This window comes from Pyrgilauda ruficollis, unplaced genomic scaffold, assembly GCF_017590135.1.
Source record: "Pyrgilauda ruficollis isolate IOZ18807 unplaced genomic scaffold, ASM1759013v1 scaffold79, whole genome shotgun sequence".
NCBI classification, from domain to species: Eukaryota; Metazoa; Chordata; class Aves; order Passeriformes; family Passeridae; genus Pyrgilauda; species Pyrgilauda ruficollis.
This window is the reverse complement of record NW_024529821.1, coordinates 2,023,079-2,093,783: the sequence shown is the minus strand read 5'-3', so window position 1 is coordinate 2,093,783 and position 70,705 is coordinate 2,023,079. Positions and strand designations below refer to the sequence as shown.

Sequence of the window (70,705 nt, the reverse complement as noted above, 5' to 3'; positions counted from 1 at the left end):
AGATTCATTAGTATCTTCTTAGCCTTCTGTAAGTATCCTTTCTGGAATATTTAGTATAGTTTAGTTGAGTATTCTTTAATATGATATAGATCATAAAATAATAAATTAGCCTTCTCAGAACATGGAGTCAGATTCATCATTCCTTCCTTTGTCTGGTAACCCCACAAATACAATACATTTACATGTGGTACAAATTATAACTTTTTTTAGCTGCTTGTTAATATAATATAATCCATCATCTTAAGTATGCCCTGTGTTGCTCATAGAAATAGTAGTGTAATTAATATGATATCTATGTATCACTTATAGCGGTGTGATGAGTGAATTTACTATAGACCTGAGCAAAACATAAGGTGTGAAAAGGCTGTTGTGTAACCAAGAGAACAGTGTAAAGCCAGCCATGGACTGACCTCTCCAGGTGATAACAGTACACAAGACAGAGCACTAGAGAAGACTCAGAGAAGAGCTCGTTACCTCTTCTTATCAGAAAAGTGTGAAACAATGGGGATGGAATCACAGGAAGGAATAAAATATATTGACTTGATCTCAGGATGTCATACAGATGAGTCAGGATGGGAAACCTAAACATAAGGAGTCCTAGCGACATCAAAAGCTCTGAGGAATGTTTAAATAATGTATAAGCTAATGAATATGCATGTCACTCCAGCAATGTAACTGTATACAGAGAACATGATTTTAAGTTTTCTGCTGTGCTCTTTGGCCCTTTGTCAAAAGCACCCCAGTGCTGGAAATATTGTCCTTTTTTTATCCTATTATTAAGCTTCTCTTCTTATCAGAAAAGTGTGAAACAATGGGGATGGAATCACAGGAAGGAATAAAATATATTGACTTGATCTCAGGATGTCATACAGATGAGTCAGGATGGGAAACCTAAACATAAGGAGTCCTAGCGACATCAAAAGCTCTGAGGAATGTTTAAATAATGTATAAGCTAATGAATATGCATGTCACTCCAGCAATGTAACTGTATACAGAGAACATGATTTTAAGTTTTCTGCTGTGCTCTTTGGCCCTTTGTCAAAAGCACCCCAGTGCTGGAAATATTGTCCTTTTTTTATCCTATTATTAAGCTTCTAAAAATTCTAAGGAGTGAACTCTGTTTTTCACAATGTGCAAAACCAAAACAAAAAGCAGCATAACCAGATAGATTCTTAGCCCTGCTGTCGGAAGTGTGGCTCCACTCATGCCATGCACATGGTGCAGGACAGAGCACTTCCTTGTGAAACTTACTTCAGCAGTGTAACTTGTCAAAGTTGATGCCTTAAGTTTGAGCTTTCGTATTTTCCAGACTCTGTACTGCATTAGTATATAACTCTGAACTTCATCTAAAGTATTGGCAAGTTCTCCTCGCAGCTCAGTCACACAAAACAATCCTTTTCCAGCCCCAGAACCAAGGACACTGTCACAGCTTTGGGCCCAAAAGTGCAAACAACAGGGAATTGAGGAGAGCAAACTGGAGGGATGGGACTGCATAATGTGGAGATGTAATTGGACAATTAACCCCAATATGGAAATGATCCAAAACATAAAAGGGTGAAAACTCGTGACCCAGGGTCCATCTGGGTGTAGCCACAGCCAGGTTCTTGTACTGCCCAAGGTGTATCCTTTGAAGGCCTTTTAATAAATCCCTACTTGATTCCTTTAACACTGTCTAGCCTTTGTTACAGGCAGCCTCTCTAGGCATCAAAGTAACCGAAATAAAATATTTGGACTCTAGGTTATACAGGTTACACCTGTGGGCCAGGATCCAAAAACCCCTTCCCTCTTCCTACTGTCCTGCAAAGCGCAGGCTCTGCTGGCCAGGCTACCTGTGCCCTGGTGCTGCCACACCCTTTGTGCTTCTGGGCACCAGGAAGGACTGCTCCCTGTGCTGGTACAGGATTTAAGGGTCAGAGGAGAGCTCTGGCTGCAGGGGGAACGTTGCCGATGGCAAGCCCTGCCCTGCAGGGCGCCCACTAGCACCAGAGCACTTAGGGTACAGCACAGTACCCCAGAAAGCAGCAGAATTACACTGGGGACCTACAACTCACTGGGAAGCATGCAGCTGAGGCAGGAGAGGAGTGATTTTATACTGCCGAAGGAAAACATGCAGGATTCTTCTCTGACCTTGACATTTCAGATAAATAAGGAGTCAGGGCAAACAAAGATGTCACCGGTTGATAAGGCATGTGCAGGAATTTCAGACAGTGATTTACACTGACTGCTATATTTAACTGCAAGACTACAGTCACAAGCAAAGCATTTGAGAGGCAGCACTCCTTCCTCCTAAGGCCACCCTGCCTGTGCCATTTGCTCTGGTTTGCTTTAGAGGTGTTTAAGTGAGGATGTGGTGGTGCCTCCCAAGCATCCTCACAGAACCACCCTAACACCTCTCAGAATACTCAAGGAGCTTAGGTACAATCCTCCTGCCTTAGTGGGTACCTGTTCAAAGTGCCTGATACAAAGAGGTCTCCAGCCCACACCCCTGGCTGTCCCTGGGCACGGAGGGTTGTGCTCAGAGCACACCCTGGGTGCTCCTGGCTGCCCTGCTGCACAGCACAGCTGCCTGCCTGCACAGCACAGCTGGCTTGGAAGCACCACCCCTCTGCTCCTGTGCCCTCACTCTGCCAGCTCAGCTCTGCCAGACCCGTGGCAGGGTGAGGATGTGCCCTGTGTGCTCCTCAGCAGCTGCCACACAGAATGGATGCACCTCCTCAGACACAGCAGGGATGGACTGATGCAGGAGGTTTAAATGCAGTGTGGAAAATAAAAAAAAACAAACCAGTCTCCTCTTGGCACTGACTTAAAACTGTCACCTCCTTCCCAGCCTGATGAAGAATACAGAAATCTCCCACCCTGCACGTGTCTGGGTGATTGCTGCTGCTTTCACTGTAATTTCACTGCTTTCCCTCCTCACAAAATTAAGAGGGAACTTTCTAAAGTTGAGGAAAATGGCAAACATTTTCCATTCCCTGCTCAGTTCCTACCCTGTTTCCCTTTCCAGCTGCTGAAGCACAAATGGTGTATCAGAAGAACTTCAGCCTGTTCTTAAAACAGTCTCTGTCTCACCCACTGCTTTCTGCAAGACTGACCCCAGTTACTTTGATTTTTTATAGTGCCAACAATAACCCTACTCCTCTACCATCATTTGGGTGTGCAGAATCATATTTTTTCACAGTTGTTATAACTATTTTCTTTCACAAGTTTTAAATGCTGCCTGCATGGCCCATGCTTTCCTGATATATTTTATTTTTAATGCCACAATGATTTTGTCTTTCATGCATTTAGCACCTTGTTCCTATAGGTATTACAGCAGCCTTCTCCTCTTTCTTTTCCCATATTTCCCCCTTCTAATGAGAAACACTTGGGTTCACTGGGAGGCACCCAGAGAGACGGAGACACACGCTGTCTTGCAAGGTGCCTTTCTCATATCTCCAACACTTGGGTGTTTTTGCTCCCATTAGATTCTGAACTCTTGTGACTTGATCCTGTCTCCGTGCCACATAACCTTTCCACATGTTATTTTTATGCCTGCCTGGCTGTGATCATGGCTTTCTGGAGCTGCAGGCTCCTGAGCAATGCCTCCCCTGCCCCATGCAGCCTCTTGCCCATGCTTTCCCTGCCAGACTGGCTTCCCTGCTTCCTCTTAGCCTATCTCAGCCTCAGGAAGTCCCACTTCCATCTTTTGCAGGCGTGGGCAGAATCTCTGTCACAGTTTCTGTCCGTGGCACAGCCAGGCCCCTCTCTGTGGGAAGCAGTGACTCTCCAGGCTCAGGCAGTGCTGCGAGCCCTTCATGGCCAGCTCTTCATGCCCAGCTCAGGAGCTCAGCATCCTCTGAGCTCCTGCTCTCCTTTGTTTCCACAGCTGTACAGCACATGAGGAGGTACCCAAGCTTCAGGCCAAGTCCACTCCTCCTGCTCGTGAGGACAAAGGCAGCACAGCCTTCCCCAGGGACTTGTGTGGAGACAGCCCCAAGGCAAAGGAAAGGGTGGCACGGATTTCATGTCAGCCCTCACCCCATGGCTGTGGGGCCTTCAAGATCTGCTCAGCGATTCACCCCGATCTGGGGGCTGCCATTCCAAGGATGATTTATCTCCTGCCAGGCAGGTGGCTGCTGAGCCCACAAGGTGGAGGGAGGCAAGCAGTGATGTGGATCCATGTGCTGCAGGAAATGTCAGAACACTTGCAGTGCTCAGTGAACGAAGGCTCCCCTCCAATCCTCCCAGGATCTCTGCAGGAGCACAGGGCCACCAGGGGCAAGGCTTGCCCTCCAAAGGTAGTGCTGTGATTAACTGTCTAATTAAAGAAGGGTGCAGAGCATCTGCCCTTGCAGCCTGCCCAGCTCAGAACACAGGGAACACAGCCCTCCCCTCTCCTGTGCCCTTTATCACTTCTTCTAAGAATTCTAAGTGTCACCAAATCTATTTGCTTAGAATTTCCCCATGCCAGAGATGATCAAATAGATGTTTCTCAACACTGAATGAAATAAAAGCTCAGACCAAGCCTGATTACTCCAGTCTCCAAGGATATCCTTCAGGGTGTCCTTTCACCTGCAAAGGCAGCAAACCCAGTGGAGGAGTGGCCTGTCCTTCAGGGTGCACACCATCTACTCCCTGGATGCCAGCACCCTGAGATGTGCTGTCCCAGCTCAGGCTCTGCCCCTCCATGTGCCCATCAATGCCCATGAGACTGTTCACAGGCACTGTGCTCTCTGCCTCTTCTGGAGTTCATCCTTCCATCTGTTTGTGCATAGACAAGGCACTGACTGCAAATCCCCAAACCCCACAGCTCTAAATGGGATTTATCCTTGCCCCCCACCCCCCCAGCCCACATCTCTGGCATCTCTTCTTTTCAAATACTTCAGAGTCAGATGTGACTGGAGAACCTTTATACATTGGAGTGTGAAGGGGAAGCTGTGAACTGAGAAAAGATCATGCATAAATGAGGTTCACAAAGGAAGATGACTTCTGCATTACCTACAATAACACAGGAAGCAAAATCTCACTGTTAGATAAGAATAACAAATAACTCTTCACTTTCTCAATGGCCAACTGAGCTCTAAAAAACATTTTGCCTCTTACCATTTCCTGTTTCCACGGTGGCAGGGTGCATCCCCCACTGACCTCTGGCAGCAGATTTGGCCCTGATTTACTGCAGGGCTAGTGAAGCCAAATGTCTCCAAGGGGAAGATGTGTGGCCACCAGCCTTTGCCATGCAGCAGACGGATGAGCACCAGAACCCCCCTGTGTGTGTCTGGCTGGGAGGACGGAGCTGGCCTGGACAGCATCTTCCTTGGAGAAGAAGTGAAGCTTCTCCCAGGCTACTTTGAGTGTGCTGGCAGAGGGCCACCTGCAGCCCTGGCCCCATTCTGTCACATGTGAATATTCAGCCCCAGGAGCCAGGGGCACGGCCAGGCTCAGCACATCCCTGGGCACAGAGCTGCAGGAAGAGGCTGAGGTTTGCAGCTCCATCTGAAAAGGGCTGGGATTGCAAATGGCAGAAGGCTCCAGCAGAAAGGGGGTTTGGGTTTAGAGCAGCTGTTATTTCAGCAGCTGCAAATGGAGAGAAACCTTTCCCTACAACTTTCCCTTTCAAACTGGGAGAAATCTTTCCCTACATTATATTAGTGACTTGTCCAAATCACATTGCAAAGTCCTTCCTAGAGACCACAATGCAGCAGGGGGCAAAAGGTGAGGCTTTAATCACAAAACATGGCAACAGGTGAGAAAAACGGGTATGGAATGTGGAAGAGAGTAGCTATAAAATCTACCTCAACCTCCCCGAAATACTTGTAACAGTTGAAAAGGATTCAAGCAAAAATTTCAGCTTTTCAAGAAGGCAAAGGGAGCCTGAAAGGGGAGATGAATAAAAGCCACATTTTTTATTTAATATGTCTATATCAGAGGTAGGAGGTCTGCTCAAAAGTTAAATGGAGAAGAGTAAGCAGGTTATTGTAGTATGCCACATAGATTTTAAAGATACTGCATTCATAGATCAAACTTTGAAAAATGTTGGATTAAAGAGAAACACCAGGAGCAGGAAACTTGTAAGCTTTTATACACAGCACAAAAGCAACCAAATTATATGTTCTCTTCTGGAAGACAGGGGAATTCTTCACTCAGGGTACAATGGGCTCAGAAATTTAAAAGAAGAGATGGCCAGAATATTCCTCCTCAAATATAGAAACCCACAGCTGGAACAGGCAGCATGCACAGCACAAGAAGGAGTGGGGCTGGGAAAGCAGAGCAGCATCCCAGCACACCAGCATGGAAATCACAGGAACGTGCCAAAGAGGGCAGAAACAGGAGCTCTGAGGAAATGCTTCCTGCAAAATCCACACCAAGCAAAAAGGCAGGAGACAGTCAGAAGGAGCATGGAGATGGTGGGAATAAAGAAAGGCCAGAGCAGGGCCCACCTCTGAGCAGAGCTGCCACATGTGCAAGGTGTAGATATAACCTGAGGGAATCGTTAAAATAATAAACTCAAAGAAAAGTGAGAGAGACAACAGAGTTGGCTCCTTTTCTATGAAAAATCAAAGGATGACAATGCTTGCCTGTGCTGAGAGCTTAACAAGTGTGCAGAGCAGACATCTCCCTATGCTTAATGTGAGACGTATTTGGTGGTGAGGCAGGCAGCAGATGCTTTTCCACATTGCAGGTTTCAGCTGATTTCCTCCAGGGGTAAAAACAACCAACCTCATCCCACCCTAAGATCTTTCTGTGCTCTTAGGAAGGCACTGCTTTAGGAAACAGCCATTTGGGCTGCACCCTGTGCCTCAGCCCTTCCACACGCAGGAGGGACACCATAAACCTTAGGGTAATACAAGTAATATACTGATATGCTGATAAGCAATAGAAAAACACAACCAAAACTTCACAAGGCTTCTGAAAGACTGCTTCTGGTTTAAAAGCCAACAGCAGCATCTTAACAACCCTCTTAGACAACAGAGTAACTGAGTGATGACTGTGGGTAAAGTCCCATCCATGGCAAGGTTCAGCCAGAGGCCTCCACTTCAAAAGCAGACTCACTGGGAAGAGAAGGGTTTGCCATGAAATGCAACATCCCAGTCTCTGCTGCAGCTGCTCGCTCTCTGGCATCCCCGCATAAAGGAGAGGGAAGGCTCTGGGGGAAGCAGGTTCCCAGCTCAGCAGCAAGAGAGGCTGCAGAGGAACTGACAGCCCCAGGAGGGAGAAGGGAGCTGAGCCGTACTGAGAGCAGACCGCAGCAGAGGTTTCCGTGCTGCCGCTGACTCACCGGGCTCAGCTCCAGGGAGGAGCAGCAGCACGGAGCCTTTCTGTACCTGAGGCTGCTACCCTGCAGCCTCAGCCATGCTGAGAGGTGGAGAGGAGCTGCAGCTGAGCCAGGCTCCCACCCACACTCCTTTCCTACCCCTTGTCATCAGTGCTTCCTTACCCACCTCTAGTAAATGTCACTATGCAGAAGGTCTCCACCATAGCCCTGTCACTGGCCATGCAGGTTGGTTTATGCTGCCTTCTGACACTAGCAGTGGAAAATATTATTCCTCTGCTGCCAGGTTCGTGGCATGCTCAGGACTGGCTGCAAATAACAAACTGAATGTGCAGAAAGTGAGGGAAAAGCAAACACTGGCCAAACAGTGTCAGAAGCAAGAGTAACAAAGTGATGGAGAGAAGCTGGGTAAAGTAAACAGGACAGGGACAGAAGAATATTTCTTTTGGGCTATGCAACATTGCCAGTGTTACTCTTCGATAAGCATGTATGAAACCTTCCTGCAGGTGAAAAAGCTGCTCTGGGAAGCAAGAGAGCCAAAACTTTGGACATATATGGCCAAGGGGAACACTGTGTCCCAGGTGAGGCCCAGGAAGTCTGTTGGGAGAAGAAGAGAACCTTGTGGTTAATTTAATTGTACTTACTCCTCTTCAAAAATCAGGCAATCTCATTCTTGGAGAAATGCTTTGGCAGTGTCCTTGGGGCTACATTTTGTCTCTATTTCAGAGCATCAGAAACACTGCATTTTGGAGTCATTGCAGTGCAGCCACAGCCTGCTGTCCCAGAGGGAAGGGCTGGTATAATACCTCGCACTCACAAACTGGAAAATGCTATCAAGGTAGCAAATGCTTTGCCAGGATGGTGGCAGGGTCTGCTGGGGAAATGCAATAACATTTTTAATTGAACCATAAAGACACACGCTGTGTGAGCAGCAGTCACCGGGGGACACATGCAGAGATGCTGCTTTCCTGCTTTCCAGAAACAAATACAGAAGAATGACCAAGGCATGAAGTCAGTTATTTTCAGAGGTATCAGCAAAGGCACCATGCACTGAGAGGAGAGTGGGAGACAAACAGAACCCAGAAACAAAAGCAATGCAGTGGGAGATGCCAGAGCCACTGAGCACAAAAGCACCCCGATTATCTCTGGCACACACACGCCGGCACTCGCAGGCTCATCACAAACCCCCATGGCAGGGCTGGGAGCAATTACTTCTGGTTCAGCTGCATACAAATATTTGCAGAGAGAAAGCCAAGACACAACAAACAAACAAGCAGTGGGGTTCAGGGGTTGGATTCTGCTGCACATGCTCCCAGAAGCCCAGCAGGGACAGGGATGGCACTGGCACAGTCTGGGGGCAAGTGACACCTGCATTTTGGAAAGGCAGATCGGAGCTGCCCAGGCACATGGGGCAGGTGAAGTCTCAGTGTCCACATGCCACCAGTAGTCCCCTCCAAAGACACTGGTGAGAAGTGTGCCCAATGGTTTCACTGCTGAGAGAGTCAGTGGGATGAAAAGGGCCTGGGATCAGAGAGCACCGGTGCCCTGCCCTGCTTGGGGAAAATGATGCAATGCCATTTCTGCCTCCAGTCTGCACCTTTGATCAAGCACAGGAATGGCTTGTGTCATTATAGGAATTAAATTACTTTTTAGCTGAACCACTTGCCCAGTGCAGTCCCAGACTGCAGGTCCTGGGGTGTTTCTCACGAAGAATACCTATATCATACCTCATTTGGATTTTCTGAATTCCCTTACTCTTTCCTCTTTGGCTGTGGGGGAAAAAAGGCCCTTTCTTGCTCCTCTCCTCCTGCCAGACACTCTCTCTGATGTCCCCACCTCCATCTACGAGCCAGCAGTGTGCTTCACAGGCAGAGCCTTGTGGATGCAGGCACATGAAAAGGAAAAATCTAAAGTACTGGGGGGAATTTTCCATGAGGTGGATATGGGTATCATGAGGTGGATATGCGCAGCTGCCTGGAAAAAGAAAGCATTTAAGCTGTTTCTTTTTGTTTTCTCTCTTTGCTATTCAGAGAACCTCTGTGTCATCTGAGCAGAGACACAGCAGGGAGCTGCTGCTTGCTTTGCCAAAGCAATGAGAAGGAATAGCCTTTGTTAAAGACACCACCCTCATAGGGATTATAAATACAAAGGAGATGAAATTATCTAGTTGAACCCAATCCACAGAAAACACTGCAGTGAGGAGCAGGAGGGAGTGCCTGGCTGTGGGTGATGGGCCAGGTAGGGACATATGAATCACATTAAAAACCCCTAAAGGAGTACCAGAAAATGTGTTTTATATAGGAGTACTTTCACTCCTACCTGCCTGTCTAGCTCTATAGCTTTTGCAGGAGGAGACTCCCGTGATGCCAAGGTGGCAGGACCTGAGCCCAGCACACCGGGGCACCCCGAGGCTCACAGGCAGGGTACCCAGCCTGCCAGGGGGGACAGCCAGGGCACAGCAGGAGCAGGAGGCTGGGTGCAATGGCAGGAGGGCTCAGGACATCTCGTTTGCCCATGGGTTTGGTGTCCAGGTCCCCCAGGACTGCCATGTGAGCATGGAAGCTGCCTCCAGCCCACATGAACAGCACAAAGGATCTCATAGCTGCTGTATGCCCAGAACAAAGGGTCCCTGGCATCCAGCCACGACTGAGCTCCACCTCAGGGGCACTGGCACAAACCAGCATGAGTTTTGTGTGTGTTTGTAAAGGATTTTCAAAACATCATGTCATAGCTCTGCCCAGGCCAAGCTGCAAGCATGAAGGAGCAAGCTCTCACTAGGCTGCTGACCACAGCCTACCACAGGCAGCACCACAGCCTGAGTATGTCCTATCAGTCCTCCAGAGTTCCTGCAGTTCCTCATATCTGCTGGGACAGGGTGTTGAGGCCCCCAGTCTGCTCCCAGCTGCCAGATCTGCTTGTCCAGCTCACACGTACACTCCTGGCAGCCGCAAGGCAAGGTGCTGCAGCCACAAGGCTGCTGGGTCAGCCAGCTGCCACCCGAGCTGCCAGACTGCCTTTCCAAAGAAAGGTGCCTTCCAAAGCCAGAAACATAAAATGGGATGGCTGAGTGAACCACCATTGTTTTTCATGTGGAAGAGAGGCAAAGTGGAGGCAAAGTCATTTGACTGCAGAAAAAGCCCCACAATTTACTGCTAAAACCAGTGAAAGTGTGGCTTTGACTGCTCAATCAGGAGAACAAGCACTTATAAAAATGAATAATTGAAGACACTATGAGCCTTTATTAGTCCAGTAAACACAAACACCTCCTGGAAAGCACAAAGAAATGCCCTATTAAAAGTGCCACAGATGTGCCATTTTCTGTGACTTCCCAAAGACCACTTTAGGATGATTTATGCCAAAGTAAAAACACAGGGAAATAATTTTTTTAATAGATTTATAGGTTTTTTTTCTATAGAAACATGCATCACTGAGATTGAGCAATGATATTCCACTTTATAGACAATGTAAGAATCCTAATGCCTTTAATTAATCACATCCTCATTTCTAAGTGAATAGATTTTGTAGATGAAACAAGCAAACTGTTATCCCTTTGCACCTCACCAGTGTTTTCAAAGGTAGTTGAATTTGAGCACAGACCTTCTGGAAGGCAGGCAGGGACTGATGTGAGAACACAGTGACTCATTGGCAGCTGGATGACAGTCCACGAGAGTCCAGCTCTGGGAGAAGAGCCCCAGGCTCCAGAGGCCAGTGCCAAAGCCACCCCATGGCACATCCCTCATCTGCAAAAGGCAGGGAGTCGGCTCATGCACATCAGAGCTTACCAGGCTGGGGCTGGGGATCAATAACTCAGTGCATGGAAAAACCCTTATGGCCAAAAACTGCTCTGCTGACCTTGCACAATGCACAGCAAAGAGTGACGGGAAGGAGTCATGTCCTCCCCGGGCTCCTGACTTCCATCCCTCTGCTGGGGTGACCACGGGCATGGAGGGCACGGGGCTGGCACCAGGCAGGGCTTCCCAACACAGCAGATGAGAGCTGTGGTTTGTGGAACCGTGACGAGCCCTGCCTGCTCCCTGGCTGTGCCCTGTCTGTGCCCATCCTGCTCCCTGGCTGTGCCCTGTCCCCTGCCTGCTCCCTGGCTGTGCCCTGTCTGTGCCCATCCTGCTCCCTGTCTGTGCCCTGTCCCCTGCCTGCTCCCTGGCTGTGCCCTGTCTGTGCCCATCCTGCTCCCTGGTTGTGCCCTGTCCCCTGCCTGCTCCCTGTCTGTGCCCTGTCTGTGCCCATCCTGCTCCCTGGCTGTGCCCTGTCCCCTGCCTGCTCCCTGGCTGTGCCCTGTCTGTGCCCTGCCTGCTCCCTGGCTGCGCCCTGTCCCCTACCCTGCTCCCTGGCTGTGCCCTGTCCCCTGCCTGCTCCCTGGCTGTGCCCTGTCTGTGCCCATCCTGCTCCCTGGCTGTGCCCTGTCCCCTACCTGCTCCCTGGCTGTGCCCTGTCCCCTGCCTGCTCCCTGGCTGTGCCCTGTCTGTGCCCATCCTGCTCCCTGGCTGTGCCCTGTCCCCTACCTGCTCCCTGGCTGTGCCCTGTCCCCTGCCTGCTCCCTGGCTGTGCCCTCCCTGTGCCATGTCTGGGGGAAAGGAACAAAGAGAGGAAAGGAGAATCCCCTTGTGAGGAGTCCTGATCCCAGCTGGCTGCTGTGTAGAGGGCTGGGGACACCCTGAAACCCCAGACCAGGAGTTCCAGCATGCCATGGCTCCTTGCTGCCTGCACTGGGCCCCAGCATGGAGCCACCAATGCCCCCTCAGGTTCTGCCAAACCACTTGGGGTTTTGGGGATCCACGTGCTCCCTCTGCCATCAGACCCAGAGCAAATACACTCTTCTGGCTTGTGCAGCCCCCCTGGACACCCCAGCAACACTGAGACACCCCAGACTGAGAGCAGCAGGTATGGAGTCTGAAAGAAGAGACATGTCCAGTGATGGGAAGTGGTGACAAGGAGAGATGATGCCATTTCTGTCCCTCAGCAGCCAAAGGCGAAGCAAAATAGGGGACTGGGGAAAGACACCTCTTAAAAAAGGACAGAAGTGTGATGTAGACTGGGAAGACCATGGAAATTATGCTGGGGTTACCTCCATCAAATTGCACAAGGCCCAGACAAATCCCAATTCTCCTCTTCCATTCTGTTTCCAGCTGGCTGGGGTCATGGCTCCCTCACCCCCTACAGCCCATCCACCTGCAGAGAGAAGGGCCTGGCTGCCCCCGGAGGGTCCTGGGGCTGTCCCCGAGCTCGGGGGCTCTTTGGGGGCATCCCCGCTGCGGCAGCCTGGGCCGGGCGTGCGGAGCCAGGGCGGTGAGCTCCATCTATTGTCCAAGCGGCGGAGGGGCTGGCTCGGATAGCTCCTCTGTGCGAAGGAAATGCGCTTTTCCTCGCCTCAGTGACTCAGAGACGCTCTCATAATAAATAATTCCTGGGCCCTGTAAAACTGCGGTGCCACTGAGGCTGCGGGGGCTGCGCGGGGAGCAGCTGTCCCTGCCTGCGCTCAGCTGCTCATTTGAACGGGCTAGTGACAGCCTCATTAAGTTCCTCATCACCAGCTCAGCCAGACAGAGGTGCGCTCTCAGGTGCCTTGTGAAAGATGCCGTCCCTGCAGGGAGTGAAAGCTGGGCGCCGTTTGGAGTGGGTACTCACAGGGTGACCCGCACACCACAGCCCTGAGCTCATTCTGGTACCTGCCCAGCTTCTTCCCAGCCCAGAGGGAGCCCCAGGCGAGCCCAGGCTGTGCTGAAAGCAGCGAGGGACTGGCTCAGTGGAGCAGAGGGGAGCTGGATGCCATCATGCAGAACCTGCCGGTTCCCCTGGTTTTCCAGCCCGGGGAGGCCAAAGCAGCGCCCTGAACTCTCAGTGCAGAAAGGAGCGCCCTGGGAACAGCTGTGACATCAATAAAAGGAGCTCTGAGCTGTATTTACAGGGCTCTGCTTCCTGGACAAAACGTCTCAATGTCCCTTCGGCATGAGAACTCCTGCTGTGCCAAGATCCTCCTCGCTAGGAGCCAAGCGGGGCTCCCCTGAGGCCAGGGAAGTTTATTTGCAATCGCCAAGAAGAGAAACACGCTGTTGCTCAAGCCTGGCAAGGAGCTGCGCTGTCCGAGCTGCCCATCAGAGGGACAGAAAGAGCCCGTTTGTCCGTGTGAAATGGGCCGGGAAGACGGGAGCCCCAGCCCTGGGCAGGAGGCTGGCCTGGAGCAAAGGCACAGGGTGGCAGTGGGTGCCATGTCCTCAGCCAGGGCCAGGGTCCCCCAGCCCACCCAGTGGGGTGTGTCCCCTTCTCCCCGCACCCATGCTGGCTCAGCATCCCCACTGTGCACCAAAGGCCTCCCGTCCCCCCACCCTCATCACACTGCCATGGCCTCGGGTGAGCAGCCACCCTGCACAGCCCAGCTGGGCTGTCCCATGGCCACAGAAAGCCACTGTCCCCTGCGGCACGCCTGGCCTTGGGCACTGCTGCCAGACCTGCCCGTCCCTGGAGCTGTGCCATCTCCCCCCCGCTCATGGAGGAAAACCCAGGGGGAACATCAGGGCCCATGAGTTTGTAATTCATGGTAACAAACCCATGAGGTGTAACAGGAAAGGCTGTGCCACACGCCGTGCCGATGGCCCTTGTGCCTTCCTGCTGGCACTGCTGGGGACATGACCGGCACACGGTGCACCCACCAGGAGCCAGCTTCACGGGGAAGGGGCTGAGCAGCCCCCAGGGCAGGCAGGAGCAGGCTGTCACCCTCGGGCCGGGCCCAGGGAGAGCGCCATTAACGATTAGCCACTAGAGGGAAGTGCAAGGCTGTACAGGGACGGGTTTGGGCGCAGGAGGATGCCTGGGATCGCGGGGGGGATCGCGGTTTGGGGATGGCAGCATAGGCACAGGCCATTTTACTGCTTTCTCTGCGGAGCTGGCCCCTCAGCACTCGCTGCTGACTTGCCCCCAGCGCAGGTGCCCCTGAGGCGGTGGCAGGAAGGGGCCCAGGGTCTGGCGGGGCACAGGAGCGGGCTTGGTGCAAGCTGCCCGCGGGGCCCTGGGCCGCAGCCAGCAGCGCCCCGGCATGGAGACTGTGGACCCTGGCACAGAGGCCGTGGTCTCTCCAGACAGCACCGAAATAGCAGGGAGCAGCCTGCCAGGCCGCCTGCCAGACAGCATCAACAGTTTGGGCCATTTTTAGCAAAGTGGGGAATGTGTGTTGTTTCTGGGACATGCTGTATCCAAGGCTAGAGGGAAGCCAAGGGGATGACCTGGCATCCCTGGGGGACAGTGAATGGGAGCACAGGGCTCAGCAGATCCCAGCGGAGGAGCCCCGGCTCTGGACAGGAAGAGCAGTCTCAGGGAGGGACAGCCAGGGGGACGAGGATTCCCATGGAACGGTGGTGCTGGTTTGGTCCTGCTGGGAGAGGACAGTGCTGGGCAGCTGAGGGCTCCTTGCCCAGCCCCATGGCACAGACCCTGCCAACAGGGCCTGGACTGTCACCAGCCTCCTGCTGAGGCAGCTGTCCCAGCCTCCCTGCAACCAGGGCAGCTACAGGGATCTGACAGAGCACAGCTGATAATGAGCCTCTGCTCTATTTTATACCTGTTTATAGATGGCTAAATATAACTTTGTGCTTATATTTAATTCTTACTGAAAGCTGCGAACCACAATCCATCAAGTCAGTTTTGGGGTTTTTATATTGGCTGGCTTGCATCAGGTCCAAGAGAGGGAACACCCAGGCTCAGCACAAGGCCTGTAGCCAGGTTAGGTACTGGCAGTGGGTCCCACACAGGAGGGCTGGTGACCACAGAGAAAAGCAGAGAAAGCATTGCAGGACTTGTGAGCAGCAGCTTTCTCTGTGCCGAAACACCCCCCAGTCCATCCAGACTGCTGTCCCTGAGCACTGCAGCTGTGGGCACTGCCAGGACAGCCCACATTTGGTGGCAGGTTTTGCTTGTCACCAGGCAGAGCCAAAGGCATTTGATTTGTTCTCCTACCACAAAGCCAGAAGCAGCTTTCTGGATTGTACAAGATCTCCCTCTGCGGCAGGAACAGGAGCCAGCACCAACCTGCAAACCAAGTGTGCAACACAACATAACTGCAAGCAAGTGTGTCAGGGGTTGTACCCCCAGAGATAAACTTCCACTTCTCTCCTGGGGAGGCAGGGATAATGTTTGGGAAGATGTTTGATGGACCACTGAAAAATGTATCACTGTGGTATTTCCCTGACAACTGAATTGAAAGACCATGAGGTAATTGCAGCAGTACCTGTTAAACATCTCAGGTCCAATCCTCAACTCCTGGCAGCCTAATAAATATCCCAGTCATACATTTTGGAGTTCATGTCAAACGTTGTCAGGGGAAGCAGCCTTGTCTTGCTCACACTTGGGTCAGGGGCAGCTGAAAACCTCTCACTCCACAGCAAAAGCAGGTCCAATTTCAGTTCCAAGGTCATTCTCCTCCATTCATTGCTCAGGAAACTTCGACAGAAACACTGGCATTGCACGCACACAAATGCACATGGCCCTAGATAATCACATTTATAACAAAACAGATCCAACTAGACTACTGTGGTATTTTACTGGGGTTGCATGAGAGGTTGTTTTAAGTCTCAACATTGCATGGAAAACCCATCATCCAAAAAAAGTCTACAAATATTCTTAAATGCTGGACTAAGGGCTTGACCAGAACAAGGCAGGCAGTATGCAGTTGTCCTGGGGCTCCTCCCTTCTGCACCTTCTCCTCAGGCTTAAAAATTCACTCTTGCTTACTCCCAGCTCTACATATAAAAAGTTATTTATTGCTCATTTATACATATTTTTAATCCCTCCCAATAGCCAGGTCTTGAAAACAACTCAGCAATTCAGAATGCTGCTATGCCAATACTGGCATTCACTCAGATGAGTTTCCCCTCTCACAAGCACACCAGCTTCCCATGCCCAGTTGCAACATCACACAATTTTTTCCTGGTATGATTTTGGGAACTCGGGTTTGCCAAGGTTCCACCTTAGCTAACTTTGAACTGCCTCAGAGCAGCTGTAGAGGAATACCTCTGCTAGCTGAGGTTCCACCTCTGCTTTGGGAAGGAGAAAGATGCAGGGAGAAAGAGACTTGGTTTTGACCTAAAGCCGAAAAGTTTGATAGGTGGAAAGCCGTCCTCGGGCTGGAATAACTCCAGTCATTTACAATAGTGCTGGCACATGCTTAGGTGCCTTAAAAAGGAACTTTCCCCCAGTGCTGCCCTCCCCCTGAGCAGCTTTGCCCTTCTTTGGTGTGGCAGCAGCCTCCAGCCTCCAGGAATGGTTCTTGCAGTTAAAAGGAGAAGCCCAAACTTATTCCACAATAATTCATTTACTAACACACTGAAAGCCCCACGTGTGTGCATTGCTGAGAGCTGCACGCACTTTCTCCACCAGCCACTAAACCATTTCCCAATTTGCAGAGAGCAGCAGCCTGGGCTGGACAAGCACAGCCCTGGCTGAGCAGGCTCTCACACAGGCTCTCCAGCAAACCACTGCTCTTCCAGTTCCTGTCCAATTCCCAAAGCCATCTTTTCCCTGTAAGGCCATCTTCACAAGCTATCCCAGTGGATTATATATCTGTTCCAAAACTTAAGTTATGTCCAGGAAAAATTAGTGGGAAAACCCAAGTTTTAAGTCAGCATGCGCAATAGCAAATGGGAACTGCAGTGTCTGAGCTGACAGCTCCCCATGCCCTCAGGATAGCGATGCAATAGCCAGACTTCACTCTCTAGACAGACTGCAGCAAGCCAACCAGGACTCAAAGCATCTGGTAAGCATGATTTTTTTTTCCCCCTCCTTACTAAGTTACTCTCTTCTTTTGGGCTGAATTGGACAGACTTTTCTGTTTGCAAGAAGTTGTCTTTCTCAAGTTATTCTTGTAATAGCCAGAGAGTATTTTAAACCAAGAATAGCTGATCTCCACTAGATTCATACTCCCCTTTTTGGAAACACTATTTAGAGAACAGAACTCCTAAATCAAAAAGTAGTCAGAAAAAACAGTGAGAAAGTGCATGGCTGTAACAGTAAATACTGCACTGGCACCTTTTGATTCACCTCTTTCCTCAAAGACTCCAGGGAACATTGGCTTTGCCCAGATCTCCCTGAGTGGCATCAGTTCCTCACCAGAAACCTGCACCACCCATATTTAAGGTGTGAGCCCTCTGGAACCTCAGCAAAAACCACACTACGAGAATTACAAAAAGAAAAACCTTTGACATAAGTCAAAGCCCTGATTAATACCCTTTGAGGGAAATTCTCCAGTGGGAAAACAGATGGATTTTTCAGTCTGTTTTGTGCAGAATGATGCGGGGACTTAGAGTATGTAATTTTTATATAGTGCAATCTGAAATTTAAATTCTGAATCACTATATAGCCCTTAGGAATGACATTGTTCTCACAGATGCTACCGTGGTTTCTGCTGATAAATGAATAAGCTTCATATAACAGATATGTGCCTTTAATACAGCAGCTGCCAAGGCAATCACTGAAAGCCACCAGCAGTACAGAGCTCATCTATTTCTTGTTCATCTATTTCTTGTCCAAAAGGTACAACTGACATTCAAATATAGCAGATTATTTCATGTTAAACTGATGCTAGGCTTCAGATGGAAAACCAAAAGGAAATGGGAAAGACCAAGTAAAGGGATGTCACTTCTAAACCAGAGTTTAAACTCAGATCTGATAACCACAGCTTAAAACTTCCCCTTTGTAAGACGTACCTATGCCAGAGAGCTGCTTGGCTTCTCAAGCACAGAAATCACCTGGGCTTGAGTTAAACTGCGGGGATGGAAGATGTTCCTTCCTTGCATATCACAGCACTCTTCACCTGAGAAAGGAGAGCACTGAGTGTGTGATGTGTGGGCACTGATGTTGGGGAGGGCATGGCTCTGAGCCCTCTGGAGCAGAGTGGCCAGGCAGCCCCCAGAAAAGCTTCCCTGCAGCCCTGCTTTGGCTCCTCACACCTGCACTGCTTGTGACCTTACAGGAGGGGTTATTTTGTACCAGTAGAACACCTGGCTATGGGGCACACCACTAAAATTGAGATGATATTTGAGTTTTAGGCAGCACACCAGAAAGCAGAACTAACCCAAACAAAGTCACCAAAACACAGATCAAGAAACATGATTTTGAGACAGATTTTTATAGATCACCACCATGTTTTAACACAGTTAGGTGTCCCCAGACAGCCTATGCTGGTTTTGTAGGGGTATGTGCATGAGCTGGAGGGGACCCAGGCAGGGGGGACAAGGGTTTCACTGGGGCGGGGCAAGGTGTGATCACTGTGCACACCTTGCTTAGCAAACCAAGCCACTTTCAGGATTTACAGACATCAGTTTCACTGCTCCATGCTGGTCCCTGGACAATCACTACAGCCCTTGCTGCAAAGGGACGTTTCTCTTCCCAAAGTGCTGGGACACAGGAACACTGCCTAAGGCTCAGGCTGTGCCCACTGGACCTCTCAGCACCCTCAGCCCCAAAACTGCCCCCAAGGCAGGACACTGGCCCCATCTCAGAGTGCTGGGTGGCTGCTGGATTGCTGGAGCCTGGCTGGGTGGGCACGGATTTGGGATTTTCCTGATTTTAGGTGTTAGGCACAGTCCACCAAAGCCATTAAAGAGAGCTTTTAATTTTTATTTTTTTCCCCGAGCTCCTTCAATATCCTCAATATCAATATTTTTTTGCAGCAAAAACTGAAATCATGGCAACCTCTTTGTTACTGTTGTGGTTTAACCCCAGCTTGCAACTGAGCCCAACAGAGCCACTCACTCACAAGGGGGGGAGAGAATTGCACTGGTAAAAGTAAGAACACTCATGGGGAGAGATAAGAACAATGTAGTAATTGAAATAAAATAGTAATAATAACAATAAGAAATTTGTAATCAAAAAGAAAATAACAAAGAATGAAGGACAAGTGATGCAAATGAAGACAGAAGCTCAGCACCAACTGACCGATGCCTGGCCAGCCCCCGAGCAGCAGCCTGGGGCCAGCCTCACCCCTGGTTTAGAGCTGAGCATGATGCCGTGGTTTGGAATATCCCTCGGGTCAGCTGGGGGTCACTTGTCCGGCTGTGTCCCCTCCAACTCCTTGGGCATCCCCAGGCTCCTCACTGGTGGGGTGAGGAGCAGAAAAAGCCTTGATGTTGTGCAAGTACTGCTCAGCAATAACAAAATCACTCCTGTGGTATCAACCCTGTGTTCAGTACAAATCCAAAACACAACACATGGACAAAGAAAATTAACTCTGCCCCAGCTAAAACCAGCACATTTCTTTAGTTTCCTTTGAAGCAATTACACCAGAGCTAATAAGACATTATTTAAAATATGACATTTGAATAGCTTGCTTGTTGAAAATCAACCCTGCAAAGAAATTGCTCCAAAATATTATTTTTCTTGAAAATTACACAGCTAAGGGACTCTAATTGCCATGCTGTTGCTCACTTTTTATTGCCTATTATGCCACTTACAATGCTCCTAACAGAATACCTTTACTGTTCCAGAGTATAAACCCTGCCCAGGGAGCAGTATCACACAACAATGGTAATTTTAAAATATCTGGTGTTCTAAAAGCCTGACTCAAGGCCCACCAGGGGCTGGGAGCATAGGACAAAGCCAGGCTGGCAGCAGGGTGTCACCACCAACCTGGTTTTGGGCAGCTGCATTAATTGCTGTGACCAACAAAGCAACCAGATTAAAAAGAAATGCAATCCTACAGTGCCTAAACACTGCACATTTTGCCTTCCCATAATCAAAAAACAAGTCAGATGGGAAAAAACCTCCGGTATCATAATTTCAAATTGTGGCTCAGGGAAGCTGGGAAGCCTGGCTGTGGTTTCTGTTCGTGTTAGGCAGACCCAGGTGAGCAGGCTGTACGTGCAGTCAGAACCCACCCCTGCCTGGCTTCGAGGCTGTAGAGGGTTTGAGAGAACTCTGCCAGACCCGTTCCTCCCATCAGCTGCTCACTCACCCAGGCAGGAGTCAGGGCTTTTTTGTGGCTAATTGAGCAGAGCTTTGCAAGGAGATCAGCCACAGATACCCTGGCATGTGCTGTGCTGGCTCCTGAAACATCTGTGCCTGTGCACAGAGCCTGAGCGGGCTGGGGGAGTAGCTGGTCTTTGCTCCTCTCTGCTCTAGCCATGCTCCAGGGGCCCAGCTTGGCTCATGGAGCTCACACGAGCAGCACAAACTGCTTTCCTTCAGATGTACTGACTCAAATTGAGTCTTCTGTGCCTCTCTGTTATTTGGGGTGGGGTGGGGGAAGAGTGTTCACTTTTTTTTTCTCTATTGACTTTCAAAGTTAACAAAGCAATTGTCCACATCAGGCACCAACGATGAGGGGCCTGGCAGGCTTCCTGCTGTGCTCGTTGCTGCTGCTGGCCCCCCACTCCAAAGGGGTGGCTGCCCAGGACACGCAGCCTGACCCCAAAATGCCATGTGCCAACTGGATGGGAGGAGCACCCGGCTACCCTGGCCACAACGGTGTCCCTGGCCGGGATGGGAAAGATGGAAGAGATGGACTCAAGGGAGATAAAGGAGATGAAGGTTGGTGAGGAGCAGGTGGTATGTCATTTCTCGAGTCCCAGTCCCAGTCCCATGTCTGGTGGGTCCATGCCTGATCTGTATCCAGATGGTTTTTGATTATCTCCTGGGGTGGAGATTCCATAACCCAAGTCAAAGAGTTTGGGGTTTTTTTTTTCCCAGTTAATGATGTTTTTGCTGATGTGCTGCTCTCAGCAGCTCTGCACACAGCCAGGGTTGGGGGTGAGCAGGGTTTCTACTCACTGCCTCAGCCCTGGGGGCTTTTGAGATCCCCGAGCCCTTCCTTGGCTTCATGCTGCTGAGCAGTGTGGCATTCACATTCTCTGAAAAAATCCCTTCGCCCAGGATTTTTCTCCTGGGAAGCTAAGAAGCCTCAGAAAAAGAAAAACAATTCCTATCTCATTTGCTTCTCCTGTGTTGTGCTCATGTGGAATGTATTTGGAGATTGTTTACCCACAGGTGATTGTTCCATTGCATTCTGCTGTGAGTTGTTTTCACTCTTTGGCCAATCAGTGGCAAGCTGTGTTGGGACTCTGGAGAGAGTCACAAGTTTTCATTATTATCTTTTTAGCATTCTGTAAGTATGCTTTCTGTATTCTTTACTATAGTATAGTATAGTATTCTTTAATACACTATAGTATCATAAAGTAATAAATTAGCCTTCTGAGAACATGGAGTCAGATGCATCATTCCTCCCTGCCACAGGGGTCCCTGCAAATACAATAGAGCAGGGCTCTGCATTTCAGCAGCAGCTTCCAACACACTGCAAGCACAACTCCCAGTCCCCACTCTGTCCCACAGGTCCGGCAGGTCCCAAAGGTGAACCAGGCCCAGTAGGAAGCCGAGGCTTTCCCGGACCCCCCGGATCTCCTGGAAGCCCTGGAATCCCAGGGCAGAAGGGCAAAGATGCTTTTGTGCACCGCTCTGCCTTCAGCGTGGGGCTGACGGAGCGAAGTCCTGCCCCCAACGTCCCCATCCGCTTCAGCAAGATCTTCTACAACGAGCAGGGCCACTATGACCCTAGCACGGGCAAGTTCCTCTGCAACGTGCCCGGCACCTACTTCTTCGGCTATCACCTCACGGTGTACCTGTCAGATGTCAAGGTCAGCCTCTACAGGAAGGACAAGGCTGTGATCTTCACCTATGACCAGTTCCAGAACAACAACGTGGACCAAGCCAGCGGCTCTGTCTTGCTGCACCTTAGCTCCGGGGACGAGGTCTGGCTTCAGGTGTATGGGAACGGGGACAAAAATGGGGTCTATGCTGACAACCTCAATGATTCCACCTTCATGGGCTTCCTCCTGTACCCTGACCCAGATAACTACTAAAGTAGGGCATGCTGCATGGAAAAGGAGGACGTGGCTTAACCCCGGACATGTCCTGGGGCACTGGCGCTATAGCTGTAATGTATTTACCAGAAAATTGTCTTTTGCAAGGGCAACGACTGCCAAGGGAAAACCCTTTCTCCTGTGAAATCACTGAGGTCATACCAGTACTTCCATGGAACCAAGAGTTCACTCCTACCTCTGCTCTTGCTTTCCTGTGGAAACTTCAGTGCAAAGTCAGATACCACTCCTGCCATGTCATGAAAAACTCTCAACATGGCTTAACCTTCTTTTAAATTTAAAAGTGAGAAGAGAAAAATTGATTGCATTTAAATATGATATTCTAAATTTCCCTTTTTTAGCCACCTAAATCCATTTAAACCAATTGTAGGAATTTTACTCAGCATTTTAAAGTTTGAGTAGAAGAAGGAAAATATTACTCACAAAAGCAGAGTGCTCTTGTTTTCAGCTGTAACAGATGGCTCAATTTTTTGTAACTCCCCCTTATTAAGGCCTTTGACTTCCACTCCTGGTTTGTTGTCTCCCTTTTTTCAGCCCAGATCTTTGAATATATTCAGGTTATTAATGTCCACTCATTTTAATCCTTTAGTTTTCTTTTTATGTTTATCCCCTATTGTTATCTCTAATGCAAGTTTAGGGCAGGGATCTTCTCTTGGGATTTATCTGAGAAACCTTGTGAGCACCAGTGAGGCCACACAACAAAAGCAGCCCATTGATTGTGCAGTTTCAGAGGTCCCAAGGTGACCACAAAGATCCTGTCCCATCTCCCCTCTACACAGCTCCCAGGTGCAGCCAGAAATTGAGACCTATCAGCTCTGTTTGTCCATTTCCAGGCCCTAAGTGTGCCATAAGCCGTGGTTTGCCCACCAGCTGGACAGAGCTTCGGGTGGTGTTGAAGCCTCCCATGTGGAGTGAGCTCCTGGGATGAACACCCCCATCCCTGCCCCAGCTTTGGGCAAGGTTACCTGAATGCAGAAGAGTGTTAAGGCTGCAATTAGTGTCAATCCCATCAAACTGCTCTCCAAGGAGCTTGCTTGACTTTTAGCTAAAAGAGGATTTGATGGTTTCTCAGATACATTCAAAGAAGACTCCTGCTACTAAGCTTCAGAGCAAGCTAACACAGATCAGAGCTAATGCAGTATTGCAAGCACAAAGCAGCATTAAGAGCTTCAACTGAAATTACTTGCAACATCATTTTTCACACTCCAGTGAATTACCACACTGCAAATAAAAAACAATAAAAAGCTCTCTCAATGAGAATGTGTCCACATTTTTTTGTGTGTTGTTGGGAAGGGCTTGAAGAAAGGGATATAGTCCTAGCCTCACCAGGCAGCCCAGGAAATCCTTTTAATTTTTTTTTTCCAGCAAGGTGGGGGCACCATAGGCTGGCAAACACAGGGGTATCCCCCTTTTCCTTTCTCAAGAAACACTCCACACTCTAAATTTCGTCAAGGCTTCAGCATCTCACCACCTTACACTGTACTGCATCCTTTTTGGGTAAGGTGAGCTCCGGTTTTCCCAATTATTTCCACTATTTCCCAACCAAATACCCTGAATCCAGCCTAAATGGCCATCCAGAGCTAGGGCCTGCTGGCCCTGAAGGCTTCAAGCACCCTGGATTTAGCAAGGGTGAAACTGATGCTCAATCTCGTCATGCTAAATTCAGTGAGCTGGAAAAAGCCCTGCTCTTATTGTGGGAATTAATGGGAATGAAACAGGGCAAAGGTAAAAAAACCCCAGAAATCCATAAAAAAAAGGAGATTTAAAAATGCAGCACTTGCTGGATCAAATGGTGTAAGAGGCTTAAATTGAAAAGAGCAAGTCAGGGCTTTTTCACTGTTTTCTCAAATTTTTTCAGATGGCTCTTCGGAAGGCAGGGAAAATTGAAACAGCCAGAGTATTAAGAGGCATTTGGGATAAACATTAGGAGGCTATACAAGTTTAAAGACCAGTTCCCAAGAGGGAGTCAAAACAAATTATTGCTTTCTTTGCTGCCATGCAGCAGGAGCAAACATGCTTACAGCTTTATCCAGTACACCAGCACTCAGGATCAGACCTTGGAAAAAATGTTAAAGAAAGTCATTAAGGCACTGCTGTTCCATGTACTGACTCTTCCCCCTTCTCTCAGACACAAATACTGAACTGCCCCTTCAGCATGACACTCCAGGAGAGTGCCTGTATTGCCCATGCATGTCCCAGCCGGGCACCTCAAAGCCCACCAAACAATAGCCCAAGGCAAACCCCCACCATGGAAACAGGGCTCTAAGCCCGCCCTGTAGGGACTGGGACTGTTTTAAGAAGCCTTTCAGCTCAAATTTCTGTAGGATTCTTGCTCAGCTCAGACAAGCACTTTCCCAGCAGACACCAGATTCCAGTTTAAACCACCTCCCATCACTCCTAGAAGGCAACTGCTCCCAACAGAGACTCAGTCCGTCAAGGAATCAAGCACAGACACAGGGCAGGCAGAGAAGCACGCCCACCTCTGCCCCACTGCAGCCCCCACAGCTGCCCTTTCCCCTCTGTTCCTGCCTCCTGAGGCTGCCCAGCCCCTGCAGGGGTCTGCATGGGGGTCTCAGCCAGCCAAAACATGCTGACAAGCTTTGGGAGCAGCAGCTGAGCATGGCCACCAATCACCCTGGGGAGTCCTTATGGGCCAACAGCTTCACATTCCTGCATGTGGGATGAGTATCAGACCTGCACCTCGCCAGCTCTGCCATACCAGGGGCACATGGCCAGGCTGACCATGGACAGGGACCTGCAGGGCACCATGCTGGCCTTGGGCTGCTTTCAAGGAAGAGCAGCAAACAGGGTCTGGGGGGATAACACGGTCCTGGGGGATGTGCTCAGGGGAGTTCCTAAGGAATCCAGCCTTTTTCCATTATGGTGTTGTGGTTTTACTATCTCTCCATGCTTCATAAATCCATGGGAGGGCAAAACCTGGCCAACACAGGCACATCTCCAAGGCCAGGGCTGGCTCCTGAGGATCACACTGCATGGAACACACAATTACGTTGTAAGAAAAGAGCCAGAATGACACTGGCATGCTAAGAGGGCACCGAATCACCTGCTCCTCAACAAATTTAAGTGTTTTACTTTGTGGTTTCTAATCAATCCTGACAGCAGATGCCTTGTACAAAGTTATGTCTCACTATTTACTGCCTCTCCAGCAGGTTTAAAAGGATGCTTTTCCCTTTAGAAGCTAATGTACTCTAAGAGGCAGAAAGCAAGAACACTCCCCAGTGAAAGATTGAAGTCACAGCACTAACAATTAGGGAGAAATAACTTGAAAAGCTGAAGACAGCTGGAGACAGCTGGAAAGACTGACCAGTCTCATCCAGCAGGGAAACCATCTGTAAAAGCATCCATAGCCCTTTCAAACACAATTATAGGCTGGTCCTAATTGTACTTCAACCCCATGTAATCACTTGTGCCAGTAATTAATTGGAATACAAATAGCAGATGCACTAAACCATGAAGAGCTACAAGAAAAAGATAAATTGCTTGCAAGACTTGCATTCCTGAAGTATAAACTCACTAGAGGGTTTTCATCATGGAAACAGGCAGAGGGATTAGGATCAAGTCTGACATTTGGCTAATCAGCCACTCTTCTTCCCTACAAGAAATGCCATCAGATTTAATGTCTCTGAAATACTGTGCAGTAAACCAGTGTGCCCAGGCTGCAACGTGTTTCTCTGACTGTATTTGTGCTGGGTGTAGGTACCTGATGAAAAGACTCAGTCTCCATGGGACTGTAAGTCAGCAAACCCACCTTTAGCTCATCCTGGGATGATCAGTCCAGCCCACTGCTCTTTGAGAAAGAACAATGGGAAACTTCCTTACATGGAGGTGCAGTTCATTACCCTCCAGCCAATCCAGGGGAAAGGAAAGGTTTATTCCCAATGCATTAAATGGAAGCATTAAATGTCAGTATCTATTTCTTCCTGCGGAGATTCCCACCCTCAAGGGAATCTGTGGAATCCCTCCCATAAAAGCAGGACAGATTTATGGAGAGGGATCAGGGAGGGAGGCAGAGAGATGACACTTGAAGACAATCTTTAATTCCCTTCTGGAGTCAGGCAGGGAAGGACAGGGGGTATGAACCAACACACCCAGCTCCCTCTGGGCACCTGAGAAAGTGGAGCTCTGCTAAAGAGTCAGGACAGCACAGCCTTCTCTGCTCCCTGACAGGGATTTCCAGAGAAGCCATTCTAGTTCTGGTCCATGTTTTGGCAAGTGTTGAAGGCCAAGGTGGATCTGCCATCCTGGATGAGGCACAGCACAGGGAAGGTGATTCCCACAGCACCACACCTGTACCCCAGCCATGCAGAGGCAGCTCCAGAGCAGCAGGAGACCAGAAGGGCACAGCAGGACCCTGCTCAATGAGCTGCGCTGGGAGGTGAGCACGCCCTGAAAGGAAGCTCTGCTCTCTGACAGGACAGAGCCTCTGTCCTGTGACAGGAGTCCCCTCTGTCCTGTGACAGGAGTCCCCTCTGTCCTGTGACAGGAGTCCCCTCTGAAGTGTCCTCACCGAAGCATCCCCAGCTGGGACTCACTTGGTGGGGCAGCTCCTGTCAGCACCACGGATGCTTTGTCACATCCCCTTGCCCTGTCACCCACCTCATACACAACATTCTCCGCTGTGCATCTGTTTATTCACAATATTCCAAACAGAGTCCTTTCTTCCAGGATGCTTTAAGTTTAAATGAGTTTGTACAAGATTACCTAAACCTTTTTTCATAAATAAGCAAGCAGAATTCACAGAATAGTTGCATTTGTGAATTTTAAAAGCTTTGAAAGACACTGCTCCTGTCTCCCTCTGCTCTGAACTCCTCATAGAAGCTTGAATAAAAGGTTTGTAACATGGGTCAGGATTCTAACCCTGCTGCTTGGCAAAAGCCAACTGGAACAAATATAAAAGGCAAACTCAAAAAATAAATAAACTTGAAAGCAGAAAACATAGAAGCAAATCTTCGTGCTTAAAGCCACCCCTGCTGCTGAGGACTGACTTGCATTGTGCTTTTCCAAAATATCCCTGACGTGACACTGGCATTCCAGCCCCATCACCAACAGGGACTTCAGGGAACAGGGCAGCACTGTCATCTTCCCAGCATGTTCTCATGTGCTCAACAACTGCACATTGAGAGCAGGAAGATGCCTGCCAGCTTCTCAACACCCCTGGGAAGCAGGAAGAAGTCCATTTATTCATCTAAATGAATTCCTTCTTTATCAAGAAAAATTCACTTCAATTACTGAAATAAAATATTAAAAGGAAAACTTTTTATTCCCTGGAAGTTAACTCAGCAAAAAGCCAAGGAAATCCTCTATTGCCACATTAGGTCTGAGCTTGCCTGCTCCTGCTCATATGAAGAGCAGTGGAACACTGGATATTGGATAAACTGGAAACCAGCTCAGAAGCAGCACTGAAGAAATATTACACACAGATGACAGCCAGCTTCCTTTAGCATGGTAACTTTCTCTCCCTCACAATGAGTGGATTCTTTTCAGCTCAAAATAGATTGTACATTTTATTTCCAAAGAATGTACTTTGCTCCCTGCAGACAGAGCCGTGGCCTGTTGAGAGTATGGAAGGGAACAAGCTGACATTTAAGTGTTTTGAAGGAATTGCTTTTCATCTGTGCTGCACCACTGGCTACACCCTTCTAAGGCATTTTAGCACTTAGGACCTCATCCTGCCAAGTCTCAGTTTTATGGATTGCCAGCTGTCCCACTGCAATCACTGAGACAATTCACAAAACTATTCAGACTAGAGCCTTTACTTGGATGTTGAAATACTCAGCAGTACCTAGCAGCTTATAAATGAATACACATCAGTCTAAATGTGTGCATATTGCTGTTCAAACAGCCTTGTTCCCTAAGAAACACTTCTTATAAGAGGTGTCAATCTCCACAAAAAGGACAGGAATCAAAGCTCAAGAAATTAATTGGCCAAGGCAGTCAAATGCTGCTTACATCCATTTTTATTAGAGATTTTGACATCTTGTGATTATTTCCTGACAAAAGGCTATTGCCCCCAGACTAATTACACTGAAAGCCTTGACAAATGGGAACACAGCAGCAACGTGAAGCTGAAGGGCATTTTTTTCTTCATCTACCACCGTTCCAGCAGGGACTCAAACAAACCACAGCTCCTGGTGGAAGTTTAACACACTGACAGCCCTCTTTGGAGAGATGATGCGATGCACACCCTCAGTCTCACCGTGCAGGAGGGAACTGCATAGTGCAGACAGCTCCAAGATGCATGTTTGGCAATATCCCAACTCTGAATGTTCCTTTCATTTCATCCCAGCCTAGGAGACCCACACAGGTATCAGACTGAAGGACTGGGAATACCCAAGAACCCCCAGTAGCTACAGCCAGAGCAGCGTTACCTGCACACCCAGGCAGTTCATGGGATTCCAGTTTTCCACAGCTTAAGGACTGATTAACTCACACACTGTTAAACACGGCACAGATGAAGTTCCCTCTCCACAGACACACACACACTACACCTCCCAGGTGCCAGCAGTACTACTGATGCTGCTTTTCTACGTGAAACCCTGAGTTTCTGGAAATCTTCACAAAAAGGTGTTAGCTCGACCTACCTTGAGTGGAAAGTTACATCCTCCCAGGATGAAAACTGCTGGACCCAGTTCCACAGAGAGAATTCCATGCTTTGATCAGGTGAGATGTTACACAACCAGAACCACTCACCATTAGCACCTTCGAACCAACGTTCACTGAGGTTTCAGACATCTTCAGAGGAGAGAACACCATCCATACTGAAGAGCAGCTGTTCAAGGTGGGTTTGTATCACAGAATATACTTCTGCTGCTGTGATCAAACTTAAAGCTCAAGTTTCTTACAACTTAAGGAAGCAAATGAAAAACAAAGAACTATCTACAAAACATTGACAAGGATGTATTCCAAAACCAACCATACTGAGGAATCAGCAGAAGTAGATAAAAGAGCAGAGGAGGAGAGTTGCCTCTTGAGTTTTATTTCATCTTTTACACCTGCCCAAAATGCTGCCTCTATTTCCTGGCAGCAACTCATTCCTCAAAAGATAATTTGGAATAAGCACAGCACCAGGGCCTGAGACAGTCCCAGCCCATTTGCCACCACTCAAATTGCTTTACCTCGGTCTCAGTGAGGTAAACTGCAAAGCCCAGGCTCTCAGCAGAGCAAGGACTAAAAGGCAAAGGCACTGCCTGAGCAGGGCTGCTCCTGCAGGGACACAGCACAGTGTCAGGCACCAGGCAGAGGACATGTCAGAGTGCTGATTTACAGCACACTGCGTGACCAAACACAGGCCCTGCAGAAATCCACAGCAGCACAATCAAAAGACACCTAAATCCTACTGGGTTTATTGTGCTTACTTTTTTAAACTCACTGGCTGGAAGACTTACTGTTAGATTTAAGATTTCCTTTTTGAAGGCAAACTAAAGAAAAAAATGTGACAGAGGTATGTTTTACTGCAGGTAAAATTTAAGTAGTGTTAACTATTTAAAGAAAGATCAGTATTTAGTCTGTGATCAATTTATGGAATACAGATTGCATTTGTGATTAGACAGGATTACACTCTTGACTCTGAAAAAATATACTAAAAACTCACTTGTTCCTTTCATTCTGAGATTCAGTTTGGTCACTGAAGGGTAAGAAGGAAATATTTTTATGTTCTGAAAAGCTTATGTCAAAATCTGAACTAGTATTTCAACAGCCTGGTTCACATACACTGTACCTCTAAGCACAAATAAGTGCATTAGCTTCTGCAGGACAAGTTTCTTTTTCTATCAAGTACAATTTCAAGAATGAAATTCTATTTTTAAATCCAAGCATTCCCCTAATCTGGGGTCAGAACACTTCTTTGCTTAACATATCAAGGTGAAGTTACTTTTTCTTTCTGTGTTCCTTAAATTACAAGTGAAGCACTGATGGTAGCTCTCTGTCTTGAAACAAAAGACAAGCCACACTCACTCAGTGTGACCAACAAGTGAGCTGGACTACTCAGAACAATGTGATCCCAAAACAATCCTTTACTGTGGGATGAACAAAACTTTCCTGGGCAGCATGTACCCTGCTGCATCTCTCTTACGTAATATCCAAAAGCAACGGTGAATTATTTAATACCAAAATAATCACTCTAAGGGAGATCAGAAGACAGCAATTTCTACTTTTATAAGTCAGAAAGATGTGTGTTTCTTCAGTATTTTATTCAATAAGCACATCAGCAAATGAAATTTCGAGGAAAATCTACACACAGGTTCCTAGAAATAACAGTGCACACTTCCCTCCTTAGTTATCTTTAACCATCTGGTTTTCATATTCCCCAAGCAGCTTATCCAGGCTTTCTTCTCCCCCTCTGTGATTTTCCCATTTTGATTAATTTAATAAATAATGGACTGCACAGGTGATCCTAGAGAAAACTCCACATCTCAGCTCTGCTGGACACATAAGCTCACTGGATGTCATCGTCATCAAAGAGATCTTCAAAATCTAGTCAGGAAAACAAGACAAAAATTAACCTCAGTGTTACAAATGAACATGCAAGTACAGTACTTTGTTCCTTGGATCAAGAAATAAAGGTGAATTCAGAGAATGAGAGTTACTGCACCATCAGTTATTAGAAATGTAGCATCAGGGTGATGATGTTGCAGATTAACGAATTGGGAGTTGTGTTAAAAAGCCCTTTCTCAAAAGCATTTAATTGTTTTGTGTTAAAAACCCCTTCCTCAAAACCACTTTAAAGGTGGCAATAACATTTCTGTCTCAGAACACATCTCCCAGTAGTGAAATGGTTCCAGTCACATTTGGAATTACTCCTAACTACTCGGCCTTGCATCTTCTTTGTATACTGAACATAAACTAAGCACCTAAGTGAACAGTCTTTATTCTTACAGAAGGCAACTTACAAGAACCTACAATGAACTGAGGACGAATCCTCATTTAGAAGAGCCCTAAACTACCAATGGAACACAATGCCACAGTGTGAGGGTAGAGAGAGATGGAAACAGCCACTCCTGAATATGCTGGCTCCAACAGACAGCTGAGAGCAGAACTGCCTTCCACTCACTCCTGTGTTCTAAGTCTTGAGTAAAATGAGAAATGGACTTTATTTTGGAATTAACACCAGTTTGTGATACTAACACAGCCACTGCAAGATTCAATAACATATAAAACTCACTGCTGCAATGTCTAAATGCATTTCTTTAGAAGCATAAAAACCCCTTTAGCCACCAGGTGCAGCACAGTATTTTATATTCCATCCCTACGTGGCTCCCCTCTCTCAAAGCAGCTGTAAATACTTACACACAGGCTGAGAGAATGGGGATTGTTCAGCCTGGAAAAGAGAAGCTTCAGGGTGGCCTTTTAGTACCTACAAGGAACACTGACAGACTATTTCCAGGGCCCTGGAGTGGCAGCACAAAAGGAATGGCTTCAAACTGACAGCATGTAGGCTTGGGGATGTGAAAAACATGCTTCCCCGTGAGGGGCCGTGAGGCACCGGAGCAGACTGTCCAGAGAAGCCCACATTTTTAGACCTATTTGCACTGTTTAACATAAGCTACTTGTCCTACGAGCAGACCAAGGTATTTTTCCTTGTAGCGATGAACACGCTAAAACTGCCCGGAGAGGAAAACCCCGCGTTTTAGCGCTCGCCCCTGCACCACCGCACCCAGAGATTGGTTAGCCGCAAGTGTAGGGAGCACAGGCAGCAAAGCGCGGGGAGAGGAGCCAGGCGAGCTTTGCAGACACCGCCGGGAGCACAGCGGTCCTTACCGTTGAAGAAGTCGGCGTGCACCGCTTTCTCGTTGGCGGCCAGATCCATCAGCAGCCCCGTGCTCCCCCCTGCCTGCGAAAGCAGCCGCTGAGCGCCTCCGCACCGCGGCACCACGGCCGCAGCACCGGAGCACCCGCCTCACCTCATCCAGGTCCACGTAAGGGCCGGCGCCCTCAGGGAACATCTCGTCCACCGCCGGCTTCATGGCGGCCCCTCTGCGCCGTCACTTCCGCCGCCGCCGTGCCCAATGGCCGCCCCCGCGCGGGGACCGCGCCGTCGCCATGGAGGCCGCCATCTTGCTCACCCCGCCCCCGTCGCCATGGCGCCCAGCAATGGAGGTCGCCATCTTGCTCACCCCGCCCCCGTCGCCATGGTGACAAGNCCCACGCCCCATCGCCATGGCGACGGCAGGCCCTGCGCCCCTTCAGGCCTCAGTGAGGCATCAGCTTGCAAATGAGGTGACTGATACTGGTGCCCCCTCCAGCTCCCAAACTGCGTGCACTGGTTGAATAACTCCTGTACACACATGTGCTCCTCTACACAGAGAGCAGTCTCCCGAGACGGAGCTGAGAGTATCAGCTGTGAAAAAAAAAGCTCCCAAAGCCATGCAGCAGAATGAACAAGTTTATTGTGTCACACAGAAGCATACATTGTAAAAAAAGGGATTAATTTTAAGCCCGAAATGCTGCATGTGGCTGCAGTGTCACTTAGTGGCTGAGGCACAGTGCAGGTGTGTTTGCTGGCAGTCAGGTGTTCACGCAAACACCTTTACAAGAAATGGTAAAAAAGAGACTCACTGAAGCCATAAAATGCTGCACATGACCGTGCTGTCACAGAGCAGGTGGGGGCAGCCCAGGTGTGTTCAGTGGCAGGCAAGTGCTCACCCTAACACCTGGGCAGCAGCTCTGGCAAAGCTGAGCAAGGCTCTCAGTGCTCATGGTCACGCACGTGGTAGCCAAGGTGGCTCCCAAAAGGGAACTGGGCAAAGAAGGCTCTGGCCATGTCATTGATCCTGTTGTAGGCTCCCAAGGTCCGGAAATATTCCACATAGGACCAGAAATCATTGGATGAGAAGGGCCAGTAGGGCAAAGCTGCAGCATCCTGGTAGAGATCTAAAAAAACCCAACCAAAATAAAATATTGCAGATTACTATAACACAAAGTGCTTTTTTTGAGAGGGTAGGCTTGGAGCCACCGCCATGGTTTGGGGTTGTGAGTTCCCTTTGGGGGCTGGTGTGCTCCTCTGGCAGGAGAGAGGCAAGGAGAGCCATTGACCCCTCTCCGTGACCCACTCAGCAGAAAATGGAGCCGGTATTCCCTGCTCCAGATGCACCAGGAGTGACAGAGTGGGACAAGATGGGGAGCAGGAAAGAAGGAACACATCCACATTTACACCAATTCAAGAATTCATCAGGCTGGTTTCATTTCTAGAAGGCTTCAGGTTATTTCAAAGCAAGGAGCAATTGCAATCGAAAGCCGTTTTTTTCTCATTCCACATAATTTGCTTTGTCCCATAGAAAGATATAAGGGATAAGGCACCACTCTATGGCATGCCCCTGCAGCTGGGCACACTGCCCACAGAACCCCCTGGGAGTATGGTGCCGTACTGCCCTGATACTGCCTGGAACTGCAGAGCTGTGCCTCCCTCCGGGGACTGTAGGAAACGAGCTCTGGGGATGGAGAGGAAAGGCTTTGCTACTTGGGGGACAGCTGCTGCATTTGGGCCTGCTCTAGCAGGACCAGAATGTGATATAGTCACTGAAACAAGATTAACAATTCAGTAGCAAAACAAAATCAGTTCTGAGAATGCAGGAACTGACCACCCTTGGGCCCAAATGTGGGCAAACAGAGAAGCAGACATAAAATGTAAACAGCAGCTGAGAGCACAGTCACAAATGTCTTTCTGTGCAGTGAAGCTAAACACAGTATTTTATTTTGATTTGAAGCCCATTTAGATGAATGAAAGTCTTTTCACTCAGCTTGGGGCCACGGTCTTTAGTAGGAATTAAGAGCCTTCAACAATCCTGTTGTCAGACTTTAATTTTATGGAGTAAAGTTTGCAGCGTGTAGGCACAGATGGCACATAACAAACCAAATGAAGCAGCCAAATGCTGTCTGCAGAGAAGAACTCACTGTTTATACCAGCTGACCTCAGATTCACTTTGCAGGCTGCTGCTTGGCCCAGTGTGAAAGAGAACAATAATTGCTGGTAATGAGAGCAACAGGACACTGCCTGAACAGGGTTCTAATTCTAGATTGATGCAGGCTCTCCTGAGTGTTGCAAAAGTTGCCACAAAAATATTTGCTCTACAAAAACACAGATGATATATTAAAAATATTTTAGAGATGATGTATTAAAAAGATTTATTTCTAAAGAAATATAATGGAACATAGGGGGAAAAAGGTTTGAATGATAAGTAATCATTATTGTACATTTGTTCTGTTCATATTTGTTATCTGCATATTTGTACACTGGAGATGCTGCTGGCTGTCCTCTGGTTAACTGAGATGTACACCAGCAATGGCAGTACTTGATTATTGCAGATACTTCTCTGCAACTTTGTTTTTAGACAGAATTCTGTCTGAAAAGCCAAAAAGAGGTTCAATTATGGAATCATCAGTAAGCCAGTGTAAACATCATTAGGGTGTTGAGGGTTTTTTTAATCAAAAGCAAACACTACTCCAATGGACTGATCACACAAAGTGACATAAACCACAGGGTAGCTGTGCTAAGGGATTTATTCTAACATTTCTCTAATTGGATTTGTGGCAATTTGTAAATTTTAAGCTTTTTTTGTCATGAAAGCTGGTATCTCTTGCCAAAAAGCAGATGCACATACAGCATTATGGTTCAGGACAGACAAAATTCTCAGATGTCCTATACATTTCTAAGTCTCTTGCATTCCAGTTAGGATTTTGTACAACAGATGTAATCCCTTTTCATTTTAAGACTGGATATTAGCTCTATTATTATACATTAATATGTCACCACCTTTTAATAAATTTTAAAGGAATTTTTAAAATTCACTATTCTTTTTTCACCAGAACTAATTGAGAACTTTTCCATAGCCCACTGAGGTTAATAAGCATTCCTGCCAAAGTCATTGCTGGGCATCAGATCTGGGAGTTGCAAATTACTCTAATTATTAGTGACACAAAGGAAATAAAAACACATTAGGAATTACCATCTCCATCCTGGATGGATCGAGCATCTGTAAGTAAAGAGGAAACACATCAGTACCAGCTCCTGCACAGAAAGACTTTCTGTTAACCAGATATATTCCATGTAGAACTAGTAGAACTGGAAGCTCACAAGTTCTTTAATGCCCACATAGGATATTCTGTGTAGCCAGAAGATTTTTGTTTCTTGAAGAGCAGAGCAAGGAATTCCCTGTTTGCAATCAGTCACTGCTACGAACCGACTTAGTCTGGCTGTCAGAACTCACAGCCTGAACAGTTTGGATTAAAATGTCAGCAATACTAAAGAGAAGATTCTGTATTTGTAACAAAATATTTCTGGGGGCTTGAAAAAATAAACAAGAATAACTTTGGTAATAATCTTACCTGTTAGCATGTTCAGCAGCATACAGAAGAAAAAGAAGCCAGTAAATGTCATCTTGTCTGCAAGAAACTGCTCGTGTTTCTGAAAAGTAATTTATACAATTGAGGATTATTACAAGAGATTAATAATTATGCAAAATCTATTATTTCTTGTTTTAATAGAATAATAGATTCCAAAATAGATTCTATTATTAATTTAGGCATGACAAAATCCAGTCATATTTCTTATAGCTTCTGAAGTGCAACACAGAGCATTAAAAGACCATCAGTCCTGAAATGTGTATTGATATTTTGGTTTTAGATGGCATAAATCCAAAAGGTGCCTCTGAACCAACATGAAATCAAGGGTCTTTGGAAATGTTTGATTTTGTGGTTAATTTAATTTCACTTTGGAAATTACCTCTCTGTTTCTCTTCTTTTCTCTTCTTCTTCTTGCAGCTCTGAGTCAGCTACAAAACTCCAGAAGGATTTCTATTGCTGTAAAATAGCAGTGCTCTGTAAGGAAGGGTGAGGGGGAAACGTCACTGAGTTACTACACCAATCTGATTTTGTTTTCTTCAGATATTTTAACTACTCACATTTGCATTATATTTCAGCACTGCCCATGGAATAGACAGTGGACAGTTTCTGAGAGGAAATCAGAATTCACTTTGGCAATAACACTTGGTTTTGGAAGATAGAGGGAAAAAATCCAGAAGCAAATTCAGTGATTACATTTTCTGCCCTCCTGATTTTCTTTCTGCCCCTTCAGACAAATAGATTTTTTTAAATGTTAGCTGAGCAAATTGCTAAAAGGATATTAAGTTTCTTTTCCAGCTCAGTCATAAACCCCAGAAATATTTGACAGTGCTTTATGTTCTTACTTATGATCCTCAAAATCTAGACTTAAAATGTACCAGGCAGCGAGTGCCCACTAAAATCAATTGGGTTACAGTAAGTGAAGAAGGAGGTCCCTGAGGACCACAGCCATGCTGATGGTGCTGGTGCCTTCAGAGGGTCGATGGGGTGCATTGAAATGCATTTTCACATTACACCCATTTCCTGGAAGGATTCCTCTCCCACACCAAGCAGGTGCTTCAGGCTCCAGCTTGTGCAGGTTGCTGTATGGATCCAGCACTTTGAGAAGCCTGAAGAGGAGACACAGTTTGGAGAATATTCAATTGTCACGTACATCTTGATTGATTTTCGTCTAGCACACAACCCCTGATGGCAGCAGGGGTGGTCATGGACTAAGGTGCAGCAGAGAGTGTTCTGTGACTCACAGGCAGATAGGGTATCTCCATGCTTCTCGAAGATGTGGCAGTTCAGGTCACCTTCCCAAACCTCCAGCTATTTCTAGATACTGCCTCTCTTGGGAGGAGCTACTGAGATGCCGGTGCAGAGCTCACTGTGCACCTTCATGCTGTGAAATCTGACTGTACACATGCTGATCTGAGCTGTACTCTCTTGCTGGGCATTTTCAGTTGCCTTTATGGTCTACAAAAGCATTTCTCTGTGTCATTTCTAGACACCTGCCTTTCCCAGCTGTGTGTGTAGCTCCCGACATCGGTGCCTTTGCTGTACCACATCCACCCATCTGCCGCAAGACACAGGGAAATCTGTGCACTCACAAAGTCCTGGGGCAGAGAGAACCAGGTGAGTGGCCTTGCAGGAGGACCCAGCTTGGCTGGAGTTTGTTCCTATCTACACTCAGAGTTAGACAGCTTTGCCAAGAATTAATTCAAAATGTTCTGAGTAAGGAGAAAAAAGGGTGCTTTGTAGCATACCAGGCTGTGCCAAGTCTTGTGGAGGGTGAAAAGAAAAATATTATGAAAACACAACCAATTCCATCTTTGAAAGGCTTTAATCCTCCTGTTTAATATGTATTTCCTAGGCCTGTAGGATGGCTCCCTACATAAGCCATGTTCTTGCAGCACCTCATGCACTACCTGGGTTGCAGAAGCTGTGGGTGGGAAAAGGCACTTCCTTGGAGTCCTGTGCTGCATCCATGTACCTGGCTGCACCCAGCAGCACTGCCTGCAGAGCCAGGCTTTCCCTTTCACTGCCTACTCTGCATATCCTGTTCCAATAAAAACCCAGAAGCACTGAGGTGTGCAGATGCACACACAAAACAGTCATCAGCTGTAATGGAATAATTGCCATAAAGCTGCTTTTGTGCACATCCATCAGTAGCTCTTTGTTTTGGCTGGTGATAAACCAGGTGTAGTTCCAAGTGAGAGGTGAGATAACGTGTTTTGGATGATAACAAAGGAGAATAATGATGCTCCTGATGGAGCCACATCCTGCTGCTCTCCTCTTGAGATATTAACAGCATTGTAGGAGGACGACAAAGTCCCAGAGATTACAAGATTCAGGGTCTATCTGATCACAACACGATCTGCTACAACACTTGATGATCTTGGGAAGATTCCCATAGCTATTGGGCTGACACACACCTTCACACCTACCTCCTTTACACCTTCATATTCTGTCTTTTGAAGCTTGGGGTCACTTCCCGAGCCAGGAGGATTGCTGATCTGACATTGTGTGACAGCCTTCTAACAATCGCACACTTGCAACTTAATTCAAACCAAAATTTCCCCCTTGCTAGTGCAAGTATTGGAGATGTGAATAAATTCGCAAGGTTTCCATGTTAAAGCAGACCTAGGAAATCATAAAAAGAGGATAAGACTTAGCATTGAAAACAACTTGCATCACAGGTTACAACCTCTTCTATCAACACTTCTGTTGCTGTACATGACTGCTTGTCCCAACTGGATCTGTTTTAAACACAGCATTGGACTAGAGAAAAACTGATGAGTTCTCATCAGCTGCTTGAAGGACTGTGTCTGCTGGGTTCAGTGTGCCAAACAGTGCACAGTGTGCTCTCTGGCTGCTCCCAGAACACATGGTACTCTGACTTGCAGGGTTTGTAACAGCCTTCAAACACATTCATTTCATCCCTCCCCCCTTTTTTTTTAATTCCCTTTTCTTTCTCTAGAAGCACTTTCCTTTTTTCAAACTCAACACAGAGGGCAATTAAAGTAACAGCGCTGAGTGTCCAGCACCAGTGGTGGCACGGATCAGTTAGCAGAGCCCTCTGCTAATAGTTGCTGCCCTGCAGGCTTCCTCACTGCTGAGCAGTAATTGGAGATGCCATGGTGCCCACAAATGCAAATCCTGCTCAGCAGCAGCCACATTTCAGCAGACACTACAGCACTTAACAGGGCAGCTGCTTAATGAGTTCAGTGTCTTAATTTCTACTTATTTTGGAAAGAAATTTACTGTTCTCCTTTTCCAGAACAGTCCATTAGCTCAAAAAGCTGTTATTCCTGCTGACAAGAAGTTCTTCAGGTTCTGTACTCTAAAGTTTGCATAAAGTCTTTTAGCTAAGGCCATTCACTCAGAAAAGCTTTGCTACACGATAGAAAGGGCTGTTGTTTTTTCCTACCCCCCCATCCCAGGAGGATCCAATCAATATGTACTTTCTGTAGATGGCTCTCAAAGCCAGAAAATCCCACACAGAGCAGTGTCAGAGACAGAAATCAATCGGAGCACAGAAGACATTCCCTTGGGAATAGGGGAATGCAATTTGGGCAGCACAGGTGTTTGTGTGACTCAATGGGGAGCAGTCCTGGAGCTGCCAGCCTGCCTTCAGATGGGCTTCTTACTAACAGGGCTGTTTTGCCCAGAGCCAGCCCCTGTGGAGCAATTCAGCGCTCCTTGTCGATTAACTTGAAACAAAGATAAAGGAATACATAAAAGCAAGTTTATGGATGCCTTTGGTTTTTCAATAGCTATGTTAGACTGCTATCACACACACAAAAATCTATAATGCTCCAGGCAGTGGAAAAACCCCTGTTTAAAAAGCCAGAATCTTTCTTATTTAATCAATAGACAAAAGCAAGTGCATGCAGAGCTCCATAGGAACTTATCTAAAAACTAAATAGGACTAATAGATGCATCTGAAATGCTCTGCCCTTGAGCTGAGCAGACAAAATATTCTCCATAGGGCTACAACATTTCTGAACATCAGAAACAACTAATGACAGTGATATATTGACCACCCCTAACAACAACAAACAACAAATGTTTGATTATTTCCTCCAGCAACTTGTACAAATAATACAGGTCAAGAGGAGATTCCTGTGACTAGAATATGCTTTGCTCAGACAGGTGTGAGGACCTCACAATACCAAGAAGCCAAGTAACAAAGTGACCAGTAAATGTAAAATGAGATACCTGTGTAAATTTCTCCCACTTTCAAGGCATGTGGTTTCTGACCATTCCCACTCAAACTGGATTTGGAGCTACCAAAGAGAGGTGTGGTATAATGGTTTTTAATGCTCAGTCATAGACAAAAAGACAAATAAGAAGACAAAACAAAACCCATAAGACATCACTTTGCCATTGTGCCATTTTGAATATTGCCTGCATTTTTGGTGTCACATAACTCAAAGTCATGATTGAACAAGACAGGATACAAAGAAGAGCGTGAGGGGGATTAGCAGACAAGGACCAGCTAAAGCAGACTGAGACCCTTCAGGCCAGCAAAAGGATAACAGGACCTTGGTTTCTACCAAGAGATACCAAATTAGTCTGGCAACAGCTTATCCAAAACAAAAGTAGTGGGGTTTGATACAGTTAAGTTGTGGAATGTCTTGTCATGATGTATTATCAACTACACAGTGTCCTAGCTGCAGTGCCTGAGCCTGGCCTGGGAGCAGAACTGCTCTGCACTTTTGCTCTGTCTCACTGCTCTGATACACTCTGCTGCTGGGCCAGGTGAGCTCAGGCTGAGCCTGTGCTTGATCTCACAGTCAGTTACTGAAATAGGACATATTTCCAGTCCTTGTGAACAGACAGCTTTCCTGCCAGCAAGTGGTTTGATCATCCTGATACTCTTAGCCCCTGGAAACAATTGAAGGGAGACATAGCAGATGGATTTGGACAGTTACAAAACCATTAACAGAATAACTGCAGTGCAATTAGAGATAGCCCAGTGAAAATGAACCACTTGCAGATGTACTAGAGCTAATTGGGAAGGTCAGAGTTACAAACCCAAGTTAAGGAGGAGCTCTACACTTAAATCAATCACACTTAAGGGCCAACAAGTAAGTGCACCAGACTTTTATTTAACTTACAGTTTTAACCTCTATCTGAAGAAAGGTTATATTTGTACACAAAATGAGCTGCCAGGGGTGCACAGGCAGCAGCCAGCGCTGCATGCAGCAGCAGGTACTGAAAACAAAGGAGGGGAGCAATCCTGCTGGCATCAGGACCAGCGCAGCTTGGCTCCCAAGGAGCTGATCCTGCCAGGTATGCCAGTGCCACTCCCCAGGAGTATCCTCAGCTCTCCCCCATTGCTCCTTTGCCCTCCTAGGGCAGCACTGCCAGCTCCAAGCACCAGGTTTGGCTTTCTCCAGGGTCCATGCTGCATTGCTGGCACAGCACAGCAGTCTGGTGCTCCTGCTCACCAGTCAAGCAGATGTTCCTGAGCCAGCAAAGAACAGCTGCAGGCTGACTTCTCCTCTCCTATCACCACTGACACCAACTATCTTTTTCTACCATTCACCTGCAAATGTTCACGTGAATGACAGGAACATCACACCCAGCCTGCCACCAGAGTGGGTTACGATTTGGTAACATTTCAAACTATTTTTGCTATAGGCAAAATGGAGTATAAGAGCCAACAAGGCCACTTGGTTTCTTGCATGTTGTTTGCTCAGGAGATGCAGTTGGCAGTGCCTGTCAGCACCACAGAAGGTACGTGGCAGTGAGGAGCACTGGCTTCCAAGCAATTCTGCTGCAGGGAGAATGAGAGGCAACAGCAGCTGTATTTGTATTCTAGCAGCAGGGCATCCAGCACACCCTTCCTGCACCCATATTAGGCCTAAGCTCATCCACAGCACCTTTTTGGATAAATTGGTCAGTTGTGTGCTTTAGCCTTACTCAGCTATTCAGCACCGCCACAGATGACTGAACTGAGGAGAGAATGTGATAAACTGGTCACAAACTGACAGGTTTATTCAAGAACTCTCAAGAGAGGATATATTTTTCCCATTGCCATTAAGGTTAGATGTATCATAGCAATAACCTCCACCATTCTGAAATATACTTACAATTTTTTCAGATTGATTGAATGTTCCAGCTACACTTAAGCTATTAAGCCAACAGCAGATGTTTATTGTTTTCATTTCAGAGAGATGTTTCTTTAAATAAAAGTGCATTAAATATTTCATTACCAAAGTTAAGATTTCAGTAGGATAAATAGAAGCTTCTTTATACCCATGGTCTTTTCTTCCCTTTGATTCATATGTCAAGGCTACTTCAATATCACCAGTTATACCTGTCCACAAGCAGTTCTGCCCTAGGGACCATAAAATTGATTAACCAGATTGATGAAGAGATGAGTTTGATTACAAAAAATCCATCACAAACATGAGCAAGTTGCCAGTATATTTGATACCAGCAATCAATGAGACCTGTTAGAGCCTGTATCATTGCAGCTATTGCCAGACCAAAAGCCTCACAGACTTTGCTACAAGCAGAGCAGGTTAGCAAACCCAAGGAACATCACATGTGGGTCTGGACAGAATAATTCTGTTTATCCACCTTACAAAGTTTTGCTGTTTTAAAGACTGACAGGGTGAAGACTATCAGTCACCATCCCAAAATAAAACAGCACATACCTTCTGCCCTAGGTTTTCTGGGTAACAGTGGTCAGTACTAACACTGCAGCTGGAGAGCAAGCCCTGCACATCTCTAGGAGCTTGTAAATTATGATTACTCCGATTATTGCCTTATATACTGAAGGCAGAGATTAGCCTTATAAATTAGCAATTTATACCAAGCAATTTTGCAGAGATTATGTTTGAGGTTCTAGTTTGGACTGATGTACTAAACTCCAGTGCAGCTGAACAATACTGAACCTGTTATATCAGGACCAAATAATCTTTAAAACAGCATTGTTGACACTCAAGTTCCTTGATGCATACAGTTAAACAGAGGGAAAGCCGTTCTTGCCTGCATTTATTGCTGTGTAGTTTTTAATTTGATGATCATTGCCCATATTTGACACACGATTCTGCAGTCGGTTTGCACCTGACCTTGCCTGGCAGCTCAGACTGTCACCTGCCTCACCATTCAGTTTAATGCCATTTTTGCCACCCTTAGTGAAGTTCAGCCGTGTGCATGGGCAGGGCAGCCTTACCAGGCTCCTGGCTTCATTGACGTGTGGCCACACAGCCCGCACTCAGCGGGGACAGCCGCAGGCGCTGCGGGATGTGCCCGGAGGCTCCGGGGAGCGATCCCGGCCCGGGGCTGCAGCGCGGGGCTCCGGCTCCCTCTGCTGCCCCGGGGTGCCGCTCACACACCGAGACGCTCGCACGGGCACGACGGCAGAGCCTGCTCGGGCTTAGCACGCTTGCAATCTCAGCAAAGTCGGGGTAAAACTTCAGCTGCAGCAGGAGATGGATAAAAAGAAGGACCAAAGGCACAAAGGTGAAAGCCCCATTTCAGCAGACCGCTTTTGTGACTGAAGGATGTATCAGTGTCTTCCTCTACAAAAAGGAACCAGAGGCGCTTTACGTCCTCTATGCAGACACCACTCACTTTATAGCATTGTGAGAAACAACTGCTCACTTTGAAAATTTAAAAAGGTTTATTAAACCTTGACAAAAATACAACAAAAGGAATAATAAGGAAAAATTCACAACACTGGGAACTGCCCCCATGGATACCACATGGCCAGTTCGTCTTCAAGATGGATGCTCACTCTTTCATACCCCTGGGGGTTGCATCAGCCAGCCCTGGTCCCTCCCAAAGTCTGTCAGTCAGCTCTTCTTTGCCAGTTATCGGTGGAGACTGCTTTCTTGTAACTTGGTTGGAGATCAGGTGTTGCCATGCCTCACCCCCTGAGCACCAAGCTTTGCCATTCCCAGCTGCCCCATGCAAGGGGCACAAGTGCACACCTTCTTGTACCTGTCCTGGACAACCCAGGCTGTCTGATGGCAACAATGCAGGGGGGAAAGGGAACCATGGGGAGAACAGAGGACATCTAAACTACAATAATATAACCATACATCACTAAAGCTTCTCTTAATATTCACACAATAGTCATCCCTTAACTGCGAGAGCCAATCATCTCATTATCCTTCAAGGACAGCATCAAGGGGGAGGGAAATAACCACTGCCACGTTCCACAACCCCCTGCTCCCCCCAGTTAGGCTCCATCAGCCCTTATAGGAAAGCAGTACTCACACCAGCATGCTATAGATTAGGGCTGTAAACATTCTACCAGGAGCCATAAAACAGAATCACTCATAACTCCAGCAGAGTCAAAGACTAACACCCCCTGCAAAAGAGCTGAGGATTTGTGGCCCTGGGCTGAGCTTAAATGTTTCCTGGGACCATGGGCAGGGGCATGGAGGAGGCTACAGGAGAAGCTGCTGGAGGCCTTTTAGGGTACATTAGTGCCCTCAGGCTCCCTCAGGCAACATGTTTGTCAGCTAAAGGGAAAACTGCTGGCATTTTTGTAAAGAAGATGACAGATGAGTTAGGAAAAGAATGGTGCGGGCAATGTTGCTGGCAAAGCTCTAAAGCATTCCTTGGCAAACAAATGCAGCTCCTGGTGTTGTTCATGTCTTCCCATGTGACCCTGGAAAATGATGAGGGTGCTTATATGTTTGTCAATACATTTAATCTACAGTAATGTTCATATCTATTTCTAAACCCTTTAAAATGTGCTAAATTTTGAACTCACCTTGACTTGTGGCTTATTGTGTTGGTGGGAGCTTAAGACAGGAATAATAACTAAATGGGCTGCCTAGGGACTGAATCAAGGTGATTTCTCTTTGTTGCCCAAGCTTCTATGCCTGTGATCCCTCCTGTCACCTTCCAAAGGCAAATGTCTGTGAATTATGTAGAAGGGAAAGGGTACAAAGTGCTGCAGCTGGCAGGCATGTGGTGGCTTGTCTCACCCAGCACTAGAGCTGGGCAGCACTTGGGACAGTTGACAGAAACTGGGCAGGCACTGTCAGCTGTTCTTGGGAGAGAAGGGCAGGAGTTTTTCCTTTAATGCTTGATTTTTACCACTGCTTTGATTTTCTTGGTCTGGGCAACATGTGCATGGTGGTGCATCCCAAACCTCCCTTCCCATGAGCACTGTGTTTTCATGCAAGGCAGCTGGTGCCAGAGTGCTCTGCTCCTCTTTTCCTTTGGGAAACGTGTGACTCCTGCACAAGCACATGCAAAGCACAGCTGTTATGAAAGAGTGTTTTAGGTTGCTCAAAGAATTGCTGGCAAAGGTACCAGCAAAAGCTGGCTTAATATTAAGGTGAAAATGTGACAAACTGGTTGGCAAGATTCACCCTACTGCTTACTAGATGGTTAAAGCACACAGAATAAAATTGGACTAAACCCTAAAATCAATCTATTTGAAACTAAAATCAACAAAAAATTATCTGCTTGGAGGATGGGGATAGGAAAGAATAAAGAAGACCCTCCTGTTGAGTCACAATGTTCAGAGTGAACCTCCTTGCCAAACTTAGCCCTGGACTGCACCAACCATTTAGGCCTAAAGGTTTTAAGAGCACTTAAACTTAACAGCACTTAATTGAGAGTTTAATTTAAACAATTTAACAAAGGATTCTTATAGGATTCACAATAACAGAACAAGAACTCACTTATAGGCCTAACTCATGACTGTAAAGCACTCAAGAATCCAGCAGAGCAACTTTCATTGTACACTGGCTCCAGCACATTGACCCTCACACAGACCTACAGAAGCATGTACAAGGTAAATACCTGTGAAAATTCCCTGGAATTCAGTGAAGGACTCACATGGGATGTCTTTGCATCTCCTCAAGGAGTGGGGGTGTCAGCCCAGGCTCTGTTGCTGTGTTTTGGGGATGGTCCTGCAGGAACAGCAATGTTGAGAGCCCTTTTGCTCTGAGAGGCGCCGCTCAGAGAGAGGTGCTGTCTCACCCTGCTGCAGTCCAGGGGAGCCCAAAGGCTCTCACTTTGCGCCACTTTTTATATGGCCATGAGACAGTGGGCTTTAGCCACAGCGATTTCCCATTCTGGCTGCAATTTAGGCCAGCATGTTTCTTTGAAAGTTTGATAACCAAAATATTGTTCCACGTGGGTTGCTATTCAGCAAGAAAAGCAGGTTTTCGAGGCTGTTTCAGGAGCCAGGAGCTCGTTAGACAACACAAGCTCCTGGGAGTGGACAGCGTTTCAGATAAGCTCAGGAAGAGCTGAGCCCAAGTGCTGTTTGTCAAGGCCAAGCCTAACAAGCATTTCTGAGATGGTAGCGCAGCCCAAGGAGGGGGTGGGCTGCTGGAGCACGCCAGCACTGGCAGCTGGGACATTTCACAGCTTAGGACAGGAGTGTGTGGAAAGGCAGTGACCCACAGGGGCTCACACAGCTCCCCTCTGAGCAGGGTCACCTGCACGTGGTGTCACCTGCCCCACATGCCCCTGTGCCCTGCCAGCAGCTCCTCAGTGGGCTGGCCTGGGCTGAGGTCCTCATCCACAGCCCCCTGTGCCCAGCCCTGGCCTCACACAGGGGAGCAGGCAAGCACTGAGACTCCTGTGCTCCCCTCAGCAGCATCCCAAAATGGGGACTGCTAGCAAGTGGTGATTACTGCTTTTAGAGGCTGTCCACACTTAAGATCCAGTAGAATGAGGGTCTTTAGGGAAAACAAAAAAGGGATATTGGGAGCCCATTTCCAACCATAATAAATAGAGACATCTGTCACACGTCACCATCATATTTTCTGGAAAAATCCCTTCGCCAGGATTTCTCTCCTGGGAAACTGAGAAGCCTCAGAGAAAAAGGAAAACAATATTATCTCATTTGCTTCTCCTGTGTTTTGCTGTTTTGGAATGTGGTAGGTGATTGTTTCATTGGTTTCATGTAAATTGTTTTAACTTAATGACCAATCACTGTCAATCTGTGTCAAGGCTCTGGAAAGAGTCACGAGTTTTTCAGTAGTATCTCTTAGCCTTCTGTATTGTTTCTGTATTCTTTAGTATAGTTTAGCATAGTTTAATATAGCATTCTATAATATAATATAGATCATAAAATAATAAATTAGCCTTCTAAGAACATGGAGTCAGATTCATCATTTCCTTCTGTCGGGGCACCCAGATAATACAAGAGTCAATATGCATTGGTTAGGCTTGTTTCCTGATTGCTAGCCCAGGGCCTGGGCTTCTCTGTAAACTGTGTGCTTCCCAGTGTTTGTACATCCCTGCTGGTGTCTCTGCTCCTTTCACCACTTCCATCCTGTCTATTAGCAGGCGTGGAAAAAAATTAGCCTACACCACAAACTTCTCTTTTTTAGCATAACCAACCTGCTATGTTACTTTCTGACTCCTGCTGAACAAGGTGCCAGAATACCCCTCACCCTTTGTATAAAATGTCCCTGCTCATTACACAGCTTTCCTTTTGCTTAGCCTAAGGGCAGAGACTTTTCATTTTCTTCTTCAGTCCCCAGTGTCCTTCCTTCCCTCATTATCGAAAATTCATGTATAGGAGATAGCAAAGTCTCATCACCTTCTCCTTGCCTGAGCCAGCACAATTCCTAATCCCTCTCAAACTGCAAAAGAAGCCAGAGCCTGACACACGTAATCCACTCCTGACCTTGCCAAAACCCTGCAGACATGATTAACTATCCCACCACACACACCTCCCTCCCCAGCCCTCACTCAGTCACACAGTCAAAACTGCTCCCACCCCTGTCCCTTTGCCAGCAGCTCAGAAATGTGAGTCCACGCTCACATCAGGGCTTTTTGCTTTGAGTCAGGCCCATCTCACTTCCTTTTTCTTGTTCTCACTTGCTTTGTAATGCTTTTAGCATCATGCTGATGATTAGATGCCCATTTTCATCTGCGTGACACAGGAGGACCCAGCAATAGACTATAAATCCTTCAACATTAAGTATTTTTCACTCTGTGTGTGTATGTGTGTGAGCTCGTTTGCATGGGTTTTTTTCTTAATCTGGAAGAGGCACGGCTGTTACTTTTGTATCAGCTCTGAGGCAGATAATATTTTACATATTGCTTATTAAAAAAAAATGGCAAGTGCTAGTACATCACATTCTAGAGGGTTACATGTTGAAGTTTACAGACAGCTCCATATATAAACTTTGGCTTCATTGACACAGCAGTGCCTTTCTTCTGAAGCCTTTGAGATGCTGTAGAGACACAGGGGGCTCAGTGTCCGTGGGCTGCCTCTGACCTTGCTCCAGCACAACCCTTAGCACGTGCTTATCTCTGAAGAAAGGCAGAGGGCAAGAAACACAGCTCAAAGTGCTCTGCTGGACTGGGGCCAGAGCCCAGAGTGTGTGAGCATGGAGCCAGAATTAACTCAGGCTCATTGCTGTGAGAGCTGCCTGAAACAGGGAAATTCCCTTCTGTGGGAGATTCTGTTGCTTGAAATTTTTTTGGCAAAGGGTAATGCGAATGCGTGAGTGCGGGCTTTAAAATAGAAATTATTTAAATGTGCTCCCCCTCCTTCCCATTACCTACAGCCTTCTTGTCATCCTTAACAAAAGATTGAAAAGAAATAAGAGGAGTTGTTACAATGGAAATAACAGGTTTAATGTAAAACCCTTGACTGTCCTTATCTGTTCTGAAGCTGTAAAAGTAAGCCAAGATTTTGTCAACATATCATCCCTTTCAGGCCCTGTGTTTACATCACAAGGAACTCAGAAGATGATTTATGGAGAATAAAGAGGATAAAAGACAGCCTAGCTGAGAGCAGGGGAGACTTTTCTGAGGGTACATGAGTGTGTGATGGCAGCAAGGTGGAAATGCCACTACAGACACAGCAGTGAGGAGGGCACAGCTGCCAGAACCAGCACAGTGGGGACACAGGGGTCTCCCCATTGCAGTGTGGCCATAAATCTTCATTAATTCTGCAAACAGCTCCACAGTGGTGCAAAGCCAGGCAGAAAAGGTGTGGAGTACTTAGCTCTGGGTAACAAGGCAGGCAACAGCTAATCCTGACAAGCCCTAAACACATTCACATGCCTGATTGCCCAGGGATGGGACAGTGGGAGGTTTTAATTAAGTACATGCTTTAATGTCTACTGAATCATGGCTTCTGCCAGGATTTAAGCCAGAAATTCAGATCTCCAATGTCTTCACCCTGTGTGACATCAGGTAACTTATCCAGATGATTGGTTTTAAGCCTTCCAACAACTCCATTCCTTTCAGTTGGATTGCTCCTGCCTGCCAACCCCTTGCAGTCAGCTGTGCCAAGCTGCAGCTAGGGAGGCTGGTGAAGATGGCACTAGGAAGGAAAAAACCAAAATTCAAATGAGACCCAAGAGAGCTGGGCTCTATTCTGAGTTCTATCACAGAACTTTCCTGGGTAACCACAGACAGTTCATGCTATTGCTCCTGGCACTCAATTGGCTTCAGTGGATGTGCTGCAAGATGAGGAACATGGCAGAAGACTCATAAATTGTTATTAATAATGCAAGGCAAGGGCAGAGCCAGCAGGAACTCAAAATGGGTGGGATTCCTCTAGACCTCATTTTGATGTGGAGCTCTGTGCTAGCCTGCAGCAAGCACACAAGATTATTTTTAAGGTACTTTTGTTTTGCTATGGGTCAAGGGTTGATGGTGTACTGAGAGGAGTTTCTCTCAAGTTCTGCAAGGGCAAGGGAAAGCAACCATGAACGTGATAAAAGGCCAGACAAGGACTAAGCCCCTTGCTGGCTTCAAACATAAACACATCCTTATAAAAATAAGGCCATTTCCTTGTAACTGGAGCGTGCAGGAAGTTTGTTTTTATAAGTAGAAAACAAAACCTGTTCTTAATGAGGAACACTTGTCCATGACCAAACATCTTGTCAACAATGGTAATTCTTTCAAGTTCCTCTGTGCTTGTGACATCCCAAAAGAATTATCTTCTAAGAAATATGATCAAAAAGTCCACAAAACCCAAACAAGGAATTTACTGGATAAGATTCTAAGAGCAGGAAATAAGAAAAAAAATGAAAGCATAGTTAAAAAAGAAACCTACCATAAATGCTACTGAGCCGTAGCAGCAAAAAGTGCTGTATTGATGCTGACATCAATTACTTAGGGAAGTCTGGGAAACCCTTCCCAACAGGAATACAGATGTCTTTTATTATCTGGTTCAGTCATTGAGGAAGACTGAACACCCCAGTGACTGCTTGTGTCCTCCTGGTGATGATGTGACTAAATTGGGAAATGTGCAAAACCAGTCTGAATGTGTGTCAGTGCCAAAGGCAGAGAGAACAGTCAGAGCTTCTGGGCAGGCTTGGGGGCTGTAGCTTTTCTTCCTAGAAAGTTGCCCACTGAAAATTCAAAGTACAAGCAGGAGCTCAAGGCAGAGGAGGGGTGCAGGGCAGAGTCTGTGCTGTCACCCTTCAATCTTCATCCCCTTGAGGAATGATGCAGCTGGTTTGCTGTGCCACGCAGGTAGCCCACATCTGAGGAGCACAGAGCACGCACAGCTCACTGTGTTAGTGAGGTAAATCACAGGGCTTTTTCTGAAATCTGTGACTTATGGCTGCAGGCTATAGACCAAAAGAAGAATGTTGTCATCACGTGCGTGGGTGAAATTGGTGAAGGGCAGGGTACTATCAGAAATAATTTATATGATTGATTCTTAAGAGTCAACACATTGCTCTGCTGTTCTCTTAGAAACTTTTTCAGGCCTGCAGAGAAAGGATAATCTCTAATGCCAAACAAGTGGCTGTGAAGAGGTCTCTAGTCTGCTGCCACTGTGTAACCAGTTACATTTGGTGACTGTGCACTCAGAATTTATCACCTTCTAATTTTTGTTACTTCCTCCTATCTCATTCCCTGCAAGGAAGGACAGAAGGCCTGTTTATACTGAAGCCACAACGTTTACCATTAACTTTGCCAAGGCCAGGATTTTGCCCTCTGTATGGCTCCAGTGCTTAATTCCGTGTGTGTGACCTGGCCAGTGCTCCAAGGCACACTTCTATTAACAGGAGCACCACCAGTGCCACACTTGTTTCCTGAAGTAATTTAAATTTACTCCATAATGCAATTCAGGGAGAGAAAGAATACAGGTTGAAGGTTGCAGCAACTTGATTCACTTAAGCTACGAAAATGACAGATAGCCCCACCTGACTTGGAACTCTATGGAAAGTGCAGTTTTTTGTGTATTACACTGAACAGGCTCATTATTATTTCATGAGCTAGCTGGCCACAGTGTCACTGTGGATAAACAAACATGGGAAAAACACTCTGACCACTTCTCAGAATCTTATGCTGCAAACCATTTGTGAATGTAAATATTAAGGGTGGGAAAAGCTGAAAGTCTCTGACCCCTATTTCCAAGATCTGGCATCTTGTGAGAATTAGTTATATAGTGAGAAATTTGAAACCTTGACAACTTGGCTTCAAAAATCTACTTTTTAATATACACTATTGTCCTGTCACTGAGTAGGAGAGACATGCCTCTTCTCAAAGCACAGTTCAGGATAAAAAAGAACCTCTGTAACCATGGGGAATTGTGGACCAAAATGCTTCTTTGATTTAAATAGTAATAAGTGTAATATTAAAATATAGAATAGGCATTTCTATATTTAGTCATCTCCCTGGATCTAGGATAGGGCTTATTTCTGTTAGTGTATTTATGCAGAACTTAGACTAATTTCTCTGGTTTCACCTAAATTGCTGTTCTGCTCCTCTTTCTTTAAAACTTTATGCTTCACTTCATTATTGAGCTGCTTTGGGGTGTAAAAAGTGTATATAGCTGAATAAAAATAAAATCTTTTGTAGCTTTGGTTCTCCTTAAAAAAAATGAGAGCAACAGAGAGTTTTACATTTCATCAGCAACTGGCAATTTGCTCCAGACCTTACCCAATCTGGTGTATGGGTCTCTATGGTAAGAGCCTCCAGGAAAGGACACTTGGCTGGGCTGGAGCAGTGACATCCTCTGTGTGTCACCTTCTTGGGAAAGGCACTTTTTTAGCCTGGTCTGTCACCATAGCAGGTAACACGTGCCACAGTCCCTGATCCAATACTGAAAGGCATTTTGAAAGTTGCAAAGCTGTGCTGCATTTCCTTGCTTTCCACTGGTGGTCCTGGTTGTGCCCTGCCTATGTGGGACGCTTGAAGGTCTTGTCTGTAGGAAAGAATTTCCTATCATCAGGTATGATCTGATCTTGACAAGGAAAGAAGGGAAAGAAAGAGAGGGAAAACGAAAGGAAGAGAGAAAGTGAGAACAGAGAGAACAGAAGAGAGAGAAAAAGAGAAGGAGAATGGAGAAAGAGAAAGAAGGAGAGAGAAGGAAAGGAAAGGAAAGGAAAGGAAAGGAAAGGAAAGGAAAGGAAAGGAAAGGAAAGGAAAGGAAAGGAAAGGGAAAAAATTTACATACTTTGAAAACTGATGCATAGAACCATTCATGATTAATAAGTCTTTGCAGAATTGAGACCACTGGGGGGATGCCAGCTACCATGTAAATTTTAGCTATTGTCCTCTCCAGCCTCTGGATCTACTGTGCTTGCATGGGATGAGCTGGGGAGAAAAGGGGCTGCTCTGCAGCAGCAAAATGCTGAACAGCTGGGACCAGACCACGCTGAGAAAATGTCACTTTGTCCCCTGTTCACTGCTCAGGAATGTTTTGTAGATGACAGTATGCAGGGGTAAACTGAGCCCACACTGGAGCATAGCCATGCACATGCTTTTGTTTTTCAGTGTGTCTGTTTTCAGTCTGTACCACTGGGTACAAAGGAGTGTCCAACAGCACAGGAGAGGGCAGGTAGGGCAGATGCTGTTTCATCTGGCTCCAGCACTATGCAATGTGTCATCTTAACTGTGTCATACGCAGCAGACCATGGAGGCAGCATGGTTTAAATACAAGCTGGAGGCATGAAGCTTGAGGTTCCTGTCACATACATGGGCTCCATGCTAGCATTGCTTCATCATTTTCAGTGCAAATTCTGCAAATAAACACTGGTTTAGATCAGCAGCAGTGAGATCAAAGAACAATTACATTCACCAGATGCACACAGTCCCCTTTCTCCTGGAGGGATGTCAGACAGCCTCTGAACATTCCTGTTTCCCACAGTGGAACATGGTGGCCAAGGCAGGTGCAGAGCAGAGAACCAAAGCAGACATTTGGAGGGGTCCATCCCCCTTCAGAGAGGCAGACATGGGGACAAATGGAATTAAACTTGCTGCTCCACGATGGCAAAGAAGGACTCCTGCACAGTGGAGCTCCTTGTGACCTGCTGTCTGTGACCACCAGCCCCAGGAAAGAGCTGCATTTTTACCCTCTGCAAGATTTCACCCTGTAGCTGCCAGGTACCCTCTGCTCTGAGAACACTTTGAAAAGGTCACAGCCAGGCCCTTCTCTTCAGCTATCTTTCCAAAATGGGGTGGGTGTCCAGAACATCCTCACTGGGCTCACCATGTCCAACATTTGCTCCTGCTGAACTCAAGGTGGTGGTGAAATATTTTCCTCTTCCACTTTCAGGCAAAAGGCTGGCTGTGACCCAGTTCACCACCTGGGACATGGGGAATAGCAAGCACTCTGTTTCTGGGTATGCAGAGAAAACAGTCTTTGAAGCAGGAGCTGTGTTTGAAAGTCTTTCTGGCTCTAATTGACACAACAGGGTCCAGGCCTTGGTTGTAATAATTCTCCCCAATCAAATTCAGAGGCAGGATAAATGCAATTAAATAATTAAGCTACGATTTTGGCTCCACTGACACAGCAAGAAAATGGAGATTCCCAACAGATTGTTTGAAAGCTGTTAATTTTGCATAATCTCAAAGTAGCACATTTTTCTGTACAGGTATGTCAGGAATACATGTTTTTGCAAGACCGTGGCTCAGCATTTCTGTCCCCTATGTTAATCACATCCAACTGGTATCTGAATAATAAAGCAAATCCCCCACAGGATAAAGCTGATGTATGAGAATTTGAATTTGGCTGACCTGGAAATATCTCAGTCATAGATTTCACAAGCTGCTAGTCAGAATAGGGCAGAGATAATTGTGGCTCGGACTAAAGAGCAAGGAGGACAAGTAGCCATGAGATGGTGAGAATGAAAATAAACAGCCCTCTGTCATCAGAACAGCCCCACTGAGGGATGCTGATTTTGAACAGGAGAAAGAAATCTGATTAGGAGGCTCCTGGTTATGTACCAGTTCTCCTCATGACCCCCAGAGCTGCTCTCTGGGAAGTCTCCTGCTCCCTGGCCCCCCAGCCACTCCCAGCTGGGGCTGGAGAAGCCCCAGGGGCAGCTCAGTATTCACAGAATCACAGAACCACCAGGCTGGAAGAGACCTTCAAGATCATTGAGTCCAACCCAGCCTCAACACCTCAATTACACCCTGGCACCCAGTGCCACATCCAGGCTTTGTTAAACACACCCAGGGATGGTGACTGCACCACCTCCCTGAGCAGCACTACTGCTCCATGGGAGTAGGCAGCACGGAGCTGTGTGTGAAAAACGCCAATCACTTGTTTTTAAGATTTTAAAAGTTTAATACTAATAAAATGGTTTTAAAAATAGTAATGTAATTAGAGTAATAAAAAGTTGACCTATTTGGATTAGGACAATATGAGAACAATACAAACAAAGAGTTGCGGATGTCTGGGTACCTTTTTCTGGGCAAAATAAGCCCGAAAAAGGACACATGTGAACAGAGGATTAACCCTTAAAAACAACAGCCTGTTGCATATTCATACATCTCATACATGATGCATAAATTCCATTCAAACAAAGGATTCTGTCCGGTCAGGGTCACCTCCTTTCTCATAATCCTAATGGCATCTTCATGGCTGAGCAAGGCAGGAAGAAATTAGTTTCTTCTGATAATGGGGCAATAAATTCTCTTTCTCTGGAAGATTTAGGTGTCCTGTGGCTGCTATCTCGGTGCAAGTACTTTCTTTAAAAAAATATCTTACATAGTATAGTTTCTATTTTAACATTATGTTATAACCTAAGACTATATTTAACACACTACTTAAGAAAATCAATACAGCATAACTTTCTAACCTAACACATATAATATTCATTTTAATGTTTGTGAAATGCCAATCATAAAATATGCATTTTTCACATGTGGGAGCTCTGGGGTCTGTCCAGCTCCACTGCACCAGGGTGCCAGGACACTGACACACCCTGCTCCTCCACAGCACCATACAAGTGACAATTGAGTTTATTTTGGTGATCCTGCCTTACCTGCTTCCCCCAGAGCAGGCTGAGAACTGAGGCTGACACCCCTGAATTAGGCTGAGCCATATGGGATTTGCTCAAAATTATGAACCTCCACCTCCCTGGTCCTTGCTTTGGGACTGTTAGGATCTTTGTTTTTTCCAGTGTTGAATCCTCATTAAGACACTAACTAAGAGCAGGTGTGGCTGCAGGTGCAGCTGCTCAAGGTGTCTCCATTCCCACTGATGCCTCCCCAGGGCTGCTGGGAACACCAAGCCCTTCAAACCAGGGGTAGGAGAACAAGGTTCATCTCCACTCCTGGGGCCTTCACTGTGCTGGGTGTCTGCTGAGGAGGGGTTTCCTCAAAGGGAAAGCCCTTGATCCCTCCAGGTCCAGAAGCTTAAACTCTTCCTGTCTTATGGCTTTGATCTGTGTCTATGTGGGATATAAACAGGTATTTTCCACGTGCTGATTTTAGTAGAGTGAGCAGAATGAAAGGAGGAATCTATTTGTTATGTGGGGGTGCTTTAAGGAAGGACTGTTTCTGGGTGTTCCAGAGTTCTCTGTTGAATCTTTGTTTTAAAAATCAACCAAACAATAAAGAAGATAAATGAATGTTACTGCTATTTGTGGTGACTTCTGCCCCCACTTTGGTGGAGGGATATACTGAGAAACTAGTGAGACAATTCATTAATCACTGTATGATTAATCTAAAGAGGTGGTTCCCCTCCGTACTTTCAGGGCAGCTGGCTTCAGTTCTTGCTGGAGAAAGCTGCCTGAGAGGAGCTGCAGCCAGGGAGGTTAGAAGGAGAGGCTGAAGTGGGCACTTAGCACAGATGTGCATGTGAGCCTGCAGCCATGGGGAAGCATGGGGTTTTAGCCAGGTGCTCCTTGCAGGCTGTTCCCCAGAGTGAGCTGACTGACACTTTCAATTTAAAATTCTGTGGTTAAATTAATGAAGTTAAGCTTTTGATTGTGGAGATTTATTTCCTCTAAGAGACAGACAAAGTAGTCATTTTAAGGTCATTTACCTTCAAATAGAGGCAAAATCAAAGTATAAATGAAAATTTGCAGATGGAGAAGGGAAGATGAGAATGCAGAGACTTTAACTGGGCAGTAGATGTTTCTGGAGAAAAACACTTTTGTGGAGAGGTTATGTTCACTGGGAACTGTGTCCTAAAATAATTTCAATGTATTTTGTAGTTCTAAGGGTAGCAGGTACATGCATGTTTCTGCTCCTTACAGAACTCAGTCCTGCTGGCCCAGTGGGCACTGGGATGTAAAGGGAGACATCTACGTCAGGGTGTGAAACCACCACAGGGCTGCACCATGTGAACACTCAGGGCTGCCTTTGGGAGGGTCAGCAACTCTGGGCCCTCTCTGAAGGACCCATCTGGGTCTGGGCAAAGGTACTGTTGATTTAATAATCTCTAATGAAACACAAGGGGTGTGTTTGCAATTCAGTTGTGAGACTTTATGCAGTTGATGACTTTCAATGCTTGACACCTTTTTGTTTAGACATATGAGAGTTAACGCAAACCTTATGTACCACCTACTTGCATTCCATCCTGGCTTGATTTCCAGGGTGTGAAAGGACTCCCTCAGAAGTTGTTAAGCTCAGGGGCATAGGTATGGAAACAAACATTTCTTGGTGGGGGCTAATGGAGTGACTCCTATTGCAGAAGCTGCAATAAAAGTATGGGAGGTCTGGCATTTTGTGTTCCTGGAATTTGGCAGGCACTCTCCTTCCAGTATTTTAACCCTTCACTGAGGTGTGGTCCCTGCAGCTTTGCCCTGGTTAATGGTTATTCTCTAATAAGTATCTCTGGCTGTGCTCATCAGGGTGGGTGCTCCTGAAGCACACAGGGAGGGCTGGTCTCTGAGAAGGAGCAAATCTCCTCTGCTGGGTCTCTGAGATGGCACCCCCTGCACTGCTCCCCACCCCTCAGCAAGGGTCTTCTGGTTCCCCTTTGATCACGAGGTCTGGATTTCCTATTTTTTTCATTTTTCCCTTGTTTTCTCTTCAAGAGTGGTATGGTGTGCTGCAGGGAGGGAAGGCCAGCCAAATGCAGCTGGATGTCAATTGAAGACAGTCCAAATGTTGGAGTTTTCTTGAGTTCTGCCTTGACAGTAACTCCTCCTTGAGGAGCATCAGGCTGTGCTGGCAGCAACCTGGGGGCTGCCACATTCCCCTCAGTCCCTTGGATCTTGCCAGGCCTTGGCCTTGCAGAGAGCTCCCCAGGCTGGACTCTGTGCTGGAATGCACAGAGTTGTTGATTTTTTGGTGTTATTACCTCCATTCTGACCTAGAGGGGTGGGACTTTGAAGGTGCTTTTTTAGACTCTGTGTTTCCAGTGTGTGAAAGCCTGCCAAGCTTTCCCAAGGGGAGTGAGGCTCCTGCTCCCTCAGAGCCCTGTGTAGCTCAGCTGAGGAGCCCAGCCATGCTGCTGCTCTGCAGGTGTTCCCAAGCTGGCATTTCTCAGGGAAACTGGGATATGAGGAATGCCAGCTGTTCTGGCTCAGGGGAAGGTACAGGAGTGATGAGCAAGATTGGGGGACCGAGGGCTGAGGACTGACTGTGTTTGCCCTGTTCCATTCCAGCCTGTTCAGCTGGAGAGCTAATAAAGCATATTGGTCTCAAGTAAGAAAAAAGGACCTGACAAGGGGCTAGTTAATGCAGAAAGCACCAAGGACTGAGCCTGGAATATAAAACACAAGTTAGAAATGGAAAACTCCCCAAAAGCTTGTCATGTGTACAGCTCCCCAGTGCATCATTCCTTCTCTCATCTCTGGCACAGGCTCCTTGGGAGCAGGGCTGTTTTCCTTGGAGCACACTGGCAGGGCAAGGTTGTAATGGCTGGGCCTGAGATGAGAGTAAGGTGGGTTTGGAAAGGGAAATGCTGCTGAAGCTGTTGAGTGAGCTCCTGATGAGGTGGCTGTAATGTTTTAAGCTCCTGTGTTCTCTGCCTAGCACCTCCTGTTTGCACAGCACTTCCCAGAGGAAGGGAATCCTCCAGGCTGAGCCCTGAAGGTGGTGGTGATGCCTGGAACCCCAGTCCAGCAGGGAAAACATGATAGTAGCCTTGGGCACAGAGGATGCTGGCCTGTGTCCTGTGTGCTCTCACACTGTGAGGGGCTGTGGAGGAGGTACAGATGAACCCTGGCCATAAACACATGTGGGAGTATTTTTCCCTAAGCTGGACTGGAAGCTGATTAAGTTATGGAACAAGAATTTCTCTCTCAAAACTTGCTTTGCAGCTTCCAAATAGCTCTGTGTAACCTGGGGCTGCGGTGGCCTTCTGTGACTGTTATTATTATTATCATATTATTGTGAGCACCTTTGATTGTGACAGCAAGCTCAGTTAGTTAGTTTTGGGTTCCTTGATAACCTTAAATTCTGTATGTGTCCTCATGACTTTTTATTCATGAGCACATTTGAAGACTTTTTTGTGCTAGTGGTGTGGAATAAGAGTCCTTTTTTCAACAACTACATGAGAGCTCTCTTAAATTCTGACTTGAAGTTTTGCTTATGATTGCTTGTGTTAGTTGTGGCTACAAGACAGAAAATGTGCAGTTTGGGAGCTAATGTGTAATTAATGTTCATATAATTAATTCTGAAGGGACTAGTAAGTAGGGCAGTTCTAAAATTCATCTCGTTTAAAAGTAAAGAATTAGAGATACATGTTTGTGTGTTAAATTTACTTCTATTTATAGACAGGAGGCAATGCACTTTAGTTTAAACGCTAAAGTTGTGTGTCTCTGAGCTGCTCCTGTGCTGTCTTGACCGGGATTTTACCAATCCTGCACAAATATTCAGTGAAACTGCAATGCTCTTTACAGTAATCTTTCCACCAGAGAATGATTCTTTCTGGGGGAACATGTACATTATATCTGGTTTTAAATCTGTCACTTGCAGCTACATATTCTAGAAATAGTTAGCTAGTTCAGGGGCCTAACTCCCAATTGCAGGATAAATTACGCAGCTTTCTTTAAGATAAATTCAGAGAAAAAGTTCTAGATATTTGCGTTATTTGTTGAGGAGAAGTTCTAAAATAATTGAAGGGCTTTTTACTAATCAGAAGTATTTCACAAAAGTGTTTCAATTTCCTTTCTATAAGGAAATTTGTAATCCAAATTAAACTGTCTGTTCCTCTGGGAAGCAGGAAGCTTGTTTCCCCAAACATGTTTATCTAAGGAAATCTATAGTTGCTCTGTCAGTGCCTTGTGCTCATCTGCTATAAAATAACATATTCTCAAGCGTACGATTTAACTCCTTTCCGCACAGCCCTGAAAACACATTCTGAGCCATCCCGTCACGACGTAGCCGGGATTTACCGGGTCGTGTGGCTGCTGGTGCCAGGAGAGGGCACCAGACATCAGTGACAGCGCCCGTGTCCTGCTGTGTCCCTGCAGGGGCGGCCACCGCTGCTGGCACCTCGGCAGGGCAGGGCCAGGGCCGGGCTGGCACTCCCGGGGATGGCAGGGCAGGGGTGACCCTCCCGGGGATGGCAGGGCAGGGCTGGCACTCCCGGGGATGGCAGCTCTTGGTGCAGAGTGACCCTGCCTGTGTCCAGTGCTTGTGCGTTCTGTTAAAGCTGCCCTACCTGGGCTTTTGGGCTTGGGGTTTGTCTGTTTGGGGAATGGGGAATGGGGGCTGTTTGTGTGCATTTTGGGAATGGGATTTGTGCATGAAGGAATAATCCAAGTCTGAGCTTTCAAAGGAAGGTGAGGCAGTCAGGAGCTGAGCTCTGGCTGCCACGGGGCCCTGTGTGCTGTTTGTCCCCATGGAAGTGCCAGGCTGGGGCACGGCTGTGCCATGAGAGGTGCCCTGCAGGTGAACCCTCCTCCCTGGGCAGGAAGTGCAGGAGTGTCCCGGGGCCAGGGAAGGGTGACCCAGGATGTGTCCCCAGGGTCTGGCCTGGGTGACATCCCTGCCAGGGCTCTCCCATCTTCCTCTCCCTGCTCTCTCCTGAGGCTGCCCTTTGTCTGTTGCTTTGCCTTATTAAAGTGGATGGGAGCTTGGTGGACTTTTCCTGTAATTCAGTCAATGACTTTTTGAATGAAATAGAGTATCTCTTTAGAACCCTATGAATAATTAAACTGTAATTCTGATCCTCTGTTAATGGAAAATAAATGTCTACAGAGACATGTCACAGTGGAACCTTAATTATTGTACCTAGAGAATACTAACAGCTGACTTTTCCCCACACCTATATAGAAGCACATTAATAATATTTAGGCTGAAATACAGAATTTGACTGCCCCTAGTCTTCTCTAATTCTTTAGAATGAACTATTAGCTCCTATTATTGGCTACACTTCCACTCTTCAGAAGCTTTAACTGACTGAATGTATCAGGATTTCATAACATGGTTATCATCCCTTTTCTAATTTACTCTGATCCTGTGCCTTTATGGATTCTTTGACTCTCTTGACTTCACTGGGAATTGAGGATAGGCAGCTCTTCAAAGAGTTGGCCTCACAGTTAATTTGCATGCTGAAATTGGCATTTCTATTAAATTACAAAAAAGGCTGTCTTGGTGAGACCTGTAAAAGTTCCTGCACCATGAGCAGAGCTCTGATTCTGCTGCAGGGCTGAGATCTGACTTTAGGTCAGATGATGTAAAACACTTCTATGTAGACACTCTTATTCAGAGCTTTCAAATTACCAAAATTTCTTGTTTTTCTTTTTGCTTTTCTTGTTTTAAATCCTTAGTTTGAAATTCTGTTTTAAGCAGTATATTACCTTCCTCATGACTTTGGGTGTGACCTGTGTCTAAGCTGTTTGCTTTGCTTCCTGGAATAGGCACCTTTCAGACAGGTGTCACTGAGGGGTCTGAGCATTCCAGAAGCTTCCAGAAACTGGTCAGTCATTCCCTTGGGGATGGACAAGGTCATCAACTGCCTGAATAAAACTTCCACCATGTTAAACCAAGTCGGGGAGCAGCCCAGGTGAAGGCTGGCATGGGTGGCATTCTCTTGCTCTCTCTGTTTTTGAGCGGGTCTGGAAATGTGAGTGCTGGGAGAAGCCCTTATCTGAGCACCTGAGGCTGAGCTGGGACCAGCCCCTGGCCAGGCAGGAGCTTTCTGTGCCTGCAGAGCTTCATGCTTCTGTCCTCGGAGTAAGGCTGTCTTTTGTTGGGTGTTTTTACTGCTTCAAGTGGTGGCACAACATCTACTAATGTGTTTCTCTGAAGGTTTTTGTACCAGCAGGATTATTTTGATGGTCTTTGCTTTTGTCCAAATTAGGTGAAGGAGTTTCAAGCTGTTAGATAATTATTCCCAAAACTGAGAGTGTGTATCAGGCTTAACTGTTATTCTTAAAAGCACCAAGCAGCTGAAAGGAAAACTTCACCCCACAACCTCTATTTTTGCTAGCTTGGGAGCCAAAAGCAATGGTACCATTGCCCCAGCCCTTGCTCCCTTGCTGTGAGCATCCTTTTCAGTCTAAAACAGAGGATTGTGCACTTACCCTTCCATCCTGGTGTATTAAAGCTGTCTCTGTTTTCTGTTCTGAAACTAACAGGTGCTCCCTGACAACTTCCCTGTCCTGTCCCCTCCCCAGCCTCTTCTGTGGTCTGGAATTTGTGCAGCAGCTAGCAAAGGCTGAGCAACAGCACTTGCCATGAGTCTTCTTGCATGGAACTAATAAAGTATTCCTGGCCACAAGTTGTATGAAATACTGCAAAGCACCTGCAGGAGGGAATTAAGTTACCCCTCCTGAATTGTGGTTCTTCAATTAATCTTTACGCTGGGCACATACATCAATAGCACACAGTTCATACAAGGTGACAACAATGCTAAGAAATGATAAGAAAATTAGGACTGAAGCTGGACTGAATTTTTATAAAGAGGCATAAAGCCAGGCATGAATATTTACTTGTTTTCTTTTGTATTGTGCCTGACCTTGGCCCAAGTTTTGAAAGTCTCCAGGAGACCTGAGATCGTCTTGTCAAATTCAAACCTCAGCCAAAGAGTTTGAGAAGGATTTTTGTTCCCTGTCACCTGTCTCAATTTTCTGAAACAGCTCCTGGTTTCTTTCATTATATTTTCCTGACTTTTATTAGCCACAAGGTCCTGAAGGCACCAAATGCTAATCCTGCCTCTGGTTCCAGTCTTCATCTGCAGGGCTAAAGCCCCGCAGGAGGTGCAGATATGTGGTACTGCAGCCTCTGGGGCTTGACTGAGTGTAAAACCAGTGGTCAGGGAAGAACTGTGGCATTTAATCTTGATGGATCCAAAACTGAAAAGCATGTCTGTGTTCAGCAAAGGCTTTGCACTCCCTGCTCAGAGTGACAGAATTCAGAATCTTTAATTTACCTGGCTGTTCTCCTTACTGCAGATATTAGGCAAGAGCCCTTTCTGTCCACTGAGGGTGAGAGTGACAGCTAGTCCTGCTGCTGCAGAGGGGACAGTCACCCCTGGGTGAGATCCTGAGGTGTCCTGAGGGATTCAGCCTCTCTCAGAAGTGTGAGGGCTCTCCTCGATTTTGCTGCCCAGCCCCTGAGCTGCTGAAGGACTGGGGCACAGCTTTACCTGGGTCTGCTGTGCTCAGTAAGCTTTGTCTTGATTTTTGGGCAGGTTCTAACCTGGAATACTCCAAGTGATTGCCTTGTGGCAGCTGCCACCTCAGGGTGAGGATGGGATTATGCTGAGTAGTTGGGAGGAAGGTAAATGGGAGGTTTTTCCCCTGTTTGTGGTTCCAGATCATCTAGAATCACCTCAGCTTTGGAGGGCACAGGTTTGGGAGGAGTTCTTTACCCACCCCTCAACTTTCCTGCACCAGCAGAGCCTGGCAGTTTCTTGCAGGTGAACAGCAAAGCACAGAGGCAGCAAATCAACATAGCTGTGACCTGAACTGCAAGGGCTCCTGCTCCAGTCCCAGTGCAGCTGGCTGCAGCCTTAGCATGAAGTCACACTGTGTCTCCTGCATGTTGGCTTTTGAAGAATATGTGTAACTCACTGGGGTTTGTCTATCCTTTTAAATGAACTTCCTGTGCTTTCAGGCTTTGTGGCAGCACTCATTCCTCATTGACTTCATGGAAGCCTCACTGTAAAATGGCCATATGTTGTCTGATTATCCAGACTACCTATGTAACTCCCACATGTTTTCTTCCAGCCTGGTTGCTTATTACTCTTCCTTCTGCTGGGCTGATAATGCCACTTTAATGCCCATATTAATCTTTTTTTTTCTCTGCAAGTGTCACTGTTCCCTATTCTCACTTTTTTTTTTTCATGTGAAACGCTCCATTAAGTCTTTCCTTTCACCATCAAAATCCTTTCTCAAACACTTGTTTTTTGCCAGTAATGCTGAATCCGTGCTCCCACTTTATGCACAGGGGGATGGCACATGGGTCAAACCATGGCAGTGTCATTGAGAAGCTCCAGAACTGGCTCTCCTGCTCTTGGCTGTTCCTAGGGCTGCATTCCCACTGCAGGCTTCCTCTCAGTGTGCTTGTTCCCTGCACAGCAGAAGCTCTGTGTCCCTTGTCCGATGTGCTGTGGCACTGCTGCTGTGCTCCCTGGAACACCCAGCCCTGGGAGGAGAGAGGGTCACTGACTTCAGGGGGTTGTGTCACTGGGGTGCAGCTGGTGCAAAGCAACTCAAACCATTCTGCTGCATGGTTTGGTATCAAAATCTCCTGTTTTGACACCAGAAGCTTGTTTGAAATGGGAGGTTTTGGGAGAGTGAGGAAAAGGTGGGGAATGACTGGTAAAAAGAGAAAGTTGTAAAGCTGGTGGTTGAATTATCTCATTATGCTTCATGGGCACTTGAGAATGTTATCTTTACTGCAAGCTCCCCAGGGGAAGCTGTGACTGAGCTAAATCAGCATCCCTGAACACTGTCCTGGTGAACCAGGGCCCAGTTTTGCCTTGTCTGCCTGTGGCTGCCCTGTGCCTGGAGGGCACTCTGTTAGTGCAGGGTGAGTTACTGGGCAGCCACCACCCAGGGACAGCTGCTGAGGGGCAACTGGGGCTATTTTCAGATAAATATTGTTTGCACTCTCACTTTTGTCCTTGAGAGCCCAACTGAGAAACCAATTTTTCTGCAGTTGCTTGAAAATCACATTGCATCAAACAAATAAATGTTCTGGCTGTGCTTATTGCTGTCCTGGGGGGAGGGAAGTCAATTAGGCAGCACTAAAATAAATGTGGACTACTCTGACCAACCTGGCGTGAAACAAGAGCTCCCCCAGGTCCGAGTGTGTCTCCCCAGCCCTGTCACACACGGAGCACTGCAGGCACTGGCACTCGAGGTGGGGATGGCCAGGCTGATGCTAAGCTCTGTGCTCATCCAAAGGCACATTCCAGGTCCTGCCCAGGGCAGGCAGCTCTGCCAGTCCAGCTCAGAAGGCAGGCCTGCAGCGTGCATGCAGGCTGTCTGTAGCCTTGCTGTGAGAGTATTTGAAGTATGTTGCCCTTGGTTTTAATTTCATGGATAATTTTAGAAAGCATATGCCTGGGTCTCTAATTTCCAAATTACTGCTGCTGTTCCATGTGTCAGATGGTTCTGTTCTTTCGTGACAAAATTTTCTCATCATCACTAGTGACACTCAATCCTTTTGCTCCAATGTTGCTACTTTTAGTTCCTTGGAGAGCTGCAGAGCTTGCTGTGCTGACTGATGTGCCCCTGGTGGGGGAGGAGGCAGTGGGAGCAGAGGCACTTTTGGGCCTCTTCTCTTATGGCATGGCAATATCCATACTTCAACACAGGATCCTGAAGGACTGGTGGAAGCATCAGCAGAATTGAGTTCAAAGTGTGCAAGTGTATTTTTTACACTTGGTGTATTACACGTGGTGGACAAATGCAACCTGACATATTGCTGTCTTTTAGTTGCTCACAATCCATGTGCAGATGTTAATTGGAGTTCATCTGTCTCCCCTTCAGCCCCACTTGCATCTTAGTGCTGACATCACCTCTGTTTCCATAGCAACTGGAACATCTGTGTGTGTGTGTGGGGACAGGCCAGCTGCAGCCAGGTGACAGCCTGGGCCCCTGGGTGCCCTGTCAGGCAGCCTGGGCCTGCTGGGAAGCTCTGCTTCCACTGGTTTGTGCTGCAGGCTTTAAAGGAGATTATTTGCACAGTCAGACAGGGAGCTGCACCTTCAGGTAAGGTGCTCCACTGCCCTTTCTTTTAGACCTCATCAGGCTGTAAGGACTGTGGACTAAAACTTCTCAGTTTGCATATCTGCATCCAGCCACGTGGTTTTGGGAAGCTTCAGTAACAATGGTACCTTTATTTATACACTGTTTATTTGGTAAACTTTTCTTTAGAAAGGTTTAAGACTACTGGGCTGTGGACTAAGCTTTCCAGTGCAGAATGTTTTGGTTTAATGGGGTGGCTTCTGCTTCTGTGAGGAAGAGCCATCCAAACATAACCAAGTGAGAGATGTTAAGATGCTCTCTAGTCTCCTAGAAATGATTTGCTTTGGTAGTTGCTTCCCAGTTCATCCTGACAATGCTTGGGCTTGGCTCCTAGGGTACATAGCCATTTCCCCAGAAATGTGATTTTCCACACCCTTTTCTGTGGCTGTGTGACACCCTGGAACTAGAAGATGACTGTGGCTGGTCTGTAGAAAGGATAAAATGGAGAGATGGGAAAAGGAAACTAGGAGTGAAAATCACAAGAGTTGAGTTCAAACTTCAAAGTTGTGCATTGAAGTTCAAACTTCAAAGTGGACGTGGAAAGTAGCTAACCTTAAGACAGGCAGGCCTGTGAAACCACACAAAAGCAGGTGGAATGGTGAGGTCTCAGAGGAGAAGGAGGTGTGCTGTGGTGAGATAAAATGTTACCTGGTGAGCTTCTGTTGCCCCTGGAGTGCAGGATGAGGGGATGCCGTTTCCTGAGTGCTCACCCTGCCCTGGCTGCACCTTCTGCCACAAGAACACTTCACCCCGAGCCTGGGGGTGTGTGAGCTATGGGGAGTGCGGGAGCAGCTGGGAACTGCAGGGAGAAGGGGTGAGATGTATGGAAGGGGAGTTCGAGCCTTGTCTCCTACCTGTGCCCACCCTGGGTTGCTGTGGAAGTGAGTCAGCTCCATCTGCTATCTGGATGCCCATTATTTTCCGTCAGTTCTGCTCAGTGCCCAGAGTCCTGGACTTCCCTTAAGCCAGTGTTGACTACAAATTGTTTTGTGCCAAGAACCAAATATCACTTAAAGAATTTTAAAAGTTGCTGCTAGCTGGCTGAGATGCAGGTCTGGAGTGCATTACATTAGGTGTAGAGTCTGTTTTGTATACCCAGTAAAAGCACCTCATCTCCCTGTTTTATTGTGAGAATAATTTGTTTGAAGTGCTTGGATGCAAGAGCTGAGCACTGGAAGAAGCCATAAAGAAATATTTTTTCTTTAGTGCATGCTTTGAGCAGTGTGCAGTAAAGAGGAGCAGAAGGGTAAGCACTGGTCACAGGAGTTGAAATGTAATATTGTCATTTTTTCTGTGTCTTGAATAAAATGGGGAACTTCTGCAGAAAAATAAGATGTGATCATGTAATTAGACTGTATCATCATACAGGCTTTTCAGAAAGCAACACAAAAGCTCAGCAGATCTCTGAACACCTGGCTTTGCAACCTTGCTGAAGTGTTTTTAATATAGATAGGTCTGGTATAATACCTCAGACTGAAATAGCTCTAGTTGCTAGGATTGACCTTTTCATTACTTGTTCAGCATCCCAGCACCAGTTAAATGTGTTACTTCTATAAAAAGATTAAAATAGAGTGAAGAAGCAATTTCCAGAAGGATTTTAAGTACTCACTGACGGGGATTTCAGTGCTTCTGAAAAATACTTTTCTCCTTTTTGCAAATACCATGGTGGGATGCTTTGGCATTATAGAATGATTAGGGCAGTTAATTGCAGTAACCCACCCTGCACTCATTTAAGAACCTGTTGTAAGCCCACACTCATACCAAAGTTTGCTGGAAACTTCTTTCATCTAATATCTTGTGGTGAGATATGTGAAAAAAGCTGTGGAATGAGGGGTGTCCCAGCATGGCTGTGCTTTAGAAGGGGGTTTATGGATGTTTTGTTGCTGAGCACTCTGCCTGTGTACCAATCATGGGTGCTGCAGGAATTTTCTGAGCAGAAGGAAGGGGTGGGTGAGTGCAGAGCACAGGGTCACAGGAAGGTCTGATGCACAATTCACAGCATGGGTCCCTTCTTGGGGAAGAAAAGCCTGGCAGTTGGTGACTGCATCTCTAGGACCAGTCCTTAGGGAAGAAAATGTTGGATTTATTGGGTCCTTCCTTGAACAGTCATTGTGGTCTGGGGTGATGAAAACCCTAAAGCTTGAGAGAAGATTGTTGCAGGATGAAGTTTCCATTTTTGTTTTTTAAAGTATATTGAAAGTAGGCTTTAAAAATGTCTGGTGCCTTCATATGTATAGTATGAATCCACTCATCATTACAGGGGAAATCTTGTAGTTTTTCAAAGAAACAATGTGAGATGATAATATTTTAATTGCAGGGAGCTCATTGTTTTCATTGTTTTCACTTGTTCCCTTTGAATTTCAGTGTTGCAGTCTGATGCAGGTCTCATTCTCATGATGTGCCCACCATTTCCAGAGGCCCCACCCCTCCCATACCTTGACATCTCACAGCTGTTCTTGAGCCAGAATCAGCACCTTAAAATACCCAGGAATGGGATGAGTCACATCACCTACTCTTTGGTGCCCAGTGACACCATCCCTCTGGGTTGTTCCCAATTTGCTGTGTTCTCCACAGCTGCTGTGTTACCTTGAAATAATTGTCTGATTGTAGATGAGTTTACACTGGTGTAGGTCAGGGGGAATTTTGTTAAAGTCTGGAATGCAAAATCATGACAAGTGGAGAGGCCTGGTGGTGCTTGTACAGTCTCACAGTGCTTTTTATCTGCGAGAGGTGTACTGGGTTTAGTCTGTGGCTTGGGCTTGGCACTGCTTGGTTAACTGTTGGGCTTGATGACCTTAAAGGTCTTTTACAACTTCAATAATTCCATGATTCTGCCTGAGGGAGGACAGCAGGACTCAGCCAATGAACTTCTCTGTTGTTATGCAGGCTTGCAGTTCTCTGGGTCCTAGATTTGTGATAACAGATTTACTACACAAAGAAGTTGATCTGTTTGCAATTCCTTCTTAATTTGGGTGTGCTAAGACACTCTTGTATAAGCTCATCTTGGCTTTATGTGGCTATAAATAATGCTTGGCATTGTAGCTGGCATAGAAAGGACATTGCAGCAGGAAAGATGTCACATTGGGTTTCCTGCCAAGACGTGATTTTTAGGAAAAATAGCAGGAACAGAACATTCAGTGGCCCTTCATTGTGACTTGAAAAAGTGCAGATGTTGGGACGAGCTTTTGGAGGAATGTTTTTGTAATAGTTCTGCACAGCATGATCTGCATCTGAACTACTGAAAACTGAGCTTTTGTAAACTAGACTCAGTTCTTCATCTTCTACTGTCACCAGTTAGATTTTTATGCCAGTCTGACACATTTGAAAGCCTTTCAGACCTCCATGTGGTCTGACCTCCAAACCTGAGTGCTGTGTGCACAGATAAGCCCCAAACATCTCACAAAGCTGGCTTGTCCTCTTCTGTCCACCAGCTGTGAAACCTGGGCATGGAGAAGGACTGGGGAGCCGTTATTCCTTTGGTTTGTTTTCCCAGGGTGAAAATGCTGCAAAGGGCTTCCTTTGCATTTGGTTCCGAGGTTTCTCCCAGCTGAGGCTCTGCACATCCATAGTCTGGGGTTCCCCCTTAGAATCCTGGATTTCCAGGGGGAGTAGGGCTGCTGTCAGAGCAGCTATCACATCCTTCCTCCTGCAGTGCCCAGCTGAGGCTGCTGTGGCCAGCAGGGTCCCCTGGGCCACCCCTGGAGTTTGGTGGCAGGCAGGGCTGGAAGGATGCACAGGTGACAAACCAGCACAAACCCCTGGGAGCTCAGTGTCCCCTCCTCAGGTGTCAGTGCAGGATCTCCCCAGCAAGGCTGATGTGGAACAGCAGGAGGGTGAGTTTCTAAAGCCTAGCAGGAATGTGTGATATAAGAGATGAGAGTTGGGGCTTACAGGCTTCAGCATTTACTGGCTCAGAATGTTGCTGGCTGCTTGAGGGAAATTATGTAGGTCACTGAAAACATCATTTTTTGTACTCATTTGCTTTGCTGCTACTAATATTTGAAGTCCTGGAATTCAAAACAAAATTTTCCCTAGTTTTGAAATTGTCTGTGTGGTACAGCTGACCACCTGGAGAGCAGAAATTCAGTGCATCAACAGAAAGAGGTGGTTTCTTTTTTTCAGGGTAATAAATATTTACCAGTCAGCACATATGACAGGCTTTTAGTAGTAAATATCACTTGAAACCAACTGCTGGAATCCCTGACTGTAATAACAGAAGGGAATGAATGGAAAAGGGAATTCACATTCCAAATCCTTCCAGAGTAAGTTATTAAAAATAACAAATTTGGAGTAGGACTAGGAACAGGCTTATCAGCACCTGGACAATGACATATTTCATGATTGCTAAAAGCTGTTTGTGCTGTTTTAAGTAATGTTAGTGTCTGGCACATGCTGACCTTGGAAGTGGCCAGTAATCCCAATAAATATTGGGAGGAAGCTGACTCGGTTACTTGGGTGTAAAAACCTGAGAATGCCAGCCCTGAACAGTTTTGACAGCTATCACATGCTACCTTCTCTGACTTTACTCCCCACTGCCTTATTTTTCTTCCTTCTGTCAACCTCATGTGCACATTTATGTGCAGAAATGGTAACAGATAATTTCTGTGGTTTTCCAGTGGAATAACTACAGATCCTATTGGAGACAAGAAAAGCCTGTCTGAAGGACTGGCTGGGAGACAGTTCTTGAGCTCAGCCCTGGGCTCAGACTTTTTGAGTAATCTGGAGGCAAAGTGTTTAATCTGTCTGTTCCCCACCTATAAGCTCAGGCTAATAATGCCTCCTCTAGACACACAGGGCGAGGGATCTGCAGGCTTTGGTTTTTGCTGGGAAAGCCACTGTACTGCAGGAAAAGCAGCAAGACAAGATTAACAGTGGAGCACATTGTTTCCCCAACAGACTTTGACAGGGCAAAGCTTTAGCCCATTTTGGGGGGCAGGAGCAATGAAGGCAAGAGCAAATGCACTCACATAATCTCCTTTTTTAGCTCCAGTCAGTTTGGCATCAACTGTATCTGCTTCACCTTTGCAGCTGGGAACTCCTCTTGAGCTAAGTCCCACTGGTTTATCACAGAGGAGTTCTTTGGAGCTGCTCCTGTGTCAGAGTGATTGCATCCAGCTGAGACAGGGACCAAAAAAAGTGTGGGAATAACCACATTAATGCCTGCATCTGGTCTTGACCAGTACATCCTCTGGTAACTGTTCAGCATCCTGCAGCTACAGCACTTCATTAAGCTGCAGCCAAGCCGGCCCATGCCTCAGAATGTCAGATGTGCAATTTCAGGTTTGGGAATTATGTACCTAAAAATCTCAGTTTTAGGCTGTGGCTTCCTGCACTGCCTGGAAGTGCAGCAGAGTGGAAGGAGTCCTTCCCCAGGACTCTTGCGTTTCCTGTAGGACAGAGATGCAGAATATGATTATGCATTTATATTTTGACAATGCTAAAGACCCACACGTTTAATGTTTCTGTACTTGGTGCTGTATAAATGTATTGAAAGCAATGACCTCAAAGTCAAAATGAGAATAAAACAGGCAACAAAACAATAATTGATAGGGAAAAAAATCAAGGAAATATTCTTATTTTGATGAGATCAGTAACTACAGTATATATGGAAATGGCACGGGTTCCAACCTTCTCCCCTTAAAAACAGCCTGCTTCCCCTAGCAAAACAAGAACAAGTGTTTGATCTATAATCTCATGCTGGTGTGGATTAGGCATGTCTGAACTGCCAGAGACTGAACAATTTCCACTTACCAAGCCAGCTTTAAGTGAACTCCTTTGGAGGCCACAACCAAGCAGTTGGGGACAGGCAGATGGCTCTGGGCTCCTGGGGAGAAATGTGGCGTTTGTGGGGTGAGCCTGAGAGCTGCAGCACACAGAGCCAGCACTGCTCCGTGCTCCTGGCCCAAAGGGACACCTGGCCCATGGCGTTCTGCTGC

The 70,705-nt window shown here is 46.8% G+C and overlaps 3 protein-coding genes across 3 annotated transcripts; 1 reads left to right on the top strand and 2 right to left on the bottom strand.

The window, feature by feature from the left end:
* Nucleotides 1-16,590: 16,590 nt before the first annotated feature.
* ADIPOQ (adiponectin, C1Q and collagen domain containing) lies at nucleotides 16,591-23,379 on the top strand. Its single transcript, XM_041487046.1, is given in 4 exon segments — nucleotides 16,591-16,933; nucleotides 16,936-17,009; nucleotides 20,560-20,779; nucleotides 21,578-23,379. Coding segments are annotated over 4 exon segments (861 nt in total). The 5' UTR covers nucleotides 16,591-16,893; the 3' UTR covers nucleotides 22,105-23,379.
* A 6,934-nt stretch (nucleotides 23,380-30,313) lies between these two features.
* COPS9 (COP9 signalosome subunit 9) lies at nucleotides 30,314-32,145 on the bottom strand. Its single transcript, XM_041487090.1, has 3 exons — nucleotides 32,043-32,145; nucleotides 31,900-31,972; nucleotides 30,314-30,615 (listed from the first exon to the last, which is right to left on the bottom strand). Exons 1-3 carry the CDS (start codon nucleotides 32,103-32,105, stop codon nucleotides 30,578-30,580), a joined length of 174 nt encoding a protein of 57 aa, XP_041343024.1. The 5' UTR covers nucleotides 32,106-32,145; the 3' UTR covers nucleotides 30,314-30,577.
* Nucleotides 32,146-32,520: 375 nt separating this feature from the next.
* Nucleotides 32,521-35,961, bottom strand: OTOS (otospiralin). The gene is made up of 4 exons (XM_041486996.1): nucleotides 35,861-35,961; nucleotides 35,464-35,542; nucleotides 35,085-35,111; nucleotides 32,521-33,012 (listed from the first exon to the last, which is right to left on the bottom strand). Exons 2-4 carry the CDS (start codon nucleotides 35,513-35,515, stop codon nucleotides 32,828-32,830), a joined length of 264 nt encoding a protein of 87 aa, XP_041342930.1. The 5' UTR covers nucleotides 35,516-35,542; nucleotides 35,861-35,961; the 3' UTR covers nucleotides 32,521-32,827.
* Nucleotides 35,962-70,705: the final 34,744 nt, after the last annotated feature.

Coding starts and splice junctions, on each gene's coding strand:
- OTOS (XM_041486996.1), bottom strand. CDS start 35,515: ATGACATTTACTGGCTTCTTTTTCTTCTGTATGCTGCTGAACATGCTA. Junction 35,112..35,463: donor GCTGCTGAACATGCTAACAG/GTAAGATTATTA, acceptor CTTTACTTACAG/ATGCTCGATCCATCCAGGAT. Junction 33,013..35,084: donor ATCCATCCAGGATGGAGATG/GTAATTCCTAAT, acceptor GGGTTTTTTTAG/ATCTCTACCAGGATGCTGCA.
- COPS9 (XM_041487090.1), bottom strand. CDS start 32,105: ATGAAGCCGGCGGTGGACGAGATGTTCCCTGAGGGCGCCGGCCCTTAC. Junction 31,973..32,042: donor CTTACGTGGACCTGGATGAG/GTGAGGCGGGTG, acceptor CTGCTTTCGCAG/GCAGGGGGGAGCACGGGGCT. Junction 30,616..31,899: donor GCACGCCGACTTCTTCAACG/GTAAGGACCGCT, acceptor TTTCCTGACTAG/ATTTTGAAGATCTCTTTGAT.